The sequence below is a fragment of the Phyllostomus hastatus genome, unplaced genomic scaffold, assembly GCF_019186645.2.
Source record: "Phyllostomus hastatus isolate PE091 unplaced genomic scaffold, TTU_PhHast_1.1 phas_contig_304, whole genome shotgun sequence".
NCBI lineage: Eukaryota > Metazoa > Chordata > Mammalia > Chiroptera > Phyllostomidae > Phyllostomus > Phyllostomus hastatus.
This window is the reverse complement of record NW_025333845.1, coordinates 1,345,033-1,417,121: the sequence shown is the minus strand read 5'-3', so window position 1 is coordinate 1,417,121 and position 72,089 is coordinate 1,345,033. Positions and strand designations below refer to the sequence as shown.

The following is a 72,089-nucleotide window of genomic DNA, read 5'->3' as shown; positions in this document are numbered from 1 at the left end:
CCTTTGTGACAGCTTGGATGGACCCAGAGAACATTATGCTAAGTGAAATAATCCAGTCAGAGAAAGACAAAATGCCATATGATTTCACTCATATGCATAACTGAATGATCAGAATAGATGCAGTCTCACAGAGAGCAGGCTGACAGCTCCGAGAAGGAGGATTGAGCCAAAAAGAAAAATGACTCATGGACATGTACAACGGTGTGATGGTTGTGGAAGGGAGGTGGAGGGTGGAGGTCGAAGAGGGTATAAGGGGGATAAATGGTTATTGAAAAAATACAATAAAAATAAATGATTAAAAAGTTTCTTGAATTATGGTAATAGCATAGAAACATAGTTTTAAATGCAGTAATGAGTTAAGATGGAAAGATAAAAATCTAGGAGAAGGTTGAAACTAAGATATAAACCCAGGACTTACAGCTACTTCTGCTTGAGGACTTTCTCTAATCATGAAGAAAACAATATAAAATGGAACAAAAATTTGGCAATTTCTAGGCATGAGGAGACTAAAACCAAAGCCCAGAAGCCACCAAAAATAGAGTCTGCTAATCACCCTCCCACAGCATACATTTTAAACTGGAACCCTGGGATATACAATGAGGGTGTGGTTGAACTTCATCAGTTTTTTAACTGGTAACTACTGACTTGGTGACATCAGCAAAGAACATATTTGTAAACATGACCACATTTACAGGTACCTGGGGATTATCTTTTGGGGGACATATTTCTTTTCAGTGGGATACATTTCAACCCATAACATGTATATTTTTGATTCTTCCTCAGAAATTGTTAACTATAGTTGTTGACTATAATAATTTGTATCTCATTAGTTTGCTATGAGGATTTAAAAAATACTGGTAATGCTTCCCTACCATCTCCTGCTACATTTAGAGTGCTAAAGATAGTTTATTCAGTTCTTACCCACAGGCCTATCCATAGACACTCTTCCTGAGGAGATACTCATCACTCAATTTCCCCCTTCTTTTCCCAAAGTTTCTATTTCTTTACTTAGACAGCTCCCCAAGAGCCTTTGATATCTTTTGCCCATACTCTATTCACAATGCTAAATTAAGCTGTTTATAACATACTCTCTTGAGAAATAGACCACAGAGATTCAGGATGCAGGTGCCTCTCCAGGAAACATGCACTTTGAGCAATGGAGAGAGAAAGTCCACAGTGGAGCCAGGGCCCATAAAAACATCCTCTAGAGCCCTTGAAGGGACCAGTTTAGGGGCTTTTTCCCAACAGACAGAAGCAGCAGTAGTACAGCCTTCTGAAGATGGTAAGTCTCAAGTCAGGTCCAGGAAAATTATGAGGAAGAAGATAACACTGACAGAAGGGGCATTTGGGAACCTGGTATGTACAGGAGATAGAACCCTTTCAATAGGGCATAGATGCCAAAGCTGCCAAGATGCTTAGATCCTGGAATAAAGGTGAGTGGCACAGACTGAACTACAGCTTCTATTTCATTCAGAGCTGAGGCTGAGTCACATGTGGCCACACAAGTGTTGTGGGTCCAAAGCTTCTGTGGGCTCAAAGACTCCCACCCATTTCATAGCTGGGAGGTCAAGACTGTGCCTGGTTGGGTCAGAATCTTCCTTTCTGCACTAGTCTCAATTTATCTATGAGCCAAGGTGATCACCCCTTTCCTAGGCAATCATAGCTGGGCGTGGATCTTCTGTTGTTATTTGGTTAATTCAGTACTTGTCTGACCTTCCCAGACTGTCAATATTTTACCACCAAAGACTATGTTTTGTTCATTAGCTCTTAGAACAAGGAACCGCTACAACTTCCTTGTGAATATCAGTCTGTGAATGCAAACTAATAGCATTGGAGTATTGCAGCTTGAAACAATGCCCAGATAGCCAATAAATCCTCATTTCTCAGATCAGGAGGAGAATGCAGACAGAGAGGAAAAATGATCCCAGAAATTTAGCTATTAAGAAACTTAAAAGGAACTATGAAACAGATATGAAAGTGTATTACTGCCTGAACGAATCTATCTGTGCTGTAGGAGGTCTGAAAAGGACATTTGTTCTCTCTCAATGAAAAGATCCTCTTTTAAAGACATTGTAAACATGTTTTAAATATCCTCAGTGACATTCATTACTTCAGTCTCTTTCTGCCCTCTTAACTTTTCTTACACTGAATTCTGTAGTCCTCCCAACCCTCAAATACATCCTTTTTTCTCCATGTGCATGGCCTTTGTTCAGCTCTTAATCACTTCTTCTTTGGACCATTCAGGACTCTCCAAAAAGAGAATCCCTACCCTCTGTGTTATTTCCCTTTGTCTCATCTATAGCACATCACCCCCTTGTTTCAAATCCTCTGTAGTTCCTTTCAGTGTATAAAACAGGCTTGCTAGCAGGTGAACTCACATAGCTGCAGATGCCACTGTATACCTTTGATTGTTGTCTTCTGACACTCTGCTCTCCTACCTCTTTCCCCCAAAGAACTCAGATCTATGGGCTCTCACATTTCATTACTAATGGTTACTGAGCAACCATGTAGGCAGGCTTTCCTTTTACCATTCTCTACAAGGGTAGTCCCTTCTTCCCTAGGTGAATGTTGCCTCTTTTTATATCCTTATCTGATGCTCTCAGATTTTTGTGTCTCTGGGCCTAATGGGAACTCAGGAAATGATAGATACTTTCCCTCCATACAATAATACCTTAAACTTAAATATCATTTATTTATTTCATAAATGATAAAACTCAAAACTCAAGGTCATGAATAAATATAAGGGCAAACTTAGAATTTCTGTCTGATGCCAACTATTTAACCATAGCACATTACTTTATTTATCATCTGTATTTTTGTCCCTTTCCTACTATTTGTAAGATCATCTTTATTAGGGCCACAACTATACAGCATTATACATGCTTTTTTTTCAGTTGTTCTCTATTTAATTCTCAGAGTATTTTTCCTAAATTTATGCTGTACATTAGTATGTTTAACATTAAGTCCAGTACAGGGAAAGCACTGACTATTTTCTCACTTGTTCAAATACAGCAAGTCACTCTGAGGATCCAAAACTAGAGATTATTGGAAAGGAAGGTGTGTTTTCAGAAAAAGGTATGTTTTCTATCCTCATTTCTCTGATTCACAGTGAGCGTCACTTTTAAAATCACATGTGAGACTATAGGACAGAGCTGATATACACTTGTCCTCCTATACCTGTTTTAACCCCTGAATCCTTGGTTTCTCAAAGCCTTGTTAAAAAGTTATGCATGTGTATATTATTTGTACTGTATTTGGAAAGCACAAGATATTCAAAATAAAATTCCATGCATCTTACCTTCTCTGGAAACTGGAGTCTGATATTTTCTCACACACTCTTTATCCTCCTGGAGCAGACTATCAGGTGGAAATTGTTGAGCAGGATCAGTAACGCCACTGTACTGGTTATATGGCTGCTGGATTCCCTCTCTCCACTTGCTATCAATCCTTATTTTTTTTTCTTATTCTTTGATGTGACAACCATAGCTGTGATGCTTCTTAGTACTTGGACACTTTGTACTTTGTCTAGCAATGAGGGAAATAAGATGGTACCCAGCTAAAGAAACACCTGGTATCAAATCACATGAGTTTACAAAACATAGATTCCATATGCTGAAAAAAGTAGATCCTAGCCCCAAGGAATTATAGGTCATTTTCTTACCAGATAAATGGATTCCTATGTAGGTTTATATGCCTACACTCACACACTAGCTAGCTTCAATTCTGCCTTTGGTAAAGCCCCTGGTGTATCTCTCAGTACTGACTGTCTCTGTCACCACAATAGGAAATTCAGAGTCCTTTCTAAAGGACTCATATAAAAGTAGACACCTTTGAACCTTCACAAGGACAAACAATAACAAATAATCCAGTAAGAGGATGATAAAGACTTTGCCTATAAACTGAAACCCTTTTTGGGGCTGAATCACTGCCTTTGGGTGGGGCCAAGGGCTGTTCTACCTCTAACCCAATAGATTCTGATGAGTGAAAATATAGAATCTTGATATCAGTCTGTGCCCAAACATATGGAGTTAGGTAATGGAGCTCTCCACATAGCTATCCTTTCTACACTGAAGGAGGGAAGGGCTTAGTTAAGTAACTGTTTTGGTTGAGTCTAAATCTTGTGTGGTGGCTGGAAGCACAAACACTCAGTCAGATTACCTGGTCCTTTATCACTTACTGGCTCTCTGATTCTGTTCAAGCTACTTTGCTCCCTTTTACCTGTACCCTTTCATTATCTGTGAGATTACCTGATGAGTATAACAGTATTCATTACTCTAAAGTGTTTTTTTAAAAGGATAAAGCAAGATTGTGAATGTAAGCATTCTGCATAAAACTTAGCATAATACAAGTGTTCAGTTAAATGTTAACAATGATTGATGATGATAATTTGAAAACTCCATGGAGCAAGGATAATCTGAAAACAATCTAAATGTATAACAAGAGGATCAGTTAAATAAATGTTGGCACATTTATTGGAAAAAAATAAATTAAAAAATAACTAAAACCTCCACTGGGACAGGAAGAGATGCAATGGAAACTGAGTTCCACTGCATCTAGAACATACACTTTCAATGGTGATATATTCTGTTGTACATTTTAAGGGACTTTGAATTTCTAGCTTGTACAGGATTCTTTACATGGCATCACCCAGCAACTACTCCACTGCTCCAGTCTCTGAATTCTTCCTTATCTGCTTCCCTAACTACCAGAGTTGGCAGCACTGGCTGTCCCTGCCTCTCAGCCTCCTCTTCCTCCTGGCCATGGGGGCCAATGCCACCCTTCTGATCACCATCCGGCTGGAGGCATCTCTGCATGAGCCCATGTACTACCTGCTCAGCCTCCTCTCTCTGTTGGACATCGTGCTCTGCCTCACTGTCATCCCCAAGGTCCTGGCCATCTTCTGGTTTGACTGCAGGTCCATCAGCTTCTCTGCCTGCTTCTTTCAAATGTTTGTCATGAATAGTTTCCTGACCATGGAGTCCTGCACATTCATGGTCATGGCCTATGACCGCTATGTGGCCATCTGCCACCCATTATGATACTCATCCATCATCACTGATCAATTTGTGGCTAGAGCTACTATGTTTGTTGTAGCCCGGAATGTCCTGTTTTCTCTTCCTGTTCCAATCCTTTCTTCCCGACTCAGATATTGTGCAGAGAACATCATCAAGAACTGCATCTGCACTAACTTGTCTGTGTCCAAACTCTCCTGTGATGACATCACCTTCAACCGGCTCTACCAGTTTGTGACAGGCTGGACCCTACTGGGCTCTGACCTCATCCTTATTGTTCTCTCCTACTCCTTCATCCTGAAAGCTGTGCTAAGGATCAAGGCTGAGGGAGCTGCAGCCAAGGCCCTGAGCACATGTGGTTCTCATTTCATCCTCATCCTCTTCTTCAGCACAGTTCTGCTGGTTCTGGTCATCACCAACCTGGCCAGGAAGAGAATCCCCCCAGATGTCCCCATCCTGCTCAACATCCTGCACCACCTGATCCCCCCAGCTCTGAACCCCATTGTTTATGGTGTGAGAACCAAGGAGATCAAGCAGGGAATCCTGAAACTACTGAGGAATTTGTAATAGGTAGAAAAGATCAAGTCCATCTTTGGCATTGTTAAAAAAGTGTAGAATTATTTTTATGTTGGAAAGAAAATTTCACTTTTAATCATGGAATAAGTTCTGATTCTCCTCTTTTGTAGTATCTCAGACAACAATGGAAACATTCCTTTGTATATCTTTGTTTTTTATTGCTTCAAAGGAAACCTCCATTTCCTGGATTTTCTGGTTACTTAGGAAATATCCTAGACAGAATTCCTAACCAAGGACTTGCCAAGCTTTAGCAAAATGGGTTGGAAATGAGAGTGTTTGGTCACTAAGGAAACAAACTTGATACAATCACTTTAGAAAGATCTGCCTGTCTCCTCTATTGCAAAGGAAATAGATGCCTCTCGTGTCTACTGATTCCGTCATGGCTTTTGTGTTGTGAATTGCTTCTTGAGCTGAAGTATAACTTAGGTTCTTGGGGTTGAGTGTTTTACCCTGAACATCCCTGACTCTTCCCTGGCATGTATGGCAGACATGCCACCTTTTGGCTTCTCAGAGACTCCTAGATCCTGCTAAGATTTTCCATCTGTACAAACTGTCTGGGTATAGCATTTCTTATTTTTTTCTTTCTTTCTATTAGGATCTTCTTTCTTCAGGGTTTTTTGTTTGTTTGTTTGTTTTTTTGTCTGTAAAGGATATTTACAACTGTTCAGTTTTTCTGGTGAAGCCGTTGTATTTGATGTTATATATTCTTTTCTTTATTATCTTAATCATTATGACTTGGAAGTCTTTACTTTGTTCCACTTCATTGGCCTGTAAGGACCTTAGAACTTTTTATCAAATTTCAGATAATATCCCTATCACACTCTGACCTGTTTTCTATATGCCAATCAACTGTTCTATTTATTCCCTTGATTGTCCTATTTGCTTCAGCCTCCATCCCAAGCTGTGGCTGGGGTTGCTGTCGACAGTGTTTCAGGTATGGAAGCTCTAGGACTGGATTTTCATAGATAAGTGTGTTTGACTATTTTCATTCTCTTTCTTAATGATGCCAGACATTAATCCAATATTTCCAAGAAATATTTTGCAGTAGCAACCCATATCTTTTGAGGATGACAATTAAGTGTTTCAAGTTTAGCATTTTTCAAATATCTTTTGATTGATTTCCCAGTGGGGCTATCCTACTTGTTTTTATATTTAGCTTGTTTATATTCAGCAAACTTTATGTTTGCTTAAGGAGTTTAATTGAAATTTAATATTTTGCAGTATTTTTCCTTTTGTGTATTATTTTATTTTTTCTAGTTTTATTGAATATAATCACATGTACTTTTGGTTTAATTTAAGATACACAACATAATGATTTGATATATGTATATATTGCAAAATGATTATCACAATACCTTGTTAGCATCCATTACCTCACATACTGATAGTGTTTTGTGTGTGTGTGATGGAAACATTTTTGTTCTTCAGGATGTCTCTCTTTGGCATCCTGAGACACCTGGTCCTACTCTACATTTGAGAGGGTTAAATTGCACTGCATGTATGTATTTTTGAAGTGCTGGGTTTTGAAAGAGGCTTCTTTAGGGTCTGTTACATCACATTTCATAACATTGGTCTCATGAAGGTATGAAGGGACTGATTTAGCTGATCTCCTTGTCTTTTTCTTTCATCCCCACTAATCTCTTCTTTCTATAAAGTTACTATGAACTGAATACCTACCATGTGCCAGACACTTTATATACATTCTTATTTTACCTCTACATTTGCCCTGAGAGGTTGTTATGTTGACCCTAGATGAAGAAACTGAAGCTAAGAGAACTAAAATGACTGTCAAGGTTGCAGCAATTGGGCCAAGATAAATCCATGTCACTGGGGTTCCTAAAACCTGAACACTTTACCCAAAAGTGCTGGTCTCAACCTTGGCAACAACATAACCTGCTGAGTTACAAAATACCCTTGAGTTACATCCCAAGCTTCTTACATCCCCAGCAAGCTTGGTATCTGACACTTAGTAGACACATTATAAATATTCATTTGCTGCTCAGTAGTTTCTAGCAGGTAGGAAGCAATCTATAATGATTGATTTATCGAACAATTACACACTTATAAACAAGTCCCAATATGGTTGTTGAAAGAAGGTATGTCCTTGCTTCATGTAGTACCACAACATGTTTTAAGAATCATTTACTAATTTTATTATGTATTTATTTCATATATTTTAAATTTTATTAAAATATAATAGACATAACATGTTAAAGTGTACAATACAATATTAGATATATGTATACTGTGAAGTGATTACCACAATAAGTGTAGTTAACATCCCTTACCCCATATAGTTACAATTCTTTTCTTGTGATGACAACTTTTAAGATCGAAACTCTTAGCAACTTTCAAATACACAAAATGGTGGTATTGTTAGTTATAGCAACTATGTATACATTACATACCTAGAACTTATTCATCATATAACTAGAACTTTGTACATTTTGACCACTTTTCCATCATCCTCACCTATGGCAACAACATATCTGTTTTCTGTTTCTATGAGTTTGGATTTTAGGATCCACATATAAGTGATCATACAGTATTTGTTTTCTCCATCTAACTTAGTCTGCTTAGCATAATACCCTCTAGGCCCTCTAGTGTTGTTTGGAAATGGCAGGATGTCCTTCTTTCTCATGGCTGGATAATATTCCATTGCACGTACATACCACATCATTTTGGCTATTGTGAATAATGCTGCATGGGAGAACAAATATATGTCTCGTCAATATTCTGTTTTCATTTCCTTTGGATATATACCCAGAAGTGAAATTCCCTGATCATACGTTAGTTTTATTTTTAATGTTTGAGGAATATTCTTATTGTTTTTCATAGAGGCCGAACCAATATATATTTCTATTACACAAACAGTGCAAGAAGATTTCCTTTTATTAGGTATACAATATAGTGATTCAACAATTTTATAACTCACAATGTAATAGCCTCACTGATTCTGGTAATAATCTGTCACCATGAAAATTTATCACAATATTATTGACTATGATTTGTTATTCCTCAATGATTAATAATATGGATCATTTTTACATGTACCTGTTGGCAATTTGTCTGTATTCTTTGCTAAAATGTGTATTCAAATTCTTTGGCTATTTTTAATGGGATTCTTTGTTATTGTGTTGTATAATATTATTACATATTTGGGATATTAATGTCTTATCAGATATAAGATTTGCAAATATTTTCCCAGCAGGTTGCCTTTTCATTTTGTTAATGGTTTTCTTTGCCGTGCAGAAGCTTTTCAGTTTTATGTACTCCCACTTGTTTATTATTGCTTTTGTTGTCTCTGCTTTTGGTGTAAAATCCAAAATATCATTACCTAAACCAATAATAGCTTACTTCCTATGTTTTCTTCAAGGAGTTTTATAGCTTCAGGTCTTATGTTCAAATTGTTAATACATTCTGTTTTGGTGTTTGTGCATGGCATAAGACAGGGGTTCAGTTTAATTGTTTTGCATGTTGCTGTCTAGTTTTCCCATCATTATTTATTGAAAAGACTGTATCATAACTACATCATATAGAAGATAGATAGATAAATAGAGAAAGACTTAGATGGAATTAGAGTTTTTCCCCAAATCCTGATTGCCGTTTTAGGAGACCTTGAAGCAGAATACTAAACTAAAGCATGCCTCTGCTTCTGATGTACAGAGTTAAATTTCCAATTTAAAAAATTAAAAAAACAAAACAAGCACCATTAACAACTCTGAAATAAATTAGAAGAAATAACACAAATACAGAGAAAAATAAAACAAGAGGATATGTGTCTCATATAATAAAAAACACCAACAAAGTCAAAAGTTGTTTTGATTGCCCTGGCTGGTGTAGCTCAGTGAATTGAGCACTGGCCTGTGAATCAAAGGATTTCTAGTTTGATTCCCAGTCAGAGCACATGCCTTGGGTTGTGGGCCAGGTCCCCAGTTGGGGACACGTGAGGGACAACCACACATTGATGTTTCTTTCCCTCTTTTTCTCCTTCCCTTCCCCTCTAAATAAATAAATAAAATCTTTTAAAAAGTTGTTTTGAAAGATAAGAATAAAAGGGATAAATATTTATGAGAAATAAAAATACCCAAATTTAAATTATCTATAATTTTTAAAAAACTATTGAAATTAAAGATATTTTAAAAGATGATAAAACTATACTTTGAAATACTATGATAATTAATTTGATAATAGTATAATGTAAACATTTCTTGGCAAAAAACCTTCCAAAAATGGCAAAAGATAAACAGTAAAAATCTGCATTGTTATATATCTGTTAAAGATGATGAAATCATAATGAAACAGTTTTTCACAAAAAAAACTTTCAGCTTAGGTACCTTAATGATAAAATCTTCCAGAACTAAAGAAGATAAACTCTTTCAGAGAATAGAAATGAAGACTTGACTTGGGGTGGTGAACAAACGATACAGTGACAGATGATGTATTGTAGAATTGTGTACCTGAGGCCTGTGTAATTTTGTTAACTAGTGTCACCTCAGTAAATTAAATAAAAAGAAAAAAAAAAGAAAATAGAAAAAGAGGGAATATTTTCTAATTCATTTTCTGAGGTTATCATAATTGGCATCAAACACTGACAAGAATATTATAAGAAAAAATTTCAACCCAACATATTTTATGAACATAGATATAAATTCTAGATAAAATATTTAAAATTAAATAGAAAAGCAGAAAAAGTTAATACATTATGCACAAGTGAGGTCTATTTTGGGAATGTTACTTTAACATTTGATAATTGACCTACGCTTAATTCACCTGATTAACATGAACATAAATAACAAGAAGAAGAAATACAGATTTACAAAAATACAAAAATAAAGAAGAAACACAAATTTCTCAATAGATTTGGGAAAGTCATGCAACAAAATTCACTATTTATGGAAATAAAAATAATTTCAGAAATTTAGAAATAGAGGGGAGCTGCCTTATCTGTTAAAGGTTGTCTTCCCAAAGTCTACAGCCAATATAATCCTCAGTGTTGAAATAGTAAATACTGAGAAAAAAGGAAAAATGTATTTGATTGGAAAGGAAGAGGTAAACTGTTGGGAACCGCCCTGACTGGTATCAGAAGCTGAAACCCCCGCCTAGGCTAAGGCTAAGGGAACGCCCTTGGAACTGTAAGCCAGCAAGGAGACAAAAGCTTATCTCCCTGGCAGGAATGCTGCTTCTGCTGCTTTATTCATAACTGAACCCCAAAAAGCTTGGTCGGTTAGCCAAAGATGGGTAAGATTCCCCAAGGGGGGAACAACCTAAGACAGGCACGATCACTTTGGGGGCCCCCCCAAAAGAAGGACTTGGGGGGCTGCAGCAAAAGGCGGTGATGGACCCTCGCTCCTTGGCTATGACAGAGCCTGAGTTCTCATCGTCTGGGAGAAAAATCTCCTTATCTCTTGGTTGCCTTAGTTCCCTTGCTCCTTCTAAGCCTGAAACAATGACAGGGTGGTACAGCTCTGTGTTGAAAAGGGCAGATTCCCCAGGTGATCAGACCTAAGAAAGAATATGTAAATTACTGTGAAACCTTCTTTGTTTAGAATGCTCTCAGTTGAATGAGAGGCGTCCAAGGAGGAAGTTAGTTTGTTCCTCAAAGTCTTACAGCTCTTTGACCCCGACTCAATAGACCGGCAGAGTTCCTTGTTTTCTGTGGTTCCTTACTTCCCCTAATGAGTACTGTACTTTACCTGAATTATTATGCAAAATGAGCCCAATAAAAGCAGGTGTGGATGGTAAATCAGTGCGCTCCCCACTAGGGAGGGTGGCCATTCCATCCCTACTTCCCCACAGAAACTGGTCTGTCTCTGTGCATGTTTTTTCTCGCGTGTTTTTCGGCAAGCCATCCGCACGCAGCGTTCCATGGTCACTGCTGGCCGGTGACCCATGCATCAGTAAACGTCATTATTGTCAAATAATTTCATTCTGTGGATGGAAAATCCAAAAACAACAATACCTAAAATATTAAAGTTTATAAGTAAATTTAGTAAGATTGCTACGTAGGAACTCAAACACAAAAATCACTTGTATGTTTATGCTCTAGAAACAAAAAAATAAAAACTAAAATCCGTAAGTCAGTACAATTTACTATTGCATCAAAAATAGTAAATACCTGGGAATAAAGATGTCCAAATTATCTATATTTAAACTAGATGAGAACACATTGATGAGAAAAATTAAGGAAGACTTAAGTAAATCGAGAGATATATCATATTTGTTGACTGAAGATTCAGTAATGTAATGGTATTAATTCTTTCCAAATTGACATACAGATTCAATGCAATTCCAATAAAAATATCAACAAATATTTTTGTGGAAATTGACAAGCTGATTTTCAAATGCACATGGTAATTCAAAGAATCTAAAAACCAAATAAGAAATAATACTACACACTTTAAGAATTTTTATAAAACTGCATAATTAAGATAGTGTGGTATTGGCAAATAGACCAACTGATCAGAATGGGGAATACAAGAAAAGACACATAATCATATTGTGATCTGATTTATGGCAAATGTGAAATTGCAAGGGATTTCCTTTTTAATGTATGGTGCTGCAGCAAAAATTAGAATTTGCTATAAAATTAGATTTTGAAGGCCTTTCCTCAGTATCTGCATTCCTTCCAGTATGATGATTGTGTGTCAACTTGATTGGGCCACAGGATATTTGGTTAAATACTATTTCTGGGTGTTTATGTGAGGGTGTTTATGAAAGAGATTAGTATTTGAATTAATAGACTGAATAAAGCAGATTGTTCTCCCCAGTGTGTGTGGGGATCATAATCCATTGAGGACCCCGATAGAACAAAAAGGTGAAAGAAAGGAGGATTCTCTCTCTCTCTCTCTCCTCTCATTCTCTCTGCCCACATGATGAGCTGGGACATCTGTCTTTACCTACCCTAAGACTAGGACATACACCACCAGAGTGCTGGTTCTCAAGCCTTCAGACTTAGACTGGGAATCTCACCACTGCCTTTCTGAATACAATTAGTAGTAGCATTAGGCTAGGACTTATCAAAGATGTTTAAGCCATGACATTGTAGGAAACTGCCTAACTAGCAGCCTCTGCCTCATTATTATTATCATAGTTTATAGCAGAAATGTTGAGGTTAAATCTGTATAAATAACCTATGAATAAAGAAGGATACTCAGAAGCATTCACTAGAAAGAGTACTGGGTTAAGAATTTAATAGACTTCGATTTTAGCTTCTTTGGCACTGATCGACTATGACCTAATCATGTCTCTTGATCCTTCTAGGTCTCACTTCCTATTAAATAAAATAGTAAGTAGTTTCTATTCTTGATATCCCAGAGTCCCTTGTAAAAATTATGGAATAATTTTAAAAAGTGAGAACTTATCTCTCCTTATTCCATTCTGACCACTATGGGTTGGTGCTCCTGTGGAGTGACCACTTCTAACAGCATCTGGGGCAGTACAAAGTCCACATACAATGTAAAAGTATGGCTGGACTACTGACCTGAACTAACATTGAGGAAAGAATCAGCTTTATTGTGGCAACTCATTGTTTTCCATCCTTCAGGCCCTTGGGATCCCCAAAGGGCAAAATGCATCCAGGAAGCATGAACCATCACTATAAATTCTTATTCACTATAAAGTATCACTTCATAAAGCCTGGAGGTTTTATCATTCAAACAGAAGACTGCTAGAATGTGGATGAGCTAATATAAGATTTTGTAAATTGGTTCTCTTTTAAATAATGGAGTCCAGATTGAAACTAAAGGCAAAGAAATCAGGGCAGAGGAAAAGATAATAGAAAGAGTAAGATGACTTAGAAGCATTAGTCATAAAGTCCTTGAAAAAATGGAACAAAGGAAGCAATTCCTAATTAATCTTCATAATAGAGGGAGAAAGAGTGTCATGGAACATCTAACTTTTGTGAAATCCATGTGTGATTTTGTTATACTCTATAGCCAGTGACCAGTGATCTGTCTCTCTCCCTTTCCATCTCTCTCACACACAGACACATGCCTGTACAATTCAAATAAGAGTTGAATTACCAACCATATTCCTATATTGTTTCTTATTATCAGTGGTGGATCACAAAATATTGATCAGAAGAACAATAAATAAGAATATTTATGGCTGCTTTTTGTTTTATTGTTTTTCCTCTTCATTCTGCCATCCATATATACCATGATAATATGTATCAAACACATTATATAGTGATGACTCTCAAATATTTATATGTAGCCATGATCTTCCCTGAGTTTCAGGCATATATATCTAATTGTCTATCTGACATGTCCACGTGGGTATTAATTTCCTTTGGTAAGCGTAGCAGAGTGGAGTTGTTGAATAATAGTGAAGATGTATTTTTCACTTCCCAAGAAATATACCAAAGAGTTTTCCAAAGTAGTTATACACTTCACAAACCAACTACCAATGTGTGAGAGTTTCAGTTATTCAACATCTTTTTTATTATAATGTCACTCATTTTCCCATTAGCTGTTTGAGGAGAATAAAAGGGATTCATTTTGGGATATTAATTCTCATTTCTCTGCTCATTTGCTATTGACCACTTGTATATTTTCTATAAAAGTGCCTGTTCATCTTTTTTCCTTTTTAATTGGTTCATTTGTATTCTTATTGTGTGTTTTTACTTCTATTCTCATGACATATTATCTAGATTAATTTAATTATTTTTGCAAGCTTATTGTCTTTCCTGTTAATTTAGAATGTAAGAGTTACGGGGAAAAAAGACTGTTTATCATCATCATGTATCTTAGGTACTCTCACATCTAACAAACACCAGCTATAAAGTAAATAACAAATATTAAATCAATAAACACTTGAAACTTTTATGTCTCAGAAAGTCTTAGAGAACCCAGGACACCCAGACTTTGCATTAGAATAGCATTATGTTCTCCTAAGAACTAAATCTTAGCTGTTTAATTAAATGGATTTCTTGCTATCATAACTTAAGAATATGCTGCAAACTTATTTTAATATTTAATTATAATTTATTATTTAATATTTTAATTACAAAAATCTTATTTCTTAGAGCCTGAATTTTCATATTTAAAAGCCATAATAAAACCTATAGAAAAACATCTTTTCAACTTTGTTTACTCTATTGTTTCCAAATGTGTTTAACATCCAGAACCCTCAAGTTTATTATCATTCATTAAGATCTTCTACCATTTGAGAGCTTTTCTGATGCATTAATGATTTCCATTTATGAGACTTTGCTAAATGTCACTTGGCCCAGACTAAGTAATCTAAATGGAAATGAGTGACAGTGAGGTCAGTAAGACTGTAATTTCTAAGAAGCAGAGAAGAAAATACATTAAGATAAAAACCCCGTTAGTTACCAAGTGCATGTTCCAGGGGCTGTAACATGCAGGGCATGCTTGGAAACAGCAGGGTGTGCTGACAGATGGCCCAAGAAGTCAAATTTGCTCAGGAATATCATCAATCTCTAGAGTTTTTTATATAATTGATTTGAACAAAGTCATCAACACTGTAAGGCTCAGGACAAGTAGCTCTGCTACTGTATGCCAAGTGCCATGTCAAATGTTGGATATTGGTCATCTTGGTTGAGTTCCACATCTATGAAGCATTAGCATACTTCAAGCCTATCTAAAAGGACTCAACTTAGCTATCATCTTAAAATTCTGGGCAACTGAAAACTGGGTCTCTGCACAAAATCACCAATTTTGCCAGCTGAATGTTTTCATCAAGAGCAACTCTGATGTTCATTGAGCATTTATTTGTATAAGAATAAGAGTCTTAACAATTCCATTTTAGAATACAGCTAAACAAGCAGAATCCACATCAGCATACCTGCATGAAATGGGATGTCTCTTTAGCACTATTTAGTATACTCTCAATACTCAGTTATAGGCTAATATATAAGCTATTGTTTTCATTCCTTTTTTATATGATTAAACAACCCTTCTTCAGCTATGTGACTTTCTTTTGTTATTTTAGTAGGTAGGTATCATTAAGTAACACTCAAATCCTGCTTCCCTGAGGGCTATTTTACCCCTTTTAGGTTTCCTTAGATACTTCTGTTCTAACCATGGCATTTATCAAATGTTTGTTATTCAGATGGCAACATCATTCCCCATTTCAGATGTTGTACTTGGGTGAAAGTGGCTAATGTGGAAAAAAGAGATTAAAAGTTAATTATGGGTGTCTTTCATACCAAAAGTGAGAAAATAAGAGCAACTATCACTATTTTTAGGTAGCAAATAAACTGAAAAAAAAAAGAAAGTGAAATGAATAGACTTGCCATGGATAATCATTACAGTTGTTTTAACAGTCAAAATTGGATTTTTTATTTGATTGTGTTAACAACCAAACCTAATGTTTTGAGTCCCAGTGTGATTAAATGTTACTTTAACATACAAACACAACATTTAAACCCACAAAAATTAGATCCTCTTTGAAATTAATTGCTTTTAGGAATATGTATGTCAATGAGAAGTAAACTCCTGCTTCTGATATCAAAATCTGGGGAGAGATAAGCTTGTGAGAAACAAATGCCCATTTGTGGTGGTAGGAAAGCAGGAAAAATACTCTAAGAAGTTTGACACTATTGTCATCTTGTGTCCTGCTTATTTATATGACACTTTGGAGCTGAGTTTGACTTCTCAGATTTTATATCGGACAGGCAATTGAACTTCTGAGGCATGATCTAAGAAGAAAACACAACCATAATTTCCATACAAGGACATTGATCTCAAGGAAAAACAAGACATTGAGATCAAAGGAGGGATTTGAAAGGGGTCACAATGGTTTTCTTTGTACCTGTAAAGGAGCAATAAAATTGGGCTCTTTTACAAGCCCAATATTTAGTGCTTACTTAGATCTCAGCATATAATGGTAACTTATAGAAGAAAGAAATATAACAGATTCGTTAAACAGAATAATGTCTACCCTAAAGTATGTTCATGCGTTAGTCCCACTGAACACTCAAACTGCTTAATTATTTTGTTTTAACTACTCAATTTCATAATAAATTTTAAGGTAGTTGTATATAAGTATAAAGAATATAAAAGCATCAATACATAGAGAATCTATGACTCATGTATTTCATATTAATGAAATTTTTTTTGCCTAAAGGCATTTGATTTGTTCTCTCTGTGACAGGCTCTTTTCTCTACCTCTTGCTTCTTTAGTGACCTGAGAAAGCTTTGAGAACACAGAGATTCATTCACTGTTGTGGTATTTATGTCAATGTAGCTTTCCAGAGACTGTAAATATTTTTAACATGGAAAAAAATGTGATATTATCTTAATGACAATAGGGATCTTATTATTTCTAGAGTCACAGGCATAAACTTTTTAGTGTTTTACAAACCCACTGATGTCCAAAAATTGGGCTTTGGTGAAAAAAGGAGCTTAACTCATACTCTCCCTGCTGAGACTCTGTGCTTGATTCAACATGAACTTCATATCTATTCATTGCAGAACCGATGTCAACAACTTGACTCGTCAGTTAAAATAAACAAATGAAACTCTCTCCTACCATGTCCCATATCTCAGTGAACAACACCAATATTCACTAATTTGCCAAAGACCAAATCCTGGAAATTAAAAATGACTCAGTACTCTCTTTTATCCCCCAAATCACATCAAACAACGTTCCCTGCCAATTTACTTTATATACCATTGCCTTGCCATCTCCATTACCATTTATTTAGATCAGGTTAGTAGTATTTCTCTCAGCTTACTTCAAATTCTGATTTGCCCATTCAAACCATTCTCCATTGTAACATTACAGAAGTTCTTCTAAAATATAACTAACATTACATCATTGCTGGGACTGTAGTAGAACATCAAATTTGGGCTGTATCTTAGACAGAAAAACAAAATGTCAGGAATCTGTTGAGTTCTGTACTTGGGGTTTTTTTTTAAACCTTTTATCATTTTTCCCTCCATGATCTTTTGCTGAGTGTTAAGTTGGAAGATAGATGCTGTGTGTCTCTGTACCTGAAAAAATGACACAAATGGAATTGGAGGCTTGCACTGAATAAAAAAATTGGCCAGCAGCCCTGAAGGTAGCCCATCACAACACACCCAATTTCATCCTTCCTCCTTTGTCTTTTTGGGGATTCTAGGCCTGGAAAATTTTCAAACCTGGATTGGTTTTTCCTTTTTGTGCTGTATATCTGATTGCCCTCTTGGGGAACATTATAATCTTGTTTATAACTCAGGCTGAGCCTAGGCTCCATCAGACCATGTTTTACTTCTTGGCCCTATTGGCCTGCACTGACCTAAACCTGTCCACTACCACTATTCCCAAGATATTGGGCATCTTATGGTTCAATTTAAGGGAAATTCTTTTTGGTGCCTGTCTTGCACAAATGTTTATGATTCATCTGTGCACTAGCCTGGAGTCTGGAGTACTGACAGCAATGGCCATAGACCACTACATTGCTATATGCAAACCCTTGTGATATACCATGATCCTCACCAGCAAGGTGGTGGCCATTCTAGGTGTTCTCGTGACAGTGAGATCTTTAATCTTTGCCATCCCTTTTGTGTTTCTCGCTGTCATCATTCTGTGGTGCCCAAATCATTCCACCCTTACTGTGAGCATGTGGGCATTGCCCATCTTTCCTGTGCCAGTATTCAGGGCCAACAATTTGTCTGGGATTGTTGCTTTTTCCTTGGGATTCATTGACCTGATTGTAATTGGTTTCTCCTATGTGAAGATACTCTACACAGTGTTCCATTTACCATCATGGAATGCCCTATTCAAGACTCTCAACATCTGTGGCTCTCATGTCTCCATCAAGCTCATCTTCTACATCCCAACATCTTTTTTCTGACCCACTGCTTTGGTCATAGCATCCTTGGCTATGTTCATATATTTCTGGCCAATCTGTATATGGTTGTTCCACCTGCATTCAATCCTATTATATACAGGGTTAGGACAAAGCAGATCCAGGAGCAAGTCCCACTGATTCTCAGCCCTAAAGGTGTTTGATCCTCAGCTGACCCAGTCAAGATGATATGTATGATATTATATATACACACACACACACACACACACACACGTATATATTATATAATATAATATTTATATATATATAATCATAGATGTATGTGTGATATATATATCATAGATGTATGTGTTTGCATTTGGATTCAACTACAAGGAGAAACCAAGGCCCAGTGCAATGCTTGAATTCTAAACACTCAAACACTATTGCATTAAACTGTTGCATTAGCTCTACTGACTTTCTGAATCAATTTGAAAAAGGTTTACGAGAGACATTAGTTATTATCTTTCTGCCCTCATCACATGTCCATAGTCACTGCCTATATACAGATGTGTCGTGTATGTATGATTCAACTTGGGTTTCCACATCTGACTAAGCTCACCAAAGGTTGCTACAGGTTGGCTTGTTTTAACAGGATTGGCTGGATCTTTCAGTTACAATAAGGCCATTTGAAATTTGAAATCTAAGAGAATGAATGAGTTAATTAATGATGATAAAAAGTTTAACAGAAACTTTAGTGCCAGAAGACTTGTCATGTATACATGAGATTTATGTACAAAAAAATGTTCCATTGAGGGGACCAACAGGTTTCTGTGCAACATTGTAAAAGAAAATAACTAAAAAGGTAACATCATTCCCTTAGTGAGGATGTCTTACATTAATATTATTCTTTTAGGTCTGGCCTCTAGTGCTCCTGGAGTACTCCCTAGTACTCCCTAGTGATCCGCATAGCTCAATAGACATAGAGGTAGATTTTGAATCAAAAGAGACCACAATACTATCTCAGATATCTTTCCAATATATATGGCAGGGATTTCATGTAATGTAATCTGCTTCTGGCACCGTTATTAAAATGGCCACTGGATCAAATCAGGAGGGAATTGTGGTAGTAGACAGATCCAAGTGATAATCAAAATGATTAGAAAGATATTGCCATAACTTCTGTCCATCCTTGCTTGAAAACTGTTCCTCAAGTCTTTTACCCCCTGACACTTCGCCCCTGCCACAACCACAAGTCTAGCATGCCTCACAGCCAGAGGGTGCGTCATATTTCTACTGCACACCCCCAGGTGCTGGCAGTAGAAATATGTGGGTGTGTAATCAAAGTGCAGAAGGGACAGAAACGGCACGGACCATGTCTGCTACTGCCTACCCCTGTGCTGGTCAGATCTTCTCATTCTCTATGTTTGTTAGTTCTGTCCTGTCACTAGTTCTTCAAGATGTGGCCTGCCATAGTTTCTAAGGAAAGATTTGAGATAGAAAGATACTTCCTACCACTGCACTTTGTCCAGAATAATGCTCTTTCCCTCTCTCTTTTATCACCCATTCTAGATTTTGCTCACAGGCCATCAGCTCTTTTAGAAGTCATTACTTCCAGCTGCTTCCTCTTCCCTTAACCGTTAAGGTCTGCATGTGCCAAATGCCAGAGGGGAATTTATGCGCTTTCTCCCCAGGCTTCTTTGTCTCTGATGTTCAAGTCTTGCTAATTCTCTTTATGCCAAGTTAATGGCCTAACACACTGTTCAGAGCTCTTTCTCCATCTTTGTGGTTTGCCCATAATTAAGGATATAATGTGGAAACTGCATTTTTTAGCTTTTGCATGGTGAGCTGATTCATTCATTACCAGGACCCAGCTTTTTCCTCCCTTTTCATTTGGTTACAGGAAGCCTCCCTGGGCCATAAATCTGTGGAGAAGAAAAGGTTTTTGTGCAAGTGAAGTAGGCAAAATGAGGTCTGAGAAAATCAATTAGGTAACTTTAGGCAACACTCCAAATACTATTCTTTTGATCGAATGGGTTGCTGTTATGCTCGTAGAACTTTATTGCTTCTGGCTTCAGACAATTGGAGCTGTGGTGGGTAGTTCTCTGCTGCATTCTTTGTTACAGACTCTATGGGTTTATTCTGGAGCTCATATTATGACTTTCCAGTGATTCCCTCCCCACAGTTTCTTTATCACTAATACCAGCAGCACCACTGGATCTACCACATCCTATAGTCTGAGAAGCAGGCTACTTGAACCTAGCCTAAACCTGCTACAGAACCTGCTCCCTTGCTCTTGGACCTATTCAAAACTGTCAACCTTCAATGTCACCAGATAAATAAATCATGCATTAGATCAAAATTCTCAAGGGTGTTTACATGTTATCTCTAAAATCCAGAGTGGTTTCTTTCTTAGTAGTAGGAGGTGCAAGTTACAATAATTTGTCACTTAACATGGGAGTGATGTCTGAACATTCTCCCTACTACTTGAAATGTAAAAACATTCCTAATGTGGCAAAATCCTGAATCATTGTGATATTTATCTTCCACCCTGCCATGTACATGTGCCTTATCAAAGAATCCACAGTATTTGACATTTTCTGCTTAATTCCTCTGATTATATGCTAGCATCCAGGTACTGGATTACTGTGGTAGGAAGTGTCAAAATGATCCAGGTTGTTTCAGTGTATATGGTGACAAAGAGCAAAAAAGTAAATGTAGCCAATGAAAATTCCCTGTATGTGCACGGCTGCCTACTCTAGTTGCCTGAAAACTGTTTTCTTGATAGTGATTAGCAGAAAAGAACACATTAGTGAGAACAATGTTCACATAGTAAATGCTAGACACCTTGTTCATTTTAGTAAAGATGTCCCACCTGGCACAGCAGTTGTTATTGGGGCTATAATATTTTTGACCTAGTAAATGAATGTGTAACCAAAAACAACAAAATAGAGCCCAGTGTATTGTTTGAAAATCTGTACAGACATTAATACTATTAGGAATGCTACACAGCAAAAGGTGTGTATTATGTAGTCAGCAATCAGACATAAACAATCATCTTGGATTTTTTTTTAATATTTTATTTATTTTTAGAGAGGGAATGGAGGGAGATAGAGAGAGAGAGAGAGAGAAACATCAATGTGCGATTGCTGGAGGTCATGGCCTGCAACCCAGGAATGTACCCTGGCTGGGAATCGAACCTGGGATACTTTGGTTCCCAGCCTGCGCTCAATCCACTGAGCTACGCCAGCCAGGGCTAATCATCTTGGATTTTTATATTAACAGTATCACAAGAATAGGGCTTCTTGAAAACATTTTGTTCAAGTAGAACTATTGGTCATAGACATTAAAAAATTAGGGAGCTGATCTGAGTGTTTATTGTAACTAGAAACTATCAGTATAGAAATGTACATAATTGGTTTTATGTATATTTTTTATCAATACATTTCTAGAAAATCAGAACTTGATACTCATTGATATTTTGTTTAGACCCTCTTGCCCTAGAGCTTTGCTCTTACATAATTAGTCATTAATAATTAATACTTTTATTTCCTAACTATCACGCTCTAGTCATTCAGCTGGTACAGGGTGATTAACTCTGAGACTGTCCCTATGCCTTCAGGGGTAATACTGACTGCTTAGGGGTCACAGAATGGGAAAAGCTGAGAGGAAAGATTTCTCCCTCAGGGATTAGAAAATGCTTGGCTTTTGAGTCTCTGGCCCCTTCAGGGCCAACAAGGCAGTCTTTCCCCAAGGCAGCTGAAACTCAAGCATAAACTATTTTTTCTGAAAGCCAGAATGTAACATTAAGACAGCACAGAAGCCATTCCTGGTAGAGATCTCTTTCTCCATCCAGTAAGTTTGGCTCTACCAGAAGAGGAAGGCACTAATCTACTGCTATGATATTGGACACCTGGCTAGAGCAGGGATTGTGGTGAGACTAAAGCTGGGCTTGCAACTGGAAAAGCTGTAGGGTTGAAGATGAGCTTGAAGGGAAAGTGAGGGAGAGAAATGGCACAGCACCAGATGGAGATGACTGTGCCAAAGCTGAGCCCAGGCTTCTTGCTCTGGAAGAGGTTAGATCTAGATGGAGGTCCAAGGATCTGTAGCATAGTATCATGTGAGAGATTTCTTGAAAAGCCTTCATGGAAATGTTACAGGAACCTAAGGGAGAATGCAGACTTGGAAGGAAAAGAGGATTCCCAGTCATACTCCCTTGATTATCATTACTTAGAAATCTTCATTAGTCTGCATTTTACTACTTTTATTTCCTAAAAGTGCCCGATTCCCTTTATGCTCTTTCCTTTACTTCCCTTGTCATCTCTATTTATGTTTAAGCTCTCCTGATTTGATTTAAGTTTTCTCTTTTTCCATCTTCTCTCCACCATCTATTTTCTGGGCATGCATGCTTCTGTCCTCTCCATCCTTTCCATGCTCTCTGTCAGTCTATCATCCACCTATTAGGTCTAGATTCACTCCACTGTGCACAGCTTTCTCCAGACAAACAAAGATCTCTGGAGGAAGCAAGCTTAGGGCACTGATTTCCACTCGCAAATTCCTCTACTCACTTCATCATTTACCATTCTTCACCCCCTCTCACCTCCTATTGAATAAGTTTGACATCAGACCCAATAATACTTCATAATTAACACAAATTTCTATCACATTACCTATGATCTTAATTGAGTACTCAAAAAGGTTATTGAGAAATGTCTATGCACAGATGTGGCTCCTGTGCATAACAGAACTGTACACCAAAAGCAGCGACTGTACAGGCTGGATCACTGTGAAGGATTGTTTGAGCAATGGTGCCTTAGAGATAATTTTTTCCCCAAGAAGGCTCTCTGCAGATTAATTGGAACAGTAAAATGGGCAGTGACATCTTACTAAGCTGGATAAAGAAACCTAACAACTAAGAGGGCAGAATGATATATATACAGGGAGTTAGAAGGAGAAGCATGAGGGCATACTGTGAGAGTAAAGGTACTCTTCAAAAAGAGGCCAAGAACCCTATGGCTACTGTGTAATTCTTATCCTGGAATTCAGTACCTGTGTCCTGGCACACATGGATTTTCTGATTGTAATAGTCATACTGATCTTTATGCTCTTCTCTTTGTCTTTGATGTTTGAAGTCAGACCATAAAATTAAGGTTTACACACTTAGATACATCTAATTATGCATTTATTTTTATTTATTTAACTGCAATTCATTAAAATTCTTTCTTTTTTAAAAGATTTTATTTATTTATTTTTAGAAAGGGAAGGGAGAGAGATAGAGAGAGAGAGAAACATCAATGTGCGGTTGCTGGGGGTAAAATTCTTACTTTAGTTATCTATGTATTTTATCTCTTCTGAAAAGTTCATAAGTCTCTACCCCATTCTCTCTGCCCTTCAATCTGGAACTCTGACCATATGTAACTTAGACATTTGCACTCTCTCCTCTATTTCTGTTATACTTTTTTCATTATTTTCTATTTTTAAAATTTCTCTTCACCTTCATTCTAAGTAAATCCTTTTGACCTCTCTCTAGACAGCTGACTAACTTTCTCTTTAGTGACCTCTAAATGGCTGTTAAATTCAATTAAGTTCTTATTGTTTTTCTCAAATATATGTTTTTTTTAAAATATGGTTTGTTACATTTTATAGCTTCCAGTGCCCCAAGCAAAATATTAATTCTTGGCTTCAGCAAAACAAAAATAGAGTGGCTTTGTCTAGAGTCCAATGTCCTTGCTCTTAACTACACTTTTACATTTTCTATGTATCCACAGGAGCATCATTGTTAAAAATTTTCCAGTTCTATCTTTTATTTCACCTTCTTGTGGCTAATATACTTTTAAGCTTATTTCTTAAAATTTTAATTATTATATTTTTATTTTTAAGAAACATGACTGATTCTTCTTCTAAGTATGCTTATCTGTTGCTTTTATTTATTTATTTATTCATTTGAATTGTTTTATTGTTGTTCAAGTACAGTTGTCTGAATTTATCCCCCTTGTCTCCTCTCCACCCCAGCCATCCCCACCTCCCTGATTCTATACTTCCTTGGTTTTGTCCATGAGTTCTTTATAGTTATTCCTGAAAACCCTTCCTCCCTTTCCCCCATTATCCCCTCCCACCTCCCCTCTGGGGTTATATTTTCAAGCTTATCTTTCACTTCTTAAAATCCAGTAAGGAAATTTGCTCAATGTTCTTTATTAATAACTTGAATGCCTTAGGTTTTTGTAAATTGAAATTCTGTTATCATTTTTATGGGCTTTTACTTATGACTTTTTTTTAACTGAGAGTAACCCTAGTTCTCCAGAAGTATATGTGTTGAAGTTTTTTGAGGCCTGAGATAAAAGTTGGTTCCTCAAAAAAGGATTGGGGCTTATTTCTTTTAGCTGTGTTTCATCTTATATTTTCTGGGGCCACTATGGCTTAGGATAAATTTAAATTCCTCTTTGATAAAATAATAATATAAACAACAAAAATAAATATGGACCAGAATTTTCAAGTAATATACAAAAATTTAAAAATTGTGTCAATTTTTGACAAGGCAATTCAATGGGGAAAGAGTAGTCTTTTCAACAAATTGTACTGGGACTACTGGATACCCACATTTAAATGAATAAAATGGATTTCTGCCCTTTGTCATGGATCAGAAGTATAAATGCTAACAGCCAAATCAATAAAATTCTTAGAAAAAAAAACATAGAAGTAAATCTTTGTGCCTTTGATTGAGAACAAAAGTCAATTCCTCTTTGAGACAAGAGTTGATGTAAACTCAGGCTGCAAGGTTGCATAAGGACCAGATTGTTGTTCAGGTTTTACAGGAAAGATTTTACTCCTATGTAACAAATTTTGAAGCAGTTTTCTTTGAATTCAGGTGGGGATGAGGGATAAAGATGAAAAAGTGGATTTATCTCTAGCACCTTCATTCATGATGTAGTGCTGTAAAGTCCCATCTATGTGGGAGATCACCTAATAGATTTGCCACCTCCTTAAGCCTGGATTTTATTTTCTGTTCCTGAGCTCTAGTAAGCAATAAAAACTGGGGCTTAATTGGAGAGAGGAGGGGATAATGGGGGGAAAGGGTGAAGGGTTTACAAGAACAAAGATAAAGGACGCATGGACAATGACAAGGAGGGGTGGAAATAGGGGAAGGAGGTCGGGAGGGTGGTGGGGAGGGGTTGGGAGAAAACTGTACTTGAATAACAACAAAAATGTTAAAAAATAAAATAATAAAATAAAATAAAATAAAATAAAATAAAATAAAGGACCAAATCACACACAAAAAACCAAACCAAACCAAAACAAAACCCGGTGCTTAAGTTCATATAATGCTACAAATATCCTTGGGTTGAAAGCCAACATCAATAATGTTTGATTTTAATGTCTGGATTACATTCTATCCTTAGCCTGATATAATCTTTTCTTTTAGCCTGTTTGTGGATGCATTCAAGGCATTCAAACATACATATACATATAGGTAAGGCTATTAGTATAAACAGAGACATAGAAAACCATAGATATGATTGTTATTCATTTTCATCAGGAGACTTGCTCTATGTACCAAATCCATCATGCCCCTAGATGCTTTTTATCTTTCATTTCCTTGAAAACTTAATTGTAGATACCTTAGTTTTAAAAATGTATATCTATACATTTTAAACTGAATTTAAACTGAAATATTTTCTTTGATTTTACATGCTTCATTAAAATAACATTTGATGCTTAAATGATTTTTAACTCATTAAATATCAACCAAGCAAACACTAAAAAGATTTATTCACACAGGAGAAAAATATAATACAGAGATGAAAGAACAACAGGAAAATATTATTTTACATATTCAACAAATATTTTTTAGTCACCTCTTATGTGTTAAAAAATGTGGTAGGTACAGGGATGTGAAGGAGGTGAGATAGGTTATGTCCTTATCCTCATGGATCTTACAAGCTAAGCATATAGTTATCAGAGTCTGTGATAGCATTAACTCCTTCTTTCTTCTTCAGCTACGCAAAGGCTTCTACCTTACTAAAGTTACTGCCAATGCTGCTTGATGGCAATAGCTCCTTCTCTGTTGAAGTTTCCGAGTTCCTCCTGAATTGTTTTGTGAGGTCACCTTGGTTGCAGTTCTGGCTATCTATGCCCCTCAGCCTCCTTTTCCTCCTAGCCATGGGGGCCAATAGTATTCTCCTGATCACCATCTGGCTGGATGCCTCTCTGCACGAGCCCTTGTACTACCTGCTTGGCCTTCTTTCCTTGCTAGACATGGTGCTCTGTCTCACCGTCATCCCCAAGGTCCTGCTTATCTTCTGGTTTGATCTCAGGCCCATCAGCTTCTATGCCTGCTTCCTTCAGATGTACATCATGAATAGTTTTTTGGCCATGGAGTCTTGCACATTCATGGTCATGGCCTATGACCGTTATATAGCTATCTGCTATCCACTGAGGTATCCATCCATTATTAATGATCAATTTGTAGCTAAGGCTGCCATTTTTATTTTGGCCAGGAATGTTCTTTTCACAGTGCCCATCCCCATTCTCTCAGCACGACTCTATTATTGTGGGAAAAATGTCATCGAGAACTGTATCTGTGCCAATATGTCAGTCTCTGGGCTCTCCTGTGATGACACCACCATCAATCGTCTCTACCAATTTGCTGGAGGCTGGACTCTGCTAGGATCTGACCTCATCCTCATCTTCCTCTCCTACACCTTCATACTACGAGCCGTGCTGAGACTCAAGGCAGAGGGTGCTATGGCTAAGGCCCTAAGCACATGTAGCTCCCACTTCATCCTTATTCTCTTCTTCAATACCATCCTTTTGGTCTTTGTCCTCACTCATGTGGCTAAGAAGAAGGTCTCCCCTGATGTGCCAGTATTGCTCAATGTCCTTCACCATGTCATCCCTGCAGCCCTCAACCCCATTGTTTATGGAGTGAGAACCCAGGAGATCAAGCAAGGAATCCAGAGGTTACTGAAGAAGGGATGGTAATGACAACTGGATCTCTGTACTATTAAAAGAGAATGACTTAAAAATCAGGTAATGGAAAACTGGGTGAAACTCATAGTTCAGAGATATAAGTTCATGGAAAATGTAATTTTAATTCTTTACAAACTTCTTGACTCTGTTCTTTTCTTTAAATTCCAATGCTTCCCCCTAAAGTCTGTCATTTGTGTAACTTATTTTTTTTTCCAGTTTTACAAATCTAAAATGTGAGAACTCAGGAGAATGTATTTTATAGTGGAGAAATAAATTCCAGTTAATATCGTATTTACCATTTCTGCACATAGATATACATGTCCATGTCTGCAATTAATATTGTTGTTGGTGGTGTTAACCTAGTTCCATAGTGCAGTTCTGAAGAGACCACAGTATTTTAAGTGTCAGTCCTGAATAATGAAAAGTTTCTAAAGTCCATGAATAAATTTTGCTCACTTTTCCCCAATCAGGCCAATATTTTTTCTCTTATTCTTTTTTTTAATATCAGAAAAATAGTATTTGTGGCAAAAGTAGTAATATGTAAGTAAAAACTATATAAAAAATAAAAAATCTAACATGAAGCTATACAAATCACAATTAGATACTTAAATATCAATGTAACTTTAAAACATTAATTAAAAGTTATCAGGCCTTGGCTGGTGTGGCTTAGTTGTTTGGAAGGTCGTCCTGTAAGAGAACAGTTGCAGGTTCAGTTATTGGTCTGGGTACATATCCAGTTTGTAGGTTTGATCCCTGCTCTGGGCACGTATGATCTCCAGTTTGGGTGAGTATGGGGAGGCCACCAATTGATGCTTCTCTTTCTCTCATTGATGTTTCTCTCTCTCCCTTCCCCTCTCTCTAAAAGCCATGAAAAAATGTCTTTGGGTGAGGATTAAAAAAATAAAAGTCAGAAGCATGAGACAAACTTGACAAACACTAGCTTAAGATTTTAACAAAAATATCCTAGAAAATTATAGACTGCTGGCTAAATAGTAGCAAGCATGCAAATAATCTGAATGACAATATTTAACTAGTTTGGTGTAATGAATCTGTGGAACTCTTCAACCAGCAAATTGAGGATCTACATTACTTTCAAACATGCAAAAGCATTTGCAAATATTGATGTTATGCTAGTTCACAAAGTAATTTCAAACAACCAGGATCAAACAATACATTTTCTGAACATAGTGCAATTAAATGATAAATCAAATAAAACAAATAATTAAAACCAAACTATCTTGGACCTTTAAAAATAGATGTTGTAGTTAACATTGATTTTCCTGCCTCCACTCATACTCTCCTGAAGTCTATTATTCTGGGAACAGGAAGAGCAATCTTTTTTAAATTCAAAGCAGATTAGGTCATTCTCATGGAAAACTAAAATTTTCTTCTTAAATTTTTTTTTAAATAAAACTCAAAAAATTTTTTTTAAAGATTTTATTTATTTATTTTTAGAGAGGGGAAGGGAGGCAGAAAGAGAGAGAGAAACATCAATGTGTGGTTGCCTCTCATGTGGCCCCCACTGGGGACCTGGCCCGCAACCCAGGCTTGTGCCCTGACTGGGAATCGAACCTGCGATGCTTTGGTTTACAGTCTGCGCTCAATCCACTGAGCTACACCAGCCAGGGCAGAAAACCAAAATTTTCTATTGGCTTTTTTTACCACCACTAGACTTAAACTCAAACTCTTTACTATAAGACTACATGACCTGGTCTGCTACTAACTCTCCAATCTATGTTCCCTATCAGATCCCGCCCACCCCAACCCAATATTATTTCTTTTCCAGGGACATTGACTACCTTCTTTTAAAAATATAATCTTTATTATATTTTTTCCATTACCATTTAGTCTCCTTATATCCCCCTCCCTGCAGCAATCATCTCACTATTGTCCATGTACATGAGTTCTTTTTCCTTTTTTTAAATATATTTTATTGATTATGCTATTACAGTTGTCCCATTTTCCCCCCTTCACTCCTCTCCACCCTGTACACCATCTCCCACCCATATCCCCCCTTTAGTCATGTCCACGTGTCATACTTATAAGTTCTTTAGCTTCTACATTTCCTGTTGGGAACTGCCCTGACTGGTATCAGAGGCTGAAACCCCCACCTAGCTAAGGCTAAGGGAACGCCCTTGGAACCATAAGCCAGCAAGGAGACAAAAGCTTATCTTCCTGGCAGGAATGCTGCTTCTGCTGCTTTATTCATAACTGAACCCCAAAAAGCTTGGTCGGTTAGCCAAAGACGGGTAAGATTCCCCACGGGGGAACGACCTAAGACAGGCATGATCACTTTGGGAGGCCCCCCAAAAGAAGGACTTGGGGGGCTGCAGCAAAAGGGAGTGATGGACCCTCGCTCCTCGGCTTTGACATAGCCTGAGTTCTCAGTGTCTGGAAGAAAATCTCCTTATCTCTTGGTTGCCTTAGTTCCCTTGCTCCACCTAAGCCTGAAACAATGACAGGGTGGTGCAGCTCGGTACTGAGAAGTGCGGATTCCCCAGGTGATCAGGCCTAAGAAAGAACATGTAAATTACTGTGAAACCTCCTTTGTTTAGAATGCTCTCAGTTGAATGAGAAGGGTCTTAGGAGGAAGTTAGTTTGTTCCTCAGTCTTACAGCTCTTTGACCCCCAACTCAATAGACCGGCAGAGTTCTTTGTTTTCTATAGTTCCTTACTTCCCCCTAATGAGTACTGTACTTTACCTGAATTATTATGCAAAATGAGCCTAATAAAAGCAGGTATGGACGGTAAATCAGCATGCTCCCCACTGGGGGGGGTGGCCATTTCGTCCCTACTTCCCCACAGAAACTAGTCTGTCTCTGTGCATGTGTTGTTTTTTCTCGCGTGTTTATCGTCGAGCCATCCACAGCGTTCCGTGGTCACTGCTGGCCGGTGACCCACGCGCAACAGTTTCCCATACTATTCTTACCCTCCCCCTATCTATTTTCAACCTACAATCTATGCTACTTATTCTCTGTACCTTTTCCCCCTCTCTCCTCCTCCCACTCTCCTGTTGCTAACCCTCCATGTGATCTCCATTTCTGTGGTTCTGTTCCTGTTCTAGTTGTTTGCTTAGTTTCTTTTGGTTTTGCTTTAGGTGTGGTTGTTAATAATTGAGAGTTTGCTGTCCTTTTACTATACATGTTTTTTCTTTATCTTCCTTTCTTAGATAAGTCCCTTTAACATTTCATAAAATAAGGGCTTGGTGATGATGAACTATTTAACTTGACCTTATTTGAGAAGTACTTTATCTGCCCTTCCATTTTAAATGAAAGCTTTGCTGGATAGAGTAATCTGGGATATAGGTCCTTGTCTTTCATGACTTGGAATACTTTTTTCCAGCCCCTTCTTGCCTGTAAGGTCTTTTTTGAGAAATCAGCTGACAGTTTGATGGGAACTCCTTTGTAGGTTACTGTCTGCTTATCTCTTGCTGCTTCTAAGATTCTCTCCTTCATTTTTACCTTGGCTAATGTAATTATGATGTGCCTTGGTGTGTTTCTTCTTGGGTCCAACTTCTTTGGGGCTCTCTGAGCTTCCTGGACTTCCTGGAAGTCTATTTCCTTTGCCAGACTGGGGAAGTTCTCCTTTATTATTTGTTCAAATACGTGTTCAATCTGTTGCTTTTCCTCTTCCCCTTCTGGTTCCCCTATAATTCAAATGTTGGAATGTTTAAAGATGTCCTGGAGGTTCCTAAGCTTCTTCTCATTTTTTGAATTCTTATTTCTTCATTCTTTCCGGTTTGGTTTTTTTTTTTCTTCCTTCTAGTCCCCTCTATTGTTTTGAGTCCCATTTTCTTTCCCATCACTACTGGTTCTCTGTGCATCTTCCTTCATCTCTTTTATGGTAACCTGCATTTTTCATGTAATTTGTGCCCCAAATCAACCAATTCTGTGAGCTTCCTGATCACCATTGTTTTGAACTGCACATCTGATAGATTGGCAATCTCTTGGTCACTCAAAAGGATGAGCCCTGGGGCATTGATCTGTTTTTCTGTTTGAGACATGTCTTTCTCTCTCTCTCCTTCTTTTTGGGGGGGGTCTGGTCTCCTTTTTTTTTTTTTTGTCTGGTCGCTCCTGTTACGGTGAGGGGCAGAGCCTTAGGTGTTCAGTGGGGCCAGGCACCCCAGTCGCAAGATTGTGACGTTGTATGTAGGGGTGGGGGTGGGGGTGGGGGTGGGGGTCAGGGTGGGGGTGGGGGAGGGAGGGAACAATGGTGGTAGTGCCACTCCCCTGGGACCTCCTCCCCTTCCCTGGGACCCTGGGCTGCACGCTCTGTCCTGGTCCACAATCGCCACCTCACTGGGTCCGCCACCTGCCGCTTTCTGCAATCCTGCATGCCCCGGAAGTCCTAAGCGCTCCTGGTTGCCCTATGAGCCCACTGCTCTTCGCACCAGGACCCTTGCTCAACCCAGACCCAGCCCCTCCTACCAGTCTGGATGAATGGCTCTACTTCAACTTCTTGGCTGTCCGACTTCCATTCAGATAAATTCTCTGCCAGTTCTGGGTGTTATTCTGCCTCTAAATTGTTGTTGTTCTAATCTTGGTTGTGCTTGGAGGTACGGTGCGTACACCTCTGCCTCCATCTTGCAGGAAGTCCTCCTTTTTCCTTTTTGCTCAGTCACTGCAACCCTTAATTCTCCCCACCCCAACTGGCTATCATCTGCTCTCCATCTATGAGTCTGTCTCTATTTTGCTTGTTAATTCAGTTTGTTCCTTAGATTTCACATGTGCATGAAATCATATGGTATTTTTCTTTCTCTAATGGGCTTATTTCACTCAGTGTAGTGTTCTACAAGTCCATCCATACTGTTGCAAAGGGTAAAATTTTCTTTTTTTATATGGCTGAGTCGACTTCCATTGTGTAAATGTCCCATATTTGTTTCACTCATTCAACTGCTGATGGACACTTGGGTTGCTTCCATATCTTGTCAATTGTAAATAACACTGCAATGAAGATAAAAATACTTATTTTTTTTAATTAGTGTTTTGGGTTCCTTTGGATGTATTCCCAGAAGTAGGATTGCTGGGTCAAAAGGCAGATAAATTTTTAATTTTTTGAGGTATCTCTGTACTACTTTCCACAGTGGCTGCACCTGTCTTCCCTCCCAGCATCAGTGCAAAAGAATTCCTCTTTCTTCCATCCTGGCCAGTACTTGTTTTTGTTTTTGTTTTTTTTTGATTTATTGATGATAGCTATTCTGACAGGTGTGAGATGATATCCCATTGCGGTTTTTATTTGCATTTCTCTGATGATTAGTAATGTTGAACATCTTTTCATATGTCTAATGGCTATTTGTATGTCCTCTTTTGAGAAGTGTCTATTTAGATCCTTTGTCCATTTTTTTTAAATTGGGTTTTTTTTTGGAGTTGAGTTTTATATGTTCTTCATAAATTTTGGATATTAACCCCTTATCAGATGTATTGACAAATATGTTCTCCTATTCTGTGGGTTGTCTTTTATTTTGCTGATAATTTCCTTTGCTGTAAAATTTTTTAGTGTGATGAAGTCCCATTTGTTTATTTTCTCTTTTGTTTCCCTTGTCTGTGGAGATATATCTGATAAAAAAATTTCTATGGGCAATGTTCAAGATTTTACTGCCTATGTTTTCTTCTAGAATTTTTATGGTTTCAGGTCTAACATGTAAGCATTTGATCCATTTTGAATGTTTTCTTTTGTGTGGTGTAAGAAGGTGGTCTAGTTTTATTTTTCTGCATGTATTTGTTCAGTTTCCCTAACACCATTTGTTGAATAGACTGTCTTTAGCCCATTGCATATGCTTGTTTCCTCTGTCGAATATTTATTGAGTCTAAAGGCATGGGTTTATTTCCGAGGTCTCTATTCTGTTCCACTAATAATGATCTCTTTTTATACCAGTACCAGGCTGTTTTGATTACTATGGCGTTGTAGTATAGTTTGATGTTAGGTGGTGTAAAAAGAAACTTTGTTTCTTTTTCAGAATCACTATTACTATGTGGGACCTTTTGTAGTTCCATATAAATTTTGGAAATATTTATTCTAGAACAAATATGAGAAATATAGAGAAATATGCCATTGAAATCTTGATAGGAATTGCATTGAATGTATAGATTGCTTTGGGTAGTATGGACATTTTAATGATGTTAATTCATCCTACCCATGAACACAGTATGTGCTTTCTCTTATTTGTATTTTCTTTAATTTCTTTCTTCAGCTTCTTAGAATTTTACAAATACAGGTCTTTTGCATCCTTGGTTAGTTTTATTTTTAGGTATTTTATTCTTTTTGAAGTAATTGTGAATGGGATTGTTTTCTTAATTTACCTTTCTGGTAGTTCATTTTTTGCATGTAAAATGCAACTAATTTATGAATATTAATTTTGTATGCTGCTATTTTGCTGAATTCATTTGTCAGTTCTAGCAGTAACTTGGTGGAATCTTTAGGATTGTCTATGTGCAGTATCATGTCATCCGCAAATACAGTTTTACTTCTTCCTTTCCAGTTTGGATGCCTTTTATTTCTTCTTCTTGTCTGATTGTTGTGGCCAGGACTTCCAGTACTATGTTGAATAAAAGAAGTGAAAGTAAACATCCCTGTCCTGTTCCTGATCTTAAGGGGAACATTTGTATTTTTGCCCATTGAGGCTGAAGCTAGTAGTGGGTTTGTCATATGTAGTCTTTATTATGTTTATGCATGTCCCCTCTATTCCCACTGGGCTGAGAATTTTTATCATAAGTGGGTGTTGGATTTTGTCAAAATCTTTTTCTGCATCTATTGATATGATCATGTGGTTTTTGTCCTTCTTATTGTTTATGTGGTGAATCATATTTATTGATTTGCCAATGTTGTACCATCCTTGTAATCCTAGAATAAATACCACTTGATTATGGTGTATGATCTTTTTTATACATTACTGTATTTGGTTTGCTAATATTTTGTTGAGGATTTTAACATCTATGTTCATCTGTGATATTGGCCTATACTTTTTTCTTTGCAGTGTCTTTGTCTGGTTTTAGAACTAGGATAATGCTGGACTCATAGATGAGGTTGGGAGCCTTCTCTCCTCTTGAATTTTATAAAATAATTTGAGAAGAAGAAGCGTTAGGCCTTTTGGAATGTTTGGTAAAATTCACTTGTGAAGCCTTCTGGTCCAAGGCTTTTGTTTGTTGGGAATTTTTTATTATTGCTTTGATTTCATTAAGTGTAATCTGTTTATTCAGCTTCTCTTATTCTTCCTTTTTATTTTTGGAAGATTATATGTTTCTAGGAATTTATCCATTTCATCCAGGTTTTCCAGTTTATTGGCATATAATTGTTCATAATATTTTTTACAATCCCTTGTATTTCTTTGGTGTCAGTTGTTAGATATCCTCTTTCATTTCTGATTTTATTTATTTGGGTCCTTTCTCTTTTTTTTGATGAGTCTGGTTAAAGTTTTGTCAATATGTTTTATCTTTTCAAATAAGCAACTCTTGGATTCATTGATCTTTTGCATCATTTCATTAGACTCTGTTTCACTTGTTTCTGCTCTGATCTTGATTATTTCCTTTCATCTACTCAAACTGAGCTTTTTTGTTGTTCTTTTTCAAGTTCCTTTAAGTGTGAAGTTAGATTGTTTATTTGAGCTTTTTCTTTTTTTCTTTTTTTTTTTTTTTGTTAAAGATAGGCCTGTAATGCTATGAATTTCCCTCTTTGGATTGTTTTCTTAGTCTCACAGATTTTGGATTGTTGTGTCCTCATTTTCATTTGTTTCAAAGTATATTTTGATTTCTTCCTTGATCTTGTTGTTGACCCATTCATCGTTTAATAATATGTTAGCTTCTATGTCATTGCATGCTTTTCTGTGTTCATCTTGTGATTGATTTCTAGTTTCATAGCATTGTGGTCAGAGAAGATGCTTGATATGATTTCAGTCTTCTTAAATTTGAGACTTATTTTGTGTCTCAACATGTGGTTTATCCTAGAAGGCATTTAATGTGCACTTGAAAGGCATGTATATTCTGCTGCCTGGGGTGAAATGCTCTGAAGATATCAATTAAAGCCATTTGATCCAGTGTGTTGTTTAAGGCCTCTATCTCCTTGTTGATTTTCTGCCTGGAAGATTATCCATTGAAGTCAGTGGGTTGTTCAAATCTCAGCTATGACTGTATTTCTGTTGCTCTCTCCTTTTATGTCCATTAAGATTTGCTTTACATATTTAGGTGCTCCTATGTTGGATGCGTAAATGTTTACTAGGGTTATATCCTCTAGTTGTGTTGTTCCCTTTATCATTATGTAGTGTCCTTCTTTGCCTCTTACTGTAGCCTTTGTTTTATAGTATATTTTGTCAGATATAAGTTCCACTACAGTAGCTTTTCTTTCTCTCCATTCACATTAAATTTATTTTCCCATCCCCTTATTTTTAGTCTGTGTGTATCTTTCGATCTGAGATGGGTCACTGGGTGGAAGCATACATATATATGGTCTTGTTTTCTTATCCATTCAGCTACCCTATGTCTTTTTTTTGGAGCATTTAAGTCATTTACATTTAAGGTGATTACTGATAGATATGTATGTAGTGCCGTTTTATTGTTAAACTGTTTTCCTCTGTTTTTTTTTCCCTCCTTTCTCTTTTACTTCTCTTTCTTCTTAAAGCAAGCCCTTTAACATTTATTCCTGTATTGGTTTGGTATTAACAAACTCCTTTAGCTTTTTCTTGCCTTGGAAGCTCCTTATTCCTTCTTCAACTTAAAATAGTAGTCTTGCTCTGTAAACTAGCCTTGGCGGTAGGTCCTTGCTTTTCATCACCTTGAATATTTCATGTTACTCCTTTCTGGCCTAAAATGTTTCTGATGAGCAATCAGGTGAAAGTCTAATTGGTGCTCCCTTGTAGGTAACTATCTGCTTTTCTCCTGAGGCTATTAGGATTCTCTCCTTATCTTTAAGCCTTGCAGTTTTAATTATGATGTGCTCCAGTGTAGGCCTCTTTGGGTTCAACTTGTTTGAGACTATCTGACCTTCCTTTACCAGATGAGGGAAGTTTTGGGTTATTATTTCTTCAAATAGGTTCTCACTCTTTTCCTTCTGGTATTCCCATGATGTGAATATTGTTATGTTTCATTTTGAGTGCCTATTTTTTTTTAAATTTTTTTTTCTTCTTGCTGCTCTGCCTGATTATTGTTTTTTAATTCTTTTTTCTTCTTGCTGCTCTGCCTGATTATTTTTTCTACCTTGTCTTCCAAAACACTGATTCAATTCTCTTCTTCATCTAATGTACTGTTTATTCCTTCCAATGTATTATTTATCTCAGATATTGCACTCTTTATTTCTGAATGATCCTTTTTCAAGGTTTTAATGTCTTTTTTCATGCTTTTGAGTATCCTTATGATCATTACTCTAAATTCTCTATCTGGTAAATTGCTTATTTACGTTTCATTTAGTTCTGGAAAATTCTCTTGTTCTTTCATTTGGGGTCTATGTCTTTGTTTTTCCATTTGGCTGCTTTTTTGTATTTTCCACCTTAGATGTTAGACTAACCAATCATCAATCTAATCAGTTGTTAATCTTACCAATCTATAATCAGCAGTCAGGCTTAAGCACCAAAGGGCAGGGCAGAGTAAATCCTGTGGGTGGGACTATTGCTTCTCCTCAGGTTGATGCCATTCAGAGAGGAGTGCTCTGCCTGACAGAGATGGCTCCTGTAGTTTAGGGAATGACTCAGCATATGGATCCTGATGGCTGTTCCCTCAGTTCTCTTTCTAGAGTCACCAACTCCAGATTCTATTCAAGCATCTCTAGTTCACTTTGCCTTCCCTTTGCTCATACCTAGGGTAAATGGTTGCAAACAAAATGTCGTTTATCCCTTTAAAAGGCTCTCTGTATCTCCAGTTGTCTTTCCCTGACTGACAGGTGCCTGGTACTTTTTACAGCTGTACATTATCTGGGTTCATTTTTGGCTCTGGTGCTGTAAGCTAGGGAGTTCTGCTTGGGGTTTAGACCCCACACTTCTCAGGGGGAAGCTGTCAGCTGAAATATCTCTCTGGCACTTCAGCTGCCACCTTTGGGATCCTGGCCAGCCCTCTGGCATCTCCTCCACACTCCTTACCGGTCATGTTGTGTTGAAGTTTTTCTTCTGTTTGGCCTTGTTTGTAAGGCTTCTCTCCAGTTAGTGTTCAGTTGGTTATTCAAGATGATTTACCCACAATTTAGTTGTAATTCTGGATTGGTCTTGGGAGGAGGTTAGTGTAGCTTCCACTCACTCCTCCACCATCTTGGATATTTTTTTCTCCTATTCTTGATCAAACAAAGCCTGTGTCTTGTCAGGTGCAACTCTGAAAAGGGTAGAGCTCTTGCAAGAATTGCTAACATGTGAGAAAATGAGCTTTGCTGGGTTTAGGGGAAGGAATTATCATATAAAGTCTGATCCATAATGTCGTCACACCATTTTCTGTGTTTGAATCCTCACCTTTGGAATTTATGATGACTCAGTTTATAATGTGTATGTAGGTCTCTGCTTTGGTGTGTTAACATGTTACAGTATTAGAAGATGTTCCAGCAATGACACTGAAATACACTAGTAATGAAAAGAAATCAATTTTGATATTTTGATAGTCTTTAGTTTCATAACCATTGACCAAAGCATAGAAGAGTATACTTTAGACAGACCAGTGATTTATCTAATATTTTATCTCAAGCTAAATGGCCCAGACTTTGGGAACTATACTGATAGTGTATTTTGATGAATTTCATTTTGGTGTCAGAAGGCAGGAACACATAACTTTGGGTCTAGTAAGACTTTCCCTGAATGGAATTGATATTTTCTACATCAGTAATTCTCAGGAACATGTCCATCCTAAATATAAGATGAAGACTCAAATAGAATAACTTAGATTTTTCTGAGGGACATGTTTTGTCTATTGGGGCCTACTGGCTATTCGACCAATGTTGGGGGCAGGGATAAGCCTAAAGCAGGCTGATGCAGCCAGAGATGGAAATTGCGCGTACATTACAGGACATCTGTGGTCAGAAGTTTCCTGCACAACAGGATATCTGCGATTAGAAACATTGTAGGTGCCTAGCCTGAGCACACGGGCGGCACACCAATCAGTGCCTTGATCACGAGCCTATCATGCGCCCCCTAGCCTATCCCAGTTAAGAGCACGCCCCAAAGCTACCAACCAGAGCTACTTCCCTATCTGCCTTCCTCTACCCTCCTCTATATAACTCCCTCCATTTTAAAATAAAACTTGCAGCTTGATCAGAATCCTTTGACTTGCTGTCGTTCTTTCGCGCCTCCTGTCCCATCCCTTTTCATCCGTTGCAGGTATATCGGCGGACCCCGTTGACTGCCTCGCGGGCCGAGGCAGACCAAGAAGTAAACATACATGGAGCTGTCCCATTAAGAAAGACCAGAGCTTATTCTGGGAATGCAAATTTGGACTTGAACCTGTACATGATGAGAATGTGTAAATGATCTTTCCAGTGTGCTTGGATTTTGTCCTGCGAACAAAATTGTGGTGGATACTGGCCAGCAGTATCCATCCCTGCTGCAGATGCTCATCAAAACATGAGAAAAACATACACAGAAACAACCATGGTTCTGTGGGGGAATAGAAGCAGCATGGCCACTCTCTCTAGTAGAGAGTGCCTCATCTCCATTCCCAAGCAGATTTTTATTGAGAACACAGACTTAGTTTGTGGATTCACAGTCTGGCAGAAAAAATTAAAAGAAGTAGGTAACTTACAAAGATGCAGACAGAACCCCTGCTGTGATTCTGGGCAGAGACTGGGGTTTTATCTAACAGAGCTCAAAGGGTAGTTTTCGTTTCCTGTCTGTGCCTTCAAATTCTAATCTAATAACATCCTCCAGCAAACAGATCTCACAGTATCTTGCATATTCTATGTCCCAGGCCTGATTACCCCGGGGGTCCGCCATTTCTGGTCTGGGCTGCACCGCCCCTGCTTTTTCAGCAGGCCTGAGTTAATAGAGAAGACAAAGGCAGCCAGGAGACTTGGATTTCTCACATCTAAGAACAAGGACTCAGGCTTTGACAAAGCCGAGGGGGCAGGGGTTGATGTCCATCACCCCTTCATTTCCACAGCCCCGACTCTCTTCCCTTATGGCATTCCCAAGTGATCACATCTGTCTTAGGTTCATTCTCTTTCTTAGAGAATTGTTCCTGTCATTGACTGCCGATCAAGCAAAAGGGAAGCCAGGCATTAGAATAGGCAGCATTCATTCCAGGGAAATAAGTTTTGTCTCCTTAGTGGCTCCTGGTCCGGAGGTCTTTCATTCAGCCTAAGTCATGGGGGGTTACAGCTTCCTGAGACCAGGCAGGGCAGTCCCCAACACAAAATAATAAATTGTAGTATTTGGAAGTTAACTTTGATAAAATGTTCAAATTTCCCACTTAGTTTCACCTGTAATGAGAGAACATGGGAAGTATCTATGCCTGTGCTTAAAGTGAAAACGTATGATTCAGATCAAATGAAACAAACAGATTCAAAAAGGATAGAAAAAGATGTTTCATGAAAATGGAAATGAAAAAAAATCTTGGGTAGTAATACCTAGACAAAACAGACTTTAAAACAAAGGCTACAGTGAAACAAAGAAGGACCAAGTATGCAATTCCACTTCTGGTTCTTTACCCAAAGAAAACCAAAACACTAATTTGAGTACATATATGCATCCATATGTTCATTGCAGCATTATTTGCAATAATTAAGATATGGAAGAAATACAAATTTCCATCAATAGATGAGTGGATAAAGAAGTGGTACATTTATACAAGGAATATGACTTGGCCATAGAAAATAATGAAATCTTGCTATGTATAACAACATGGATGGACTTAGAAGGTATTATGCTAAGTTAAATAAGTCAGACATACAAAGACATATCATTTCACTTTTTAATGGAATTTAGAAAAGTAAATAAATGAACAAGCAGAACAGAATATTTTGACAGTTGCCAGATGGGAGGAGGATTAAAGGCTAGGTGTAAAGGGGGAAGGGATTAACAAGTACAAATTACTAGTTACAGAATAATCATGGTTATGTAATATATAGTCAATATATTGCAATAATGATGCATAGTATCAGATGGGTACTATATTTATTGGAGTGACTATGTCATAGGTTATATAAATGTCCAAATGCTATGTTGTTGTACACATGAAACTCATAAAATGTTATATTTGAACTGTAGTTGAAAAACAAAAATTTATTTAAAAAAATAAATGAAAAAGACACTTAATGTGAGTGGTGCCTTGACTCAAGACAAGGATTTATGAAATTTAAAACTAATATATATATTTAAAAATAACTTGTTCACTATCTTCAAGTAACAGATGAGGACTTTGAAATTCATTGAGGATGCTGATTTGTTCCATGTCATGCATCTTATTTGTGGTTGTGCAAGGCCCAGACTGCAGAAATTCTAACTCACCATCTCAGGCTTCTGCTCTTTCTTACAAGTCACTCCTTATATTACTTGTACCTCATTTCTTTATATTTCATTTTGTAAGGTTTTCTTAGACACCGCCGAGGAAATAAACAGCTGCCGCGGCCAGCGAGGCAGTGGGTTCGAGACGCGCAGTGACGGACTGAAAAGAGAGAGCGACCAGTTGCTCTGGTGGCAAAAGGCAAGTTTATTGAAAACTCTTGTCATTATATAGTGAGATGTTTTAAAAATAGAATGCTTGCTACACGAAGAGAGTCTTTGTTCAAGAAAGCTTACACACCCCTTCAGGTCACGTACAGAACATCCTGGTTTAGATTAACTCCAAGGACACGACGCATCGCCCCAAGGCTCCGGCACCTCCCCGTCCTTCTCTTGGGAACAATCCGATAACACACAAGGCCGGGGTAGTGTCAGGTCACCTCCCCCGAGGCCAAGGAACAGGCCCAAGCATCATTCTCACAATGCAGGACCCTAACTCTTGACCCCTTCCTGGGGGCTTGGTTCCCCACATCTCCCCCTTTCTTGTTTAGGACAATTAAGGCAGATATTCCTGCAATGAGCATTCTTACGAACCGCTTTTGTGCGGGCCAACATTAAGTCATTAACTTTTTGGATGATAGCAAAACTAGGGTCCTCATACCAAGGGGTGGAAAGGTTAACAGGTACAAAGGCAAAAGAAGGTTGTTTTAATACAGCAAATGAACTAACATTCATAGATAAATTAAGGCAGTTAGTTAGATAGCACTGATCACAGGTTAGGTTATATACAGTATTATGAGAGACCTGCAAGTCTCCAGTGATGAACGCGAAAGGGTCGGGTACACAAGCTATCACAGAAACATTCTTCTGATTTCCAGACCAAGAGATGGCGTCTTGAGCTCCTATGTGCATCCACTGGACCGCTTTCTTTGCTACGGTAATATACTGAAGAGAGGCCACAGCTTTCCATAACATAGTCTGATAGGTTCTATTGTTTTTGGTCCAAATTCCGTAGAGAAGATTTTGAGGCCGCAACGAGCCGTTGCGAAAGTCACTCTAGTCACAAACCTCTTGGTCGCAAACTGTTTGATTGAGATGGCAAATCCTTCAGGCCGGTCCCCATTGGCTGGGCGATGGGGTCCGACTTCTGCAAGTTGGAATGTTGGCAGGGGGAGTTCTTATGCCAATCGTGGCGGAGGTATTGTTGCGTTTCAAATACAGCATATCAACACCCCAGTGAGTCCCATTACTAAAGTCACTGTCCCAGTCTTCATACCTCTGAATAAGAGTACAGTTTGCCAGAGAGGTGGAGAAGCAAAGCGGCTGCGTCATAGATATGCCTGAATAATTGACCATCGCACTCACTGGTATCACGTGTCTGACGGAAGGGGTGCCCAGTACCTGGGTGTTGTTGACATAAACTGGAATGAACTCGTTGTCTTCCCAAGTGACTGGGTGCATGACAGGGGGGGTTCGGGACGAAAGCCCAATACACCTCAGCGCTCACCGACAGCCTCAAGAGCCAGATAAGGCTAAGTAACAGCGCCAGCCGGCGCAGCTTCTTCTCCGGCCTCCTGATCCGAGGCTGTGTCGTCAGCGACATCTTCTCCATCCTTCTCGTCAGCTTGCGAATTTTGCTCCTGGGCATGACGAACACAGCGTTCAGGCAGCCAACGAGGAGTCTCAGCGTCTGTGGGAAAAAACACACACATACCCTCTTCCCCATACTAATACTGGGTCTGGGCCATGGCGTGACCCGTCAATGGGATCTCTCCAATAAACTTGTGGGTATTGACTCATACGTGGGCTCCAATGACGGTCAGCTGCAGAGCGCCCTCGGTATCTAGAGTGAGGAAATTTAAAACGAAAAGAGAATGGGCTAACAGTAACTTCGGGGACCGAGGATCATACCATCTCCCCCCTTTTAATTTAGTAAGCTGGTGTTTTAAAGTAAGATGGGCACGTTCAACAAGCCCTTGGCCCTGTGGATTATAAGGGATATTAGTTTTGTGAATAATTCGAAAAGAGAGACAAAAATTGTGAAAAGTACGGCTGGTATAGGCGGGAGCATTATTAGTTTTCAGTACACGAGGGGTTCCTAAAATGGCAAAACAGGAAAGGAGGTGAAGAATAACGTTACGGGTATTTTCGCCGGGAAGGGGTGTAGCGCATAAAAAATGAGAACAGGTGTCAATTGTAACATGCAAATATTGAAGTTTTCCGAAGGAGGGAAGGTGGGTTACATCCATCTGCCAGAGATCGTTAGGGCGAAGGCCCCTAGGGTTGACGCCAAAATGAGGAACAGGGGATAAGGGAGCACAGGAAGAGCATGACTTGACAATCTGTCGTGCGGCATCCTTGGTCAAGCGGAATTGATATTGTAACAAGCGGGCTGACTGATGGTGAAGGGCATGAGAATCCGTAGCTTGCTGTACTTGTGACAGATAGACTTGTGTATGAAGATCAGCAAAATGATTACCTTGCGTAAGAGGACCAGGGAGCCGGGAGTGACCTCGAATATGTCCGACAAAACAAGGGGAAGAACGAGATTGAAGGAGGGATTGAATTGTAAGAAATAATTGGAAAATAGTAGGGTTGTGAGTATGGATCAGAGGGACTGTTTCAAGGACAGATAAGGTACGAACAATATATTGACTGTCAGTGTAAAGATTGATTGCCTGCTGAAAAAGCTCTAACGCGTGGGATACTGCATAGAGCTCAACTTCCTGTGCAGATGAAAAGGAGGTGGACTATACAAAAGTTTTATCAGGAGTAACTAAAGATGTTCTGCCATTAGAGGAGCCGTCAGTGAAGAGAGAAATGGCTCCTGCGATGGGGTCACTGACAACAACCTTAGGAAAAATGAAAGAGGCAACGTGCGCGAACTGTAGAATCTTGTCATGCGGGAGGTGATGAGCTATTTCACCTGCAAACCCTTCAAAGGCAAGAGCAAAGGAGTCATTAAAATTTATCAACCAAGAATATTGATCTGCAGTATAGGGGATAATAATTGTGGGAGGATCTCTGCCTAGGACTTGTATAGATAATTTACGGCCTTGCTGAACGCGCTCCGCCATCAGGGTAGGGTAGGAAAGAAGGGCTTTCCGCGGGGTGGCAGAGCCATGGAGCCATTGCAAAATATCCTGTTGGTAGAGAATGCCTGTTGGTGTCAGCGAGGTGGGAATGATAATTAACTGCCAGGGCCGAGCGCGGCGACGGTCTCGGCTTCCTCGGCCCCGGGATGCGGCGAGCGCTGCTGCCGGGGGGCTGTAACACTCGGGAGGGCGGGCCCCCGCCCGACCCCCCCGCGAGGGGGGAACGAGACGGGCCCCCCGAGCCACCTTCCCCGCCCGGCCTTCCCTAGCCATCCCGGGAGCCGGTCGCGGCGCACCGCCGCGGCGGAAATGCGCCCTGCGGCGGCCGGGTCGCCGGCCGGGGGCGGTCCCTCGGCGACCCCCACCCCCGCCCCCGCCTGCCCGGCCTCCCACGCACCCGCCCGGGTGGCGGGGGAGGGGGAAGGGCGGGGGGAGGGACCGGGAGGCACGGGGAAGCGGGAAAGATCCGCCGGGCCGCCGGCACGGCCGGACCCGCCGCCGGGTTGAATCCTCCGTGCGGACTGCGCGGACCGCACCCGTTTACTTCTTAACGGTTTCACGCCCTCTTGAACTCGCTCATCCCTTAATTCTTTAAGCACAGACAATAATTCTTTCAGGGTTGGATCCGCCTCGCCAGCCGGCTTCTTATCCTCAGCCGAGGCGAGGAACACCTCCTGAGGGGGGTGATACGATGCTGTCTGCTCAGCAAGGTCCCCCCAATCAGCTTCTGCTGGACCGGGAACCCGCGATTTCTCCGATAAGTTCACTTCTGACTGATCATAGTTCGGCGGTTCCCATTTTAGGGGGGATGCGGTCGGCGGAGGTGGTGGGGAATATAGATTCTCCGCCGAGCGAGCAGCACGGAGACTGCCCCGCGTGCTGCACTCCCACTTGGCAAGCTCAGAATCCCCCCTTAAGCAGTCTCGAACAAGAGACCAAAGAGAGAACGCATCTACAGGTGTCTTCTCAGGACCATTAGTCTGATAATGCTCTCTGATGCGCTCCCCCACTTTCTTCCACGTATCTATATTTATAGTCCCTTCTTCCGGGAACCACGGGCAGATCTGCTGAATGAAATCTACAAAGTGATGGATTTGCCCTTTCGACGTGGAAATTCCCCGTCCCCTCAATAGGGAACATAATACCTGCTCAAAAAGTTCTCTCTCAGTAGAAAGTGAAACCCCCCATTTTTATTAGCTCTCTTCGTCTGCTCCCTGCTACTTTCGCTTTTTTCTTTTCTTTCGTATACTTACTGGGCCCCTGTAGCAGCGGTCCTGTCAGGCTCTGCTGTCGTCAATCTCAGGACTCTGGTGGTCCCCCCGAAGACCTCTGGTTCCGGTCCCTTGTTCGGGCGCCACTTGCCGCGGCCAGCGAGGCAGTGGGTTCGAGACGCGCAGTGACGGACTGAAAAGAGAGAGCGACCAGTTGCTCTGGTGGCAAAAGGCAAGTTTATTGAAAACTCCTGTCATTATATAGTGAGATGTTTTAAAAATAGAATGCTTGCTACACGAAGAGAGTCTTTGTTCAAGAAAGCTTACACACCCCTTCAGGTCACGTACAGAACATCCTGGTTTAGATTAACTCCAAGGACACGACGCATCGCCCCAAGGCTCCGGCACCTCCCCCGTCCTTCTCTTGGGAACAATCCGATAACACACAAGGCCGGGGTAGTGTCAGGTCACCTCCCCCGAGGCCAAGGAACAGGCCCAAGCATCATTCTCACAATGCAAGACCCTAACTCTTGACCCCTTCCTGGGGGCTTGGTTCCCCACAAACAGCCAATTAGCCATGGAAACAGGCAGATGAGCTTTATTTTGGAAGTTTGTGCTCCTGGGCAATGTTTTCCCTGCCCAGAGAAGGGGCTAAGAAAAGACCACGTGGGAGAAGGGAAAGGCTGGGAGTTTTATATGGCTGGACTTCATGCGGGAGCCAAGGATTGGTTCTTGGTGAACAAAGAAGCAACTTAGCATTGATGGCTCCTGGTCTGACGTCAGTCACCTCTTCTGGGCCAGAGTTCAGTTGCCATATTACTTGTAGTCCAAATGGTGGCCATATTTGTAGTCCAAAATGCTAATTGTAACTAGATTCCCACTTGTCCTACCCTGCCCATCCTGACACATTTTATGTAGAAGAAAACATTCCTTCCTATAGACTCCACCAAAAAACTGTTTGACCTAATAAATGAATTTGGCAAAACAGTGGGATACAAAGTCAACATCCAGAAACCAAAGGCATTTCTGTACACCAACAATGAAACAGCAGAAGCAGAAATCAAGAAAAAAATTCCATTTGAAATAGCAAAAAGAAAAATAAAATACCTAGGAATAAACCTAACCAAAGAGGTAAAAGACCTGTATTCAGAAAACTACATAACACTTAGGAAAGAAATCAAGGAAGACAAAAACAAATGGAAAAATATACTGTGTTCATGGATTGGAAGAATTAATATCATCAAAATGTCCATACTACCCAAAGCAGTTTACACATTCAATGCAATACCCATTAAAGTACAATGGCTTATTTCACAGACATAGAACAAACACTTCAAAAATGTATATGGAACCATAAATGACCCCGAATAGCTGCTGCAATTTTGAGAAAGAAGAGTAAAGTAAGAGGGATCACAATACCTGATAGCAAACTATATTATAAGGCCACTGTAATCAAAACAGCCTGGTACTGGTATAAAAACAGGCACATGGACCAATGGAACAGAACACAGAGCCCAGAAATAAACCCAAGTCTCTATGGTCAACTAATATTTGACAAAGGAGGCAGCAACATAAAATGGAGTAAAAATAGCCTCTTCAACAAATGGTGTTAGGAGAACTAGACAGCTACATGCAAAAAAATGAAATTAGAGCACCAATTTACACCTTACACAAAAATAAATTCAAGGTGGATAAAAGACTTAAATATAAACCATGACACCATTAAAGCCCTAGAGGAGAACGTAGGTAGGAAAATATCAGATATTTCATGAAGAAACTTTTTTACTGGCATGTCCCCTAGAGCAAGGGACATAAAGGAAAGAATAAACAAATGGGACCTCATCAAAATAAAAAGCTTCTGCATGGCTAAAGAAAACAGTATCAAAATAAAAAGAGAACCAACTATATGGGAAAACATATTTGCCAATGATACCTCAGACAAGAGTTTAATCTCCAAAATACACAAAGAACTTACACAACTCCACTCTAAGAAGACAAGCAACCCAATTAAAAAATGGGCAAAGGACTTGAACAGACACTTCTCCAAGGAGGACATACAGAAAATCCAAAGACACATGAAACGATGTTCAATATTGCTAGTTATCAGAGAGATGCAAATTAAAACCACCATGAGATACCACTTCACACCAGTCAGAATGGCCATCATAAACAAAGCAACAAACAACAAGTGTTGGAGAGGTTGTGGAGAAAAGAGAACCCTAGTGCACTGTTGGTGGGACTGCAGACTGATACAACCACTATAGAAAGCAGTATGGAACTTCCTCAGAAAACTAAAACTGGATATGCCTTTTGACCCAGCAATTCCACTGCTGGGACTATATCCTAAGAACACTAAAACACCAATCCAAAAGAACCTTTGCACCCCGATGTTCATAGCAGCACAATTTACAATAGCTAAATGCTGGAAGCAACCTAGATACCCATCAGTACATGAACGGATCAAAAAACTATGGTACATTTACACAATGAAATTCTATGCAGCAGAAGGAGCTCTTACCCTTTGCAACAGCTTGGATGGAGCTAGAAATCATTATGCTAAGTGAAATAAGCCAGGCAGTGAAAGGCAAATACCATATGATCTCACCTTTAACAGGAACCTAAATAACAAAACAAAGAAACAAGCAAAATATAACCAAAGACACTGAAATAGAGGACAGGCTGACAGTGACCAGAGGGGAGAGAAGAGGGAATTTCAGGGGAGAATGGGAAGGGTTTACAGGAACAAATTTAAAGGACACACGGACAAAAACTAAGGGGAACATGGTAATGGGAGGGAAGTGGGGAGGATTAGGTGGGTGGGCTGGAATGGGAGTAAAAGGGAGAAAACTGTACTTGAACAATGATTAAAATAAAAATAAAAAAAGAAAACATTCCTTCAACATTAAAGGGTCTAGATCGCTTTATGTTCTATCTAAACAGCATATGAGTTTCCTGATGACTGAAAATTTGTTCTGTATCTTTATACCTTACATTCTAACAAAGTTTCTGTACCAGGGTGAAATATGACTTCTTTGCATTAAAATAATGAGAAAGGAGAATATAAAATATTAGAAAACAGAGTGAAAAGATCAAAATGGCAAAAATCTTGTTGGTTAGCTTTATGCATGTCAAGAAGACCCAAAGTCCTGCAGTAACAGGACTGAGGGTGATGATGAGCTATATATCCCAAAACATGTTATTAGTGGCTAATAAATAATGGTAACATTACAGTGAGTAATGGTCATTCATGTTAAGGGATTAAGTGTAAATCTTAAACAGATTTTACAATTTTATACATCAGTACTTAAAATTCCTGTTTTTAATGTTTAAAACAATTTAGAAAAAGCATAAGATATATAGAATGCCCTATAATCTATCATTCAAAGAGAAACACAGGAAATCTGGTCCCTGAAACTATGGAGTGATTATCCAGATGTAGTTAAAATGAAGGATTTATTGGTAATTTTAACATTACCAGAAATTAAAGGCTCATCCCCTATCACTGTTAGTGCATCAGACAAATGTTTAAAAGGACATTTCAACTGACACTGGAGCTTGACCTAAGAATATACTTCAATATTTTCACCGGGTGTGGCAGTGGCCCTGTACACTTAATTTTGGGACCATTTCTTCATTTATCTACTATTTATTCAATACCTGATATGTGCTAGATATATCAGGATCTAGGAATTGAGGATATGGTTGTGAGCAAAAAAAGAAAAGATGCTTGTAACTCTGGTACCTTTTCAAGGGAATTCAATTTAAAGGAAATTTAGTTATTAAATAGGAAAATAAATAGAAAAAAATCACATAATGTGTTTGATCTAAAACAGGAGAAAAAGTCAATTTTTGGATGTAATTATTGGGGAGGTACTCTTTATAGGCATAATTTGTGAATTGCTATTATGAATGCTGAGAAGTTAATCATTTGAGCATACAGGGTAAGACTTTTCAATCAGATGGAGCAATAAGCACAGAGGCCTAAGTTAAGAACAAACAGAAGTTCAAGAAGTAGTGGACATTTCTGTGGTGGGTGGGAAACAGCCATGGGGAGACTAAGGCAGAAGTCCAGGGCAGTGGCTGCTGGGGAGATCTGACTGCGGGTAGAAGAACCTCAGTTTCCAAACAGGCAAAGAACTGGCTATCATCCTAGAACTCACAGAGGACTGGAAGTTAATAAAGAGTAATAGAAGGGAAACTCAGGTCAGAACCAACGTAGGGACCCAATCCTACAAAGTAGAGTTACAAAAGAAAAGGCTGGAGCTTAAAACCCAGAACCTATCATCATAATGTTACTAGAGAAGAAATGATACGACACAGAGATGTTATATCTTTGCTAAGTTTAATTGGAATGATGCTCATCACTAAAGCATTGTCTTCATATATTGAATAATTGCATAATTGCATCTGCATTACTGCTAGACTGGGAGCAGATTTGAGCCAAATGGCAGAAGATCATTGAAGCTGATTGGGGTAGCTGTAAATCAAGAAGAACTAAAACAATCACCCTTCTTGAGATACTTTACCAGGGATTCAAAGATCTGGGATAAAGCAGGGGTGGAGTGGGGCAAGTTCAGCATAGTCAATGAGGGGTTTCAAGTTTTCTTTCTATTGCCTAAATATTTAACAACACCTTCATGTATTCGCCTTTTCATTTTTATTGAGGTATAATTAACATAAAATTGTATTAGTTTTAGGTGTGGCAACAAAATGATTACATAATTATATATATTGTGAAATAATCACCACAATAAGACTAGTTAACATCTATCAGCATACATGGTTACAAAACAGCATACTGTTTTTCTTATGAGAACTTTTAAGATCTACTCTCCTGACAACTATCAAATAGGCAGTGCAGTATTATTAACAATAGTCACCATACTGTACATTACAGCCCCATGTTTTATTTTTTTTAATAATTGAAAATTTGTATCTTTTGACCATTTTTACTCATTTTGCCCACCTCCCCTCACCCCCCGTACTTCTGGCAACCATCAATCTAATTTGTTCTCTGTATCTGTGAGCTCAGTTTTTGTTTTCTTTTGCTTTTTAGATTCCACATGTAAGTGAGATTGTATGGTATTTGTCTTTATGTGACTTATTTCACTTCTTTTTAATTGAATTTATTGGGGTGAGATTGGTTAACAAAACCATACAGGTTTCAAGTGTATAAGTCAATAAAATATCACCTGTACACTGCATCATGTGCCTATCATCCTAAACAAAGTCTCTTTCCATCTCCATTTCCCACCCCCATTTGCTAAAATGGCATTTGCCTCACCTCTACTTGGCCAAAAAACATATATAGATATAACACATTGACTTATTTTACTTAAAATGCCTGCAAGGTCCTTCAGTGTTGTTGCAAATGGCAAGATTTCCTTCTTTTATATGGTTGAAGAATAATGCATTGGGGAAGTGAAAGTAAATATTGTGACAGTGGTTGAGAAAGGTTTAAGTTCAAGATGAGGGTAACAGCATGGATGTCATATTGTATTTCTTGTGGCATTCAGATAAAACCATCACTACTACATGCACAGACTTCCATAATCCCTAATCTTTGACTCACTTCTCTCAATAGCGGTACCTGAGTAGCTTGATAATTCCTTGCTTGATTTCCTTGGTTCGTACTCCATAAACAATGGGGTTCAGGGCTGGTGGGATAAGGTGATGCAAGACATTGAGAAGAATGGGCACTTCTGAAGGCACCTTCTTTCCTTTCTTGTTTGTAAAAATGAAGACTAACAGCAATGTGTAGAAGAATAGTACAAGGATGAGATGGGAACCACAAGTACTCAAGGCCTTGGTGGCTGCACCTCCTGATGGCTGATGTATAACAGCCCGCAGGATGAAACAGTAGGATAGCAAGATGAGTACCAGATCAGAACCCAGTAGGCACCAAACACTCACAAACTGGTAGAGTTTATTTAGGTAAATATTCCCACAGGAGAGCTTTGCCACAGAAATGTTGGCACAGATACAGTTCTCTATCACGTTGCTGGCACAGTAGTTGAGCCTGGAAGCCAGAAGTGGTGTGGGCAGTGTGGCCAGAAAATTTCGTAAGACAATGAAAATGGCTGCATTAATGACAAACTGTTCAGTGATGACAGATGGGTAGTGCAATGGGTGGCAGATGGCTACATAGCGGTCATAAGCCATGACCAGAAAGGTGGAGGACTCCATAGGAAGGAAGGTATTCATGATGAACATCTGCAGGAAGCAGCCAGAAAAGCTGATGGACTTCATGTTGAACCAGAAGATAAGCAGGACCTGCCAGAATCATTACTCTCAAAAACTGTCCACCTATTTCCACCTTAGTGTAACTAACCGTGAAAAATCCTCAGATGGCTTCACCCATCCATATCCTCAACCTGCAGCCCCATAATCCCAGCTGACACAGTATCCTGTTTTCAAGTAACTTCTTTGTGCATCCCAATCTCCAAAGTGTAATTATACCCTTTTCTCTCCATCTACAGAGCACGTTTTTTTTTGTTTGTTTAAAAATGTTTATGTAGCCTGTCTTCTCTTAGTCTCTAGAGTTTTTACCCAAACTCCAGCTGACACATCTGCCTGGGGTGGGAAGGAGGGTATAAGGGGACTAAATGGTAATAAAAAATAACTAAATAAAAGTAAAAAAATTAAATGTAATCTAATATTTATATTTAAACACTCCAAACCTCTTTATACTCATGAGAAACATTTTCTAATTAAGTTTTCTATCTCACTGTATGACATAAGCTTACATCCTGTTACATCTTAGAAAGTAAATTCTAAAGGCCTGGATGTAAGAGTGGGGTCATTTATAGTCAAGGAGAATCACCTTAGAAGTAAACAGAAGGGCAAATATTGGAATATCACTGATTCAGACATTGAGAGAGGGCCTGTCATTTGGGAAAGAATACAATCCTTAAAAGAAACATGGATATTGAGAACGAGAGGGGACATGTCTTAGTATGGACCTAATGTGATTGTGCAGGCTACTCACTGAGGATTTTCCTTCAGGGGTAGGAGAATTTATAGCAGAAATAAGTACTGGTTAGAGAAAAATGATTGGCTGCCTGAGAGTGAATTCAGAAATCAGGGAGGTACTGACCTTGGGGATGACTGTGAGGCAGAGGATGACATCCAGCAAGGAGAGGATGGCAAGCAGGTAGTACATGGGCTTATGTAGAGATGCCACCTGCCAGATGGCAAACAATAGCACAAAGTTGGCCCCAAGGGCTAAAACCAGGAGGGGAGCCAGGACTACAGAGAGCCAGTGCTGTGTGTCCTGCATGCCTGGAAAGCAGATTATCAGGAATTCAGTCACCTGGGTCCCTGTGCTGTTGAGAGATAATGCCATGACTGGCAGGTGGGCCTGGGACTGACAGAAAGAAAAGAAACATGAATTTAGGGATTGACTGTTTCATTAAGAATCTCTTACCTAATTTATCTGCCTCCATTCTTTGTAAAGTTTCTCCACAATTCTGTTGTCATAAAGCCTGTCTAAAGTATAAACTGGACCACACCACTCCTTTTTAGAACAATTTCCTTAGCATCCATAACTTAATGAATAAAGAATAACTCCCTTCACATGAATATGTTCTGACTGCATACACACAGGCCCAGCTACCTACTGAGCATGCTTTTGTTCATCTCATCTCTGTATTTCTTGCATGTGTCATATGCTTCTTATAGAATCAACTTTCTTGCCCTCGAATAACTAACTTCTGCTTGTCCTAGTCTATCTGTACAAAAAGTTACACCTCTTACAAATGTTTGTTTATTCTTACTCTTTTCACATACATAGTTACATACCTCTTCTTTCGATCATTTCTCTATGATCCTTAAATATCCTGATCATGCTGTTATCAAAACATTAATAAAACTTTTCCTATACTCTTTGATGTTTCCTAATTGTTTTTCAAAAAGTCTGTGCTCCATCTACCAGCCATGGAGAAAAACTCAATGCTTCTAGTAACAAAGTAGGCATTCAGTATAGTTCAGATACATGGACTTACAGATTGTTGAAAGTGTCATGATGTCCTTGACTAATTTAACATCTTAATATCTTGCTCTACTATGAAACTTCAGCATTCTTGCTTAATATTTTGTAAAAATATGAACAAAGAATAGGATAAAAAATAATTTGGTGATGAGAAAAAAGTAATCTTGTGGCAGAACAATAAATGCAAAAAATATCTGTGTAGTATCTTATTGCATTTGTATATGTATTTATTAAGTAACTGCTTAAAAAGTAAAATCCTTTTTGTATGTCTGTGGAAAAGGAAAAAAAAGAAGAAAGTGAAGGTCTAAAATAAGGGAAGAACTGAAGGAATACTTAAGCATGCCCCAGGATATGATGCTACTCAGACAGGAACTTCAGTTCTCTTTGAGTATCTTAACAATCCAGGATCCTGTTGGTGAAGAAGTTGTCAGGTTCTGCTGTGCTGTGCTCTGAAGTAGAGGGAAGATCATCTTTTACAGATGGATGTTTTGGACATATGTTTTGGGGGCACCCAGGACACAAAAATATGTACCAATCAAGGTTTAGAGTGGTTTTATTTTTTCCTCAAATATATAGTATGGTCTTATCAAGATTTTCTTTAATGTAGACCAGTGGTTTTCCAGTGTGAGTATGCATCAAATCACCTAGACTTCTTGTCTAGGTTGTTCAGATCCCTAAATTCAGATTGCCGAACACAATCCCTGGTTGTCAATTTTGTACATCTCAGGGGGAAGCCCACGAATTTGCTTTTCTATCAAATTCCTAGTTACGCTGATATTGCTTTTCCAGGATCAAGACTGCTCCCACATTGCAGCCAGGCCTAGCCACAGAACCATTCAGCTTCAGACATCAAATCAGTAGCTTCTCCCATGATCTATAGTTATTTAAACAAAATTATGGCCAATCTCTGGTGTCCCAATTTGAAAATTACCTTCTTCACATGGACTCTGGAAATTCTGTAGGTTCCTTTTTTTTATGCTTTTATCTCTCTGCCTGCATCCATAGTTCTTAGCCACCTCTTCTAGGAGGACCAAACCTCATTAAGGTCAAGGAAAGGGTTTCATTCATTTGTTTTTTTGACAGTTGGCACAAATCCAAACACTTACAATAAGTCTTTATTGATCAAAATAGGAATACTCTCTGTCAACCTTCCTGCCAGAGACAGACCTGAGCTGACCTACTGTGAGCTCCCCTGACCCACACGCTAATGGGCTCTTTTGATGTCAGTGATCTTCAGGGTCTTCAAAAACTCACATCTGAGGGTGCAATAATACTCTCTAAAGTAAACAAAGAATTAAGTCAAGAACCAAATTTAAAGTGTTACTGAGGCTTGGCTTTCCACTGTATTGTTCCCAAAAATACTTACAGAGAAAGTCTGCTCCAAACAACAGTTTGATCATTCAGTTGCTTTTAGGCAGCGTGACTCCTCAATTTCTTACAGGCCTTCTCTCATATTTATGGCTTTAGCCCCTGGACAACTTCATGAAGATGCTGTATCTATGAAAGCCACTCTCTTGTGGCTTAAAACATGAAAAATTGGTTTGGGAATCCTGCTCCCATGAGCTCTGATCTCCCTGTAGGTAGATACACATTTCTAAAGTAAAAAGAGAGATTTCTGCATCTAAACTGAGGTGAAGTGAAAGAGAGTTGTTTCTCTTCAAATATCTGAGAGTTATGCAAACAGATGTATTATTTGTGATAAAAAAAATATCACCTAGGGACTTGGAAGATGTGTCTAAGTGATCCCCTAAGAAGACAAACATCATTAGACTTATGCCATGACTTCAACTTACCAATTAGCTGCATTCTAGAACAATTGTTTTTAAAATAGGTACTTTATAATCATTCATTATTAATTTTTAAGTTTTAGAAATATATTCACACAGGGAAAATATGTCACTTAAGGAAAACAATTATATCAAATCCTGAATAATAATTTAAAGTGCACATATTTAAAGGGGGTCAAATAGAAGGTGACATGAGGAGATGGGACTTTGGGTGGTAAACACACAACAGAATATACAGATGTAATGTTTTAAAGCTGTACACATGAAATTTATATAATGTTACTAACCACTGTTATCCCAATAATTTTTTAGCAAAAGAAGAAACAATACATGTTATAATGATACCAAATTTCTTGAAAATAATTTCAAACAAGCTACTTAAAAAGATTAATAAGTCTATTTTATATTTTTAAGAAGATTTTGTTTATTTATTTTTAGAGAGAGGGGAAGGGAGGGAGAAAAAGAGGGAGAGAAACATTGATGTGTGAGAGATACATTGATAAGCTGCCTCTTTCATGCTCCCAACTGGGGACCTGGCCTGCAACCCAGGCATGTGCCTTGACTGGGAATTGAACCAACAGCTTTCAATTCACAGGCCAGTTTTAATACACTGAGTCACACCAGCCAGGGCAATTTTATATTTCAATACTTTGTTTTTAATAGTTTTATTCAGAATAATTTGCTTTGTTACAGAATTATTTATTAAACTGATTTGTGCAAATGGTGAAGGCTTATCTAATGATTTATTATACTAAGACAAACTTGCTTGCATCTATAATAACATAATTACAAACATTTTTTAAAGTACATACATTTAATTAGACTGCAGTAAGTCAAGGTTACAAGTTTTTATTCTCTGGTTATCACCAAAATAATAAGAAAAAATGTTTGCATAAAAATTCGATTAATCAAAAATAAGATAAGAAACTAGGTAAAGGGGAGGTAAAACAGATGAATTAAAAGTACAAATCATAAGATGGTATCTATAAAGCAATCAGTAGTTGTATTATGTAAATAAGCCAAGTGTTCCAAGTAAGAGACAAAGACTACCAGATTGAATATATCCATGTTGCTTACAAAAGACACACTTTAAATATAAACACCCAGAATGACTGAAAATGAAAGAGAAGAAAAAATATATGATGGAAAGACTAACCAGGGAAATATCAGGTAGCTACTCTAGTTTAATTAATGCAAACTTGAAGGCATGAAACTTGTCTCAAGATAAAGAGAGATACTTCATAATGGTATATGATCATAAAAACTTTAGGGCTATTAAGTTGGCATGCCTTTAAATGAAACATGGTAAAAATTATTAAAGCTAATACTGGAATTTTAATTCACCAGAAAGTGCTTCCCCATAGGCCCCAGAACAAAACTGCAGATGAGTAAGAAAAACTTTTAAAAAATCCCAAACAGGAGCAGAGGTTTTCTCTTCCAGGTCCTAGATGGTACTTCTTTGTCATTGGTAGAATTTAAATAAATCTTGGATGTCTATTTACCCAATATTCCATGCTCTGGTTTCTCTTCCAATCATATAAATCTTTCACCTTTTACCCAATGTTCTTTAGTGGGAATCCCAAGGACAAAAGATTTGAAGACTCAAAATCCTTATTGATATGGAATTCTAGGTGTCCAGAAATAATAAAAGTATGGCAATGTGGACAATTCACCAAGTATTTTCGTGTGCTTCAAGAAGTAAATTGTAGAGAATTGAGCTGTTCCAATTTAAAAAAAATGAAATAGGGTCACAGTTACCCATGAAAATTAATCTCAGGAAAAATAATTGGTAAATATCCGAGTCTCCACCATTTTCAGGGAATGATCAGGGTGGGAACTACAAAGAGAATGGATTTATCTTTGTTCACATAACACACCAATCCAAAGGCCTGGATGCCATAGGAAACTACATTGTCATCAGTATAGGATATAAGGATTATGCAAGAGGAATGAAAATAAGCTAAAAAAGTAAATTTAAGTATATCTAAAATAAGCAGGACAGAGTGGGGATGCAGGCCATGTCTGAAATGTAATGGAAAATTTGGGTAGGATCATATGAAGTCAGAAGTTGGTAAAGACCATCTGAAAAAAATAAAAAAAAACCCTTTTATTTAAATCCCAAAATTCTATTTCAAAGGAATATATGCACCCCTACATTCATAGCAGCACTATTTACAGTGCTAAGATCTGGAAACAGCTGAAGTGCCCATCAGTAGATGGGTAGATTGAAAAAACTGTGGTACATTTACACAATAGAATGCTACAGAGCTGTGAAAAAGAAGGGGATCTTACTCTTTGTGAAAGCATGGATGGACCTTGATATTATTATGCTAAGTGAAATAAGCCACTTAAAGAAATAAAATATTACATGATCTCATATATGGAGCCCAATGAACAAAATAAACTAACAAACAAAATAGAAACAGAAGCATGTGTACATGAAACAGACTGACAAGTGTCAGAGGAGAAGTGGGAAGGCAGGACTGGATAAAGGAAGATGAAGGGATTAGCCAGAAAACATATATACATAACACACACAGACAACAGTGTGATAGTGGTCAGAAGGAAGAGGGGTGAGGGCTGGGTAGAGGTGGGCAAAGTGTAGGCGGAATGGGGATGACAAAAAACATATACACCATCGAGTCATCTTAAAATTTATTTAAAATTATTCTCAAAAAAGAAAAGAGCTACAGGAAATTTATATCACAGAGAAGTATCATGAGAAAAAGGTATTAACAGGATCTGGCAGACTACAGGAGACAATGGATGGTATATGGTATTCACTCAACTATAAGAATTCAGGTTCTGGAGCCAACTTTCTGTATGTCCATAAGAGACCTATTCATGGCACAAAACCAATTTGATCTGTAGATCTCAAGTAGAACCAAGAGATCTAATACATATCTAAATATTAATTGAGTAAATTGAGAGGTATGAGAAATGATTAGACTACCATTTATTCCTTATTTTAAAAACAATAGTACTCTAATTAAGCTCCTGTGATTATGGCTTGACAAGTCCCTTTCACAGAGATGAAGCTAGGAGAAACCCAGGTAACTCCAGAATGCAAAAAAGGCAGTGCAATAGAAAACAGGAGCCAAAATATGGGTTTTACCATAATCACCTGAAACATTGGGGAGAGAAAAATCCATACTTATTCCTGCAGTAACTATATAAAATTTTCTATGCATCATTAAAATTATTCTCCATTATCAGCTTCTGTTCCCAAAGTCAAATCTCACATATTTTAGTTCTTACAAACTCCTCAGCAATTTCTGAATTCCTTGCTTTATCTCCTTGGTTCTCACACCATAAACAATGGGATTCAGAGCTGGGGGGATCAGGTGGTGCAGGATGTTGAGCAGGATGGGGACATCTGGGGGGATTCTCTTCCTGGCCAGGTTGGTGATGACCAGAACCAGCAGAACTGTGCTGAAGAAGAGGATGAGGATGAAATGAGAACCACATGTGCTCAGGGCCTTGGCTGCAGCTCCCTCAGCCTTGATCCTTAGCACAGCTTTCAGGATGAAGGAGTAGGAGAGAACAATAAGGATGAGGTCAGAGCCCAGTAGGGTCCAGCCTGTCACAAACTGGTAGAGCCGGTTGAAGGTGATGTCATCACAGGAGAGTTTGGACACAGACAAGTTAGTGCAGATGCAGTTCTTGATGATGTTCTCTGCACAATATCTGAGTCGGGAAGAAAGGATGGGGATAGGCATAGTAAGAATGCCATTCCGGGCCACAACAAATGTGGCAGCCCTAGCCACAAATTGATCAGTGATGATGGATGAGTATCGTAGTGGGTGGCAGATGGCCACATAGCGGTCATAGGCCATGACCATGAATGTGCAGGACTCCATGGTCAGGAAACTATTCATGACAAACATTTGAAAGAAGCAGGCAGAGAAGCTGATGGACCTGCAGTCAAACCAGAAGATGGCCAGGACCTTGGGGATGACAGTGAGGCAGAGCACGATGTCCAACAGAGAGAGGAGGCTGAGCAGGTAGTACATGGGCTCATGCAGAGATGCCTCCAGCCGGATGGTGATCAGAAGGGTGGCATTGGCCCCCATGGCCAGGAGGAAGAGGAGGCTGAGAGGCAGGGACAGCCAATGCTGCCAACCCTGGTAGTTAGGGAAGCAGATGAGGTGGAATTCGGAGACTGGAGCAGTGGAGCAGTTGCAGGGTGATGCCATGTAAAGATTCTTCATCACAACTGACAGTTCAGAAAACTTTAAAGGTAAGATAAAAATAAATCTATCCAGATATAACAAATGCTCATGGAGAAGTGACTCATTTTCCAAAGAACCAGTGAAAGATAATCATAGTTAAATGTCTGATACTATCTAAGTGCTTGGTAAATATAAACCAATCCAGTCTGTAAAAAGTCCTACAAGTAGAATGATAGGATGACCATGTATTTTTTTTTTTTGCCTGGCATAATTCCCATTTATACCCTTTTTCACTTTTAATAATTTCTTAACTTGTTTGATAAGTTACATGATCATCCTTTTTAAAAAAAGATTTTATTTATTTATTTTTAGAAAGAGGGAAAAGGAGGGAGAAACAGAGGGAGAGAAACATTGGTGTGTGAGAGATACATTGATCAGTTGCCTCTCGCACACCCGCAACTGGGGACCTGGCCTGCAAACCAGGCATGTGCCAGGAGTGGGAATCAAACAGATGACCCTTTGGCTCACAGGCTGACATTTGATCCACTGAGCCACTCCAGCCAGGGTATGAATATGCTTTTTACAAGAAAACACCATTGTTTTCTGAATTTTGCAGGTGAGGAAACAAAGGCAAAGGTAATTAAAGTCATTTTTACTAAAATCATAATAATGAAGCCATGACATGTGACCAAGAAGTCTGAATCACAGCTCTTACTACCTTTTCTGCCTCTATAAATGAAAGCCCTCATGCAGGCTCTGCTTCTAGAGCAGATAAGCATAGGCCCCAAACAAATGCCTGCCCTTGTCCTTTCTCCAAAAGAAGACATCACAGGCAAAGGAGAAATCAGGGCTGAGTGTATTACCGGAAAATATCTGAAGACATTATTAGCATTATGACTATCAACTTATAGGAAATAGCACCTTAGACAAGATATTCAAAGTTTCTTAATGTCCTGGGACAAAAACTTCAGAAGTCATTGATTTTTGTCCTATAGCACTATTCCAAGAGTGAGGGATAGAAGCACCTGCTGTCTTCATCTGATTGATTACATGTGGGTTCTTGGTGAGTCACAAACCCTGACCTGACTAAACAGTTTTCATGGGTTCCTGGCCTGGGATACCACAAGCAGTTATGAACAAAATCAAGACACCTATGAGGTAACCTTTTATATTGTTTCCATGAGAAGGCCTATCTCATAACATTGGTTGATATAACCCAGTGATATTGTTTCTAATGCTCTGGGGAAGTCCAACCTTAACCAGTTTTTGTCAACAGTGGCAGTGATCTTACGAGTCAGCTTCTTTATATTTTCTGAGAAAGTTTAAGCCTGTTCCTCAAAGACAAGAAGGGTGAATATTTGAAGGCAGTTTTGGAAGTTGGAAAAAACAAATTTGCCCTTCCATTTTGCCTAATATATTATCAGTTTCCATATAACCTAGAGCAGCACTTCCAATAAAAACATAATGTGAGCCACATACAAAAGATTTTGAGAAGGCTGACAGCCCTGGGGTGGGATGACAGGGGAGTGGAGGGAGGGGAAAAAAAGGACTCATGGACATGGACAACAGAGAGGTGATTGTAGGGATGGTGAGTGGGTGGAGGTGGAAGATGGTGTAAGGGGGATAAATGGTAATGGAAAAAATACAATAAAAAACCATCAGGAAAAAATTAAAAGAAAACATGCAAAATTAGTTATAGTTACATATTTCACTCAATATATCCAAAATATTATCACTTTAACATGTAATCAATATAAAAAAAACTGTTAATGAGCTAACCTATGCACCTCAATGTTCATAGCAGCATAAGTTACAATAGCCAAGTGCTGGAAGCAACCTAAGTGCCCATCAGTAAGTGAGTGGATCAAAAAACTATGGTACAGTTGCACCATGGAATATTGCACAACAGAAAGAAGGAACTCTTACCCTTAGCAACAGTTTGGATGGAACTGGAGAGCATTATGCTAAGTGAAGTAAGCCAGGTGGTGAAAGACAAACACCACATGATCTCAACTGTAAGTGGAACCTAATCAACAAAACAAACAAGCAAGCAAAATATAACCAGAGACATTGAAATAAAGAACTGACAGTAACCAGTGGGGGAGAGGAGAGGCATAATGGGGAAAGAAGGGAAAGGTTCAACAAGGAACATGTATAAAAGACCCATGGACAAATCTAATGGGGGAGTAGGATTGAGGGTGGGAGGTGGGGGTGGGTGAGCTGAGGGAGAATGGTGGGAGGAAAATGGAGACAACTGTACTGGAACAACAATAAAACAAGAACTAACTTACATTCTTAGTTTTTATCTTTGTGTGTGTTTGACACTCACAATACACCTCAATTCTGCAAGCCTCATTTTTCAAGTGCTCAATAGTCACATGTGCTCAATAGGCTACTGGCTATTCTATTGGACAGTACAGGTCCAGACTTTTGGAAAACTAAACACCTCTCTTTCTATTTTGCTTGACATATGAGTTTGCCCTTGGTGTTAGCCAAATAGTATCTGCGACTCTTGGGTTATATAGGGGAACTCCTTTCATACAGTTCTATTTCTGGGTCATCTCAAAATTACAGTTTGTATTTTCTTTTTCAATGCTTTTCACCAATGTTTCTTTAGAGATTTCTTAGCAAACTAAACTTTCAAATTCAGGATGGAAATACCTTATTAAGGACAGAGACAATCAACACATTCAGAGCTCCCAGTTTAGGTGACACAGATGCCTGTACCAGAATCCAGGACTCTCCAGCAACACAAAACTCCTTGACTCAGGCTAGATACCACTCCTCCCTTACTTCTACATTAAGCCAATGGAGTTATTTATTTATTTTTTTAAAGAATCAATGTCACTGTTTAGTAAAGAATGTCAAAATATCCAGATATTTTCAAATGTATTCACAAAAACACTATTCTTTTATACAACATATATTTGGCTACTGGAACTAGGTTTTATTAACAAAGGGTGGCCAAAGATCTGAGGTTCAAAATATAGAAGTAGAATTAGAAGTAGAATAACTATAGCTTCAGACATAATCCAGATAAAAAACCATCCTGTTAGTCAGACTGTATCTGTTCCCAGATTCCAGTGACCTTAAAGATGTAAATCTATTTCTATAAACTCATCTGCTTTGTCCTCGGTTGGTTATAGTGTTCTTTTTTTTTTTCCTGGATCAATACATCACAAATATACTATCGACTCCACACCTAGTCTGGAGTCTTCTGGAAAGCATGGTTGTTTGAGCAATGGAAAATCTTTTTTTATCCCACTTGGAGAAGCAGGAAAGAACACTGGGAGACAAGGCAGGATGATCTGGAAAACCAGGAAGGAAAATCAGGCACCTATCATACATGGTGCTTCTAGGGCAGTGTTCTCTAGGGGTGACTGAATTGCAGTTGAGAATATAAACTCTTGGTCTCCATTTGCCACAGGCTATTAATAATGAAGGTATAGTTTTAATTTAAGAACACTCACCTTGAAAATCTTGGCTTCTCCAAAAGGGTACTATACAGCTTATACTAGAAAAGGTTGTTCTCATGTGAAAGCAGTGACCCACCAGATTTGAGGTATTGGTAGCCTCTGAATCTGCAGCACCATATGTGTTTTAGTCCTATCAGAATAATTTCCCCTCCCAGCTTATATTGCATACTTGGAGTGCTATATGCCTCATAATTCCCATTGTCATGAGTTTCCTAGCTCTAAAGCAGACATACTAGCTTGAGCAGGATGTACTGTACTGCTGCTACTTATAACTGCTTACCATACCATGTGGACCAGCTCCTCAGAGGCACCAGAAGCTATTTTCAGGGCCCTAAGCTCTACTCTGTCCCTTTCTTCCCCATAGCCCATGGGGGCTAAAACCACTTTAGGCATCTGATCCTAGACTATGAGCCTCCCTCCTGGGGAATATAGGAGAATGGGGCAAAAGAGGTGAGAGAGCAGCAAGAGCAGAGAAAACAAAGAAGACAAAATTTAATATGGGAATGTTGATGTAGAGGGAGAGAGTTGAGGGAAACCAAGAAGATGGGAGCTGGGGCAGCATGAAGTGATCTACATAAAGAGCATACATGCTTGAATAAACGTCTACTTCTGCATTTGGGACAAACAGAAATTTATTTTAGACATTAAATGTACTCTTGAAAAATTTATGTTTAAGTGGGGATTTAGTATCTTTAAAGTGGGGTTATTTAATTATGGTCAGCTTACAAAATGGGCTATGAAGTGTAACATACTATGGATATATTATTTTCCCTTATTATCCATAGTGCAGTGGTTTAATTGGAAACAGGAATGGACAAGTGAAACATTTATTGATTTACTTTTTTGATGTTAAATATTTTTCATTTATAATTGATATGTAATTGGAGGAGAAAACAAGAAGAGAGGAAGGAGGAGGAAGAGGACGGGGTGGGAAAGAAGATGAAGAACTCATTTATGTCTATGTAATTTAATGTGTATACATTCAATATACTGAACAAACATTTTTTATACTGTTTATTCTTGAAAACAATGAAAAGTAATAAAGAGCAATTGTACAGATGGAAAATCTTTTTTAAGGGTTCATGCCATTTTTTAAATGATTTTAAATTTATTTTTATTTTTATTTTATTTTTAAGTGTTTACTATAACACTTAATTCAGTAGTGACAAATCTTAAGATGTCCTTCTGGTTCTTTTTATTTATTTATTTATTTATTATTTTATATATTTTATTGATTATGCTATTACAGTTGTCCAATTTCTCCCCCCTTCATTCCCCTTCACCCTGCACACCCTCTCCCACCCACATTCCCCTCCTTTCCTTCCTGTCCCTGTGTCATAAGTTCTTTAGCTTCTACATTTACCATACAATTCTTGCCCTTCCCCTGTCTATTTTCTACCTACCATCTATGCTACTTATTTTCTGTACCTTTCCCCCTCTTTCCTCCTCCCACTCCCCTATTGCTATCCCTCCCTGTGATCTCCATTTCTGTGGTTCTGTTCCTGTTTTAGTTGTTTGCTTAGGCTGTTTTTGTTTTTGTTTTAGGTGTGGTTGTTAATAGTTGTGAGTTTGTTGTCATTTTACTGTTCATATTTTTTATCTTCCTTTTCTTAGATAAGTCCCTTTAACACTTCGTATAATAAGGGCTTGGTGATGATAAACTCCTTGAACTTGACCTCATCTGGGAAGCACTTTATCTGCCTTTCCATTCTAAATGAAAGCTTTGTTGGATAGAGCAATCCTGGATGTGGGTCCTTGCCTTTCATGACTTGGAATACTTCTTTCCAGCCCCTTCTTGCCTATAAGGTGTCTTTTGAGAAATCAATTGACAGTCTGATGGGAACACCTTTGTTTGTAACTGTTTCCTTATCTCTTGCTGCTCCTAGGATTCTCTCCTTCATTTTAATCTTGGATAATGTAATCATGATGTGCCTTGGTGTGTTCCTCCTCCTTGGGTCCAAATTGTTTGGGACTCTCTGAGCTTTCTGGACTTCCTGGAAGTCTATTTCCTTTGTCAGATTGGGGAAGTTCTTTATTATTTGTTCGAATAACTTTTCCACTTGTTGCTCTTCCTCTTCCCCTTCTGGTACCCCTATATTTCCGATGTTGGAATGTTTCAAGATGTCTTGGAGGTTCCTAAGCCTCTCCTTATTTTTTTTGAATTCTTGTTTCTTCCTTGTTTTCTGTTTGGTTGTTTCTTCCTTCTGGTCCCCTGCTTTGATTTGAGTCCCAGTTTCCTTCCCATCACTATTGGTTCCCTATACATTTTCCTTTATTTCACTTAGCATAGCCTTCATTTTTCCCTCTAATTTGTGACCAAATTCAACCAGTTCTGTGGGCATCCTGATCACCAGTGCTTTGAACTGTGCATCTGATAGGTTGGCTATCTGTTCATCGTTTAGTTGTATTTTTTCTGGAGCTTTGATCTGTTCTTCCGTTTGGACCATTTTTTGTCTTGAAACCCTGTTATGTAGTGAGGGGCAGAGCCTTAGGTGTTTGCTCAGGTGAGTCAACCCAGTCACTGTGCTGTGATGTTGTATGTGGGGCTGGGGTCCAAGAGGGAACAATGGCACTTGCTCTGCTCTCTGCTGTATCTCAGTCACTTCTGCTGTTTCCCCCAAGCAAACTGGGCCCTTCTGGTGCTGATTCCCATGTGAGAGGTTTTGTGTATGTTCTAGGATCCTGTGGGTCTCCCCAGTGAACTCTCCTGTGAGACTTGGAGTCTCTCCCAGCATCTCAGCACCCACAGGTGGTTTTCAATTGGTGTTTTGAGGCTTTATTTCCTCATGCTGGGACCCTGGGTTGCATGGTCTATCTCACTCTCCAGTTTCACCTGATTTATCTGTGTGCAAATGTGGAACCACCCAGTTTGCCAGTCCTTTGTGCTCTGTGCCCCTCCACAATCTGCTGCCTTGATGGGTCTGCCTGCTGCCATCTTGCGCACCCAGGGGCTGTCAGCCACCACTTTTTTTTGCCGTGACCCCTCTCCGCCTGGCCGTCTGACTCTGCCCCTCCTATTGGTCTGGATACATATGTCTACTTTAATTCCTTGGTTGTTGGACTTCCATACAGTTCAATTTTCTGTCAGTACTGTTTGTTTTTTTGTTCCTAAATTTTTGTTGTCCTTATTTTGGTTGTGTGAGGAGGCACAGTGTGTCTACCTATGCCTCCATCTTGGCCTGAAGTCCCTATTATTATTATTTTTATTGTTGTTCAAGTACAATGGTCTTCATTTTCACCCCACCAAATCTCCCTACCCTCACTTCCCACCCTTGAACCTACCCCTTTTGGCTTTGTCCATGTGTCCTTTATACATGTACCTTGATGGCCCTTCCCCTATTATCACTCTCCCCACTCCTCTCTGGTTACTGTCAGTTTGTTCTTTATTTCAATGTCTCTGATTGTATTTTGCTTACTTGTTCTGTTGATTAGATTCCAATTATAGGTGATATTGTGTGGTATTTGTATTTTACTGCCTGGCTTATTTCATTTAACATAATGCTTTCCTGTTCCACCCATGTTGTTGTGAAGAGTAGGATCTCCCTCTTTATTTCTGCTGCATAGTATTCCATTTTGTAAATGTACCATAGTTTTTTGACCCACTCATTTACTGATGGATACTTATGCTGTTCTCACATTTCACTACTGTAAATAATGCAGCATTGAAATATTGGGGTGCATAGGTTTTTTAAATTGGTGTTTCAGGATGCTTAGAGTATAATCCCAGCAGTGGTATTGCCCAAGTCAAAACGCAGTTCCATTTTTAGTTTTCTGAGGAAATTCCATACTGTTTTCCACAGTGGCTGCACCCATCTTATTCCCACCAACAGTGCACTACAGTTCCCTTTTCTTCACAACCTCTCCAACACTTGTTGTTTGTTGATTTGTTTATGATGGCCATTCTGACTGGTGTGAAGTGGTATCTCATTGTGGTTTTAATTTGCACCTCTTTGATGGATAGTGAAGCTGAATTTCCTTCCATGTGTCTCTGGGCCATCTGTATGCTCCTTGGAGAAGTGTCTGTTCAAGTCCTTTGCCCATTTTTTAATTGGATATTTTGTTTTCCTGGAGTGAAGTCATGTGAGTTCTTTATATATTTGGAGACCAAACCCTTGTCCCAGGTATCATGTGCAAATATATTTTCCCATATGGTTGGTTCTCTTTTCATTTTAATGCTAGCTTTGCAGAAGCTTTTTATTTTGATGAGGTCCCATTTGTTTATTCTTTCCTTTATGTCCCTTGCTCTAGGGGACATATTGGTGAAAACATTGTTGTGTGGAATATCTGAGATTTTCCTGCCTACATTCTCTCCTAGGACTTTTATGGTGTTGTAATTTATATTTAAATCTTTTATGCATCTTAAAGACTTAAATATAAAATGTGACACCATTAAAGTCTTAGAGGAGAACGTAGGTAGGAAAATCTCAGATATTTCATGAAGAAACTTTTTTACTGACTTGTCCCCTAGAGCAAGGGACATGAAGGAAAGAATAAACAAATGGGACCTCATCAAAATTAAAAGCTTCTGCACAGATAAAGAAAACAGTATCAAAATTAAAAGAGAACCAATTGTATGGGAAAACATATTTGCCAATGATACCTCAGACAAGGGTTTAATCTCCAAAATATATAAAGAACTTACAAGACTGCACTCTAAGACAAGGAATCCAATTAAAAAGTGGGCAAAGGACTTGAACAGACACTTCTCCAAGGAGGACATACATAAAATCCAAAGACACATGAAACGATGTTCAATATCGCTAGCTATCAGAGAGATGCAAATTAAAACCACAATGAGATACTACTTCACACCAGACAGAATGGCCATCATAAACAAAGCAACAAACAACAAGTGTTGGAGAGGTTGTGGAGAAAAGGGATCCCTAGTGCACTGCTGGTGGGACTGCAGACTGGTGCAACCACTATAGAAAGCAGTATGGAACTTCCTCAGAAAACTAAAAATGGATCTGCCTTTTGACCCAGCAATTCCACTGCTGGGACTCTATCCTAAGAATACTAAAACACCAATTCAAAAGAACCTATGCATCCCAATGTTCATAGCAGCACAATTTACAATAGCTAGATGCTGGAAGCAACCAAGATGCCCATCAGTAAATGAATGGATCAAAAAACTATGGTACATTTACACAATAGAATTCTATGCAGCAGAAAGAAAGAAGGAGCTCCTACCCTTTGCAACAGCGTAGATGGAGCTGGAAAACATTATGCTAAGCGAAACAAGCCAGGCAGTGAAAGACAAATACCATATGATCTCACCTTTAACAGGAACCTAAATAACAAAACAAAGAAACAAACAAAATGTAACCAAAGACACTGAAATAGAGGCCAGGCTGACAGTGCCCACAGAAGAGAGTAGAGGGAATTTAAGGGGACAGTGGGAAGGGTTCACAGGAACAAACTTAAAGGACACATGGTCATAAAATAAGGGGAGGGTGGTGATAGGAGGGAAGTGGGAGGGGTGGGAGGGGGGACTGGATTGGAAGTAAAAAGGAGAAAACTGTATTTGAACAATGATTAAAATAAATAAATAAATAAACTTTAAAAAATAAATCTTTTATCCATCTTGAATTTATTTTTGTTTAAGTTGTGATCAAGTTGCTATTTGTTTAAGTTGTTATTTTTGGTGTAAGTTGGTGATCAAGTTTCATATATTTTTTTGCATGTAACTGTCCAGCTCTCCCAACACCATTTGTTGAAGAGGCTATTTTTACTCCATTTTGTGCTTCTGCCCCCTTTGTTGAATATTAATTGACCATACACAGTGGGTTTATTTCTGGGATCTCTAATCTGTTTCTTTATCTTTATTTTTAGAGAGAGGAAAATGGAACAAGGAAGAGATGGAGAGAAACATCAATGTATGGTTGCTTCTCAGGCACCCCCTACTGGGGACCTGGCCCTGAACCCATGCATGTGCCTTGAATGGGAATCAAGCCAGGAACTCTTTGGTTCACAGGCCATTGCTCAATCAATTGAGCCACCCCAGCCAGGGTTAGATGGAATATCTTTACAGAGTCTGAAAGGATTGAGGACCTGGAAGACATATGTCTGTCATAGATGCCAAAGAAGAGATCGGGGTGGTCAAGATAAAGAAATATATACCCTAAGGGACAAATTCTGATGTAAACATCTATACTTAAACCAAGCAACCCTTTACAGCAAAAGCTATGTAGGGCTCTGTCAGGCTGAAACAGGAGATACTGAAGACATCTATGCCCTTTGCAAGCCAGGGGACAGACAGATCTTTAAAAGTCATTGTAGTAAGTTAGTTTCTTTACTGACAAAAACTACCTCTCTAATTCAGCTCTGGTTTGCTAAGGTTGGAAGGCTGTGCTTAACAATTTGGTAAAGCAAAATTCCTAAGTAACCATAAAATCCAAGAAAGGGAGATTTCCTTTGAAGCAATAAAAAACAAAGGTTCACAGTGTAAGGTATACATTGTTTTCTGAGATAGTAAGAAAAAAGGAGAATCATAAGTCAGTCCATCATTACAAGTAAAATTTCCTATCCAACATAAATATAATTCCTGATTTTTATTACCAATCAAAGATGGTAATAAAAGTCAAAGATGGACCTGATCCTTTCTACTTATTACAAACCTCTCAGTAGTTTCAGGATCCCCTGCTTGATCTCCTTGGTTCTCACACCATAAACAATGGGATTCAGAGCTGGGGGGATCAGGTGGTGCAGGATGTTGAGCAGGATGGGGACATCTGGGGGGATTCTCTTCCTGGCCAGGTTGGTGATGACCAGAACCAGCAGAACTGTGCTGAAGAAGAGGATGAGGATGAAATGAGAACCACATGTGCTCAGGGCCTTGGCTGCAGCTCCCTCAGCCTTGATCCTTAGCACAGCTTTCAGGATGAAGGAGTAGGAGAGAACAATAAGGATGAGGTCAGAGCCCAGTAGGGTCCAGCCTGTCACAAACTGGTAGAGCCGGTTGAAGGTGATGTCATCACAGGAGAGTTTGGACACAGACAAGTTAGTGCAGATGCAGTTCTTGATGATGTTCTCTGCACAATATCTGAGTCGGGAAGAAAGGATTGGAACAGGAAGAAAAAATAAGGCATTCCGGGCTACAACAAACATAGTAGCTCTAGCCACAAATTGATCAGTGATGATGGATGAGTATCGTAGTGGGTGGCAGATGGCCACATAGCGGTCATAGGCCATGACCATGAATGTGCAGGACTCCATGGCAAGGAAGCAATTCATGATAAACATTTGGAGGAAGCAGGTAGAGAAGCTGATAGACCTGAGGTCAAACCAGAAGATGGCCAGGACCTTGGGGATGACAGTGAGGCAGAGCACGATGTCCAACAGAGAGAGGAGGCTGAGCAGGTAGTACATGGGCTCATGCAGAGATGCCTCCAGCCGGATGGTGATCAGAAGGGTGGCATTGGCCCCCATGGCCAGGAGGAAGAGGAGGCTGAGAGGCAGGGACAGCCAGTGCTGCCAACCCTGGTAGTTAGGGAAGCAGATGAGGAGGAATTCGGAGACTGGAGCAGTGGAGTAGTTGCTGGGTGAGGCCATGTAAAGAAATCTGTACAAACTAGAAATTCAGAGTCCCTTAAAATGTACAACAGAATATATCACCATTGAAAGGATATGTTCTAGATGCAGTGGAACTCAGTTTCCATTGGGGTTCTTCAACTGTTCCAATGGAGTTTTCAAATTATCGTCATCATCAATAATCACTGACATTTAACTGAACACTTGCATTACGCTAGGCATTATGCAGAATATTTACATTCCCAATATCACTTTATCCTTTTAAAAAAACACTTCAGAGTAATGAATACTGTTATACTAATTTCACAGGTCACTAAGGGTACAGGTAAAAGGGAGCAGAGTAGTTTGAACAGAATCAGAGAGCCAGTAAGTAGTGAAGGACCAGGTAATCTGAGTATCTGTGCTTCCAGCCACCACACAAGATTTAGACTCAACCAGAACAGTTACTTAGCTATGTGGAGAGCTCTGCTACCTAACTCCATATATTTGGGCAGAGACTGACATTGAGATTCTATATTTTCACTCCTCAGACCATACTGGGTTAGAGGTAGAGCAGCCCTTGACCCAACCCAAAGGCAGTGATTTCTTTCATCCCCAAAGAGGATTTCAGTTTAAAGGCATAGTGTTTGTCATTCTCTTACTGGAATTTTTGCTGTTGTTTGTCTGCAAAGGTTCAAGGGTGTCTACTTTTATTGAATATTTTAGAAAGGACTCTGAATTTCCTATTGTGGTGACAGAGACAGTCAGTACTGAGAGATTCAGCAAGGGGTTCACCAAATGCAGAATGGAAGCTAGCTAGTGTGTGAGTGTAGGCATATAAACCTACATAGGAATCCATTTATCTGGTAAGAAAAATTATCTGTAATTCTTTGGGGCCAAGGTCCAATTTTTTCAGCATATGGAATCTATGTTCTGTAAACTCATGTGCTTTGACTCCAGTTGTTTCCCTAGTTGGTACTGTGTTATCTTTCTCACTGTGAAACAAAGAGCAGGGTAGCCAAGTTCTAGGTTGGTTAACAGTAATGGCTGTAATAGCAAAGGAGCAGGTAAAAGCCAGGGAATGTTGGCAGGAGGAGAGAAGGAGCCCAGGAGCCATAAAACCAGTAGAGTTAGGATTACTGATCCTGTTCAGCCATTCCATCTGATAATCTTCTCCAGTAGAGTGAAGTGTAAATGAGAAGATATCAGACTTGAGCTGCCAGAGAACATAATATCCAAGGGCTTTCATTTTGAATGTCCCAAACTTTTAAAATACAGTACAAACACACACACAAACACAGTGCTTTAAAAAACCAAGGGCTCATGAGTTCAAACTGAGATAGGGATAATTATGTATCAACTCTTTCCTGTAGTTTCATGACAGATTAAGCAATTGACCCTCAGTGTGGGTCAGAGAAATAAGAATAGACAACATAACCACGTTTTCTGAAAAGAAATCTCCTTTCCAATAACCTCAGTTCTGATTCTTCAGAGTCACTCCATCTTTTTAAATAAGACAGGAAATGTTTGGTGCCTTCTCAATATCTGGTCTTAATGTTAGATATATTAATTTGCAGCATGGGTTTGGAAAAACTTTTCTGAGAACTAAACAAATACAAGGAAATTGAGAGAAAGCACTTGTAATGCAGTATAGTTGTGACTTTAATAAAGATGATCTTAGAAACAGTAGAAAAGGGTCAGAAAAGCAGATGAATAATGCAGTGTGCTATGGTTAAATAGTTGGCCTTAGATAAGTCCCAAATCTTGCTCTTAAACTAATCCCATGACCTTGATATCTATTTAAACTCTATGGTATCAAGTTTTCTTATTGGTGACATAAATAAATAATATTTAAATTTAAGGTGCTGTTGTGGGGAGGGAAAGTGGCTTTTATTTCTTGAGGTCCCATTAAGCAAGCTGAGAGCATCAGACAAGAATATAAACAAGAGGCCACATTCACCTGGTGGATGCACCTGCAGGGAATGGTAAAAGAAGAGAGGCCTGTCTGGGTGGATGCTCAGTAATGATTAGTGATGAGGTGTAGAGACTTGCAGATCTGAGTTCTTTGGAGGGAAGAGGTAGGAGAGCAGAGTGTTGGAAGAAAATGACCAAAGGTATGCAGTGGCATCTGCACCCATGTGAGGTTTACCTGGTAGCAG

General features: G+C 38.8%; 5 protein-coding genes and 1 pseudogene across 5 annotated transcripts; 3 read left to right on the top strand and 3 right to left on the bottom strand.

Moving 5' to 3' along the window:
- The first annotated feature begins 4,637 nt into the window (after positions 1 to 4,637).
- On the top strand, positions 4,638 to 5,579 carry LOC123819303 (olfactory receptor 56A4-like). The gene is given in 1 exon segment (XM_045839605.1): positions 4,638 to 5,579. A coding segment is annotated over 1 exon segment (942 nt).
- Positions 5,580 to 7,667: 2,088 nt separating this feature from the next.
- Positions 7,668 to 18,551, top strand: LOC123819261 (annotated as a pseudogene).
- A 7,807-nt stretch (positions 18,552 to 26,358) lies between these two features.
- Positions 26,359 to 27,306, top strand: LOC123819260 (olfactory receptor 56A3-like). The gene has a single exon (XM_045839566.1). The coding sequence runs from the start codon at positions 26,359 to 26,361 to the stop codon at positions 27,304 to 27,306; it is 948 nt and encodes a 315-aa protein (XP_045695522.1).
- A 23,267-nt stretch (positions 27,307 to 50,573) lies between these two features.
- On the bottom strand, positions 50,574 to 52,341 carry LOC123819295 (olfactory receptor 56A1-like). Its single transcript, XM_045839596.1, has 2 exons — positions 52,093 to 52,341; positions 50,574 to 51,269 (listed from the first exon to the last, which is right to left on the bottom strand). Exons 1-2 carry the CDS (start codon positions 52,339 to 52,341, stop codon positions 50,574 to 50,576), a joined length of 945 nt encoding a protein of 314 aa, XP_045695552.1.
- Positions 52,342 to 58,027: 5,686 nt separating this feature from the next.
- LOC123819301 (olfactory receptor 56A4-like) lies at positions 58,028 to 58,969 on the bottom strand. Its single transcript, XM_045839603.1, has one exon. The coding sequence runs from the start codon at positions 58,967 to 58,969 to the stop codon at positions 58,028 to 58,030; it is 942 nt and encodes a 313-aa protein (XP_045695559.1).
- A 10,061-nt stretch (positions 58,970 to 69,030) lies between these two features.
- LOC123819305 (olfactory receptor 56A4-like) lies at positions 69,031 to 69,972 on the bottom strand. Its single transcript, XM_045839608.1, has one exon. The coding sequence runs from the start codon at positions 69,970 to 69,972 to the stop codon at positions 69,031 to 69,033; it is 942 nt and encodes a 313-aa protein (XP_045695564.1).
- Positions 69,973 to 72,089: the final 2,117 nt, after the last annotated feature.

Coding starts and splice junctions, on each gene's coding strand:
- LOC123819260 (XM_045839566.1), top strand. CDS start 26,359: ATGCTGCTTGATGGCAATAGCTCCTTCTCTGTTGAAGTTTCCGAGTTC.
- LOC123819295 (XM_045839596.1), bottom strand. CDS start 52,341: ATGGCATTATCTCTCAACAGCACAGGGACCCAGGTGACTGAATTCCTG. Junction 51,270..52,092: donor GCCTCACAGTCATCCCCAAG/GTCAGTACCTCC, acceptor TGATTCTGGCAG/GTCCTGCTTATCTTCTGGTT.
- LOC123819301 (XM_045839603.1), bottom strand. CDS start 58,969: ATGGCATCACCCTGCAACTGCTCCACTGCTCCAGTCTCCGAATTCCAC.
- LOC123819305 (XM_045839608.1), bottom strand. CDS start 69,972: ATGGCCTCACCCAGCAACTACTCCACTGCTCCAGTCTCCGAATTCCTC.